Source organism: Ammodytes marinus (assembly GCF_949987685.1).
Source record: "Ammodytes marinus genome assembly, chromosome: 24".
NCBI classification, from domain to species: domain Eukaryota; kingdom Metazoa; phylum Chordata; class Actinopteri; order Uranoscopiformes; family Ammodytidae; genus Ammodytes; species Ammodytes marinus.
The window spans coordinates 14346290-14418378 of NC_137228.1; the positions used below are offsets into that span (position 1 = coordinate 14346290).

The window sequence follows — 72089 nt, forward strand, 5'->3', positions numbered from 1 at the left end:
GTAATGTTTGAAATTAAGGAATTGCCAAGGGTAACCTGAAAACGTACAGAAAGCTGAGTAATGAGTTTGCGTAATACATACCACTTGCAACTTTAGTCCATGACAGGAAGGGCCTTGGCTCGCCCGCAGCTTCACAGAGGAGCTGAGCATCTGTTTCAGCTTTCACAGTCAACGTCTGGAAATTGCTCTTAGTGATCCTTGGCTTCCCTCTTGGAACAGACCCTTGTCCAGGTAGCTCGGGCTTTCTTCCCGACACATCCTGCATGCTTGTTAGTCCCTCTCCGAATTTTTGGATTGCAGCAGTTGTCGGGGTAAGGGTGGCCGTCTGCTTGATTATGTGGGTCAACTTTTGGGCTGGGGAAGTTGGATTTTCACTGATAGAAATATCCAGATTTTGTTCATAGGACTGTGTTGCAGGATGGAATTCTAATGTCCTCTGAGGCGCTGATGTGGTGATGATGGGTTGGAATTTTTGCTCTTGACTTTGGTCGTCTGGAATGTTGTTGATTACGGGGGCCTCCTGAGAAGTGGCCCTCAGTGAAGGGACCTTTTCATCTCCTGTTGAAGATGTTTTAGGTAGAATGACATGTGGCGCCACTGTGGATGGGATCGCAGTACTTTCAATAGGAGCATCAACATTAATCCCTTTGTTTGCAGTTCCTTCAAGATGCTTATCTACCTCTGCCTCTGACTCTGCCATTGTGTTTTCATTTTGACTAGAACTGTGATAAGATCTTTCAGATAATGTAGGTGTCTTTGTTGCAACCTGTTCTGTGTCTAAATCAGTCCCAATAAGTAAGCCATGTGTAGTTGGTACGCCACTTGACATGTCTCCAGAAGTGGAGGTAGATTGGGACGGCAGTAGTGAAAAATGCATTGTGTCAGTCTCTTTTAAAATCATCTTTCCCCCTTTTCCTGTGGGTGTGTATTGATGGTCTGACTGATTCTTCCTCAAGTCCGTTTGTACTTGTGTTACAGTGTTGAAACCCTCAGAAGAATGGTCAGAGTCTGGCACAGGTCCAAGGTCTCCAGTAATGCTTACCGTTTGGGTCTCTTCAAAGGGATTAACAGGTGGAAGACCGCCGCTGCCCATAAACCTTTGATTAGTGGTCGATGTGAGTTTATCTAAGAGCTCTGGGGGAGATGTGCTGAAGTCTGTTTGAGGGCTTGTATTTCCATGACCCTCTTCGGGAGAAGCTGTTGGAAACGTCGGTGCAACTGATGTGCTTTCGAATTGTGGTTTGGCGAGGGGTAAAAGACTGTCAATTTTTTCTTCAGGGAAATAAGTCGGTTGTGAGGAGGGCCTGGCCGCTACCTCATCATCAATATGCCCTGAGATTGTGTTTTCATCATGACTCAGTCTGCCTGATGACGTTGCTTGGCCGCTGCTGAATGGAACAGTGGTATTGAAATTGGCGGTTGTAACTTCTGAAGTTTCTATTTTTAGCTCAGTGGGGGCAGTGGTCCTCACTGTTGCTACGGGAACATTTGTAGGGTTAGTGGCAGTAAACTTGGTGGGTTTATTCAGCTTTTGATTGCGTCTGTTTGGCCTGTTTTTCCTGCGACCCCCATTCTTTCTCCTGGATTCTCTTTCCCGTTGGTTTGTGTTTTTTCTCCCAGACCCCCTCCTTGCAGAGGTGGGTAGTGTAGTTGTAGGGGAACGTGTTGTGAGCATTGCAAGTTGAGTGTGCAACTGTGATGTTGCGGTCTCACTGAGATATTTTCCATTTTCCTCATGGCTTGCTTCTGATTCAATTGGGTTGACAGAAGGGATAATTTCATTTCCCCTCGAAGAGAGTTCTCTGTCATTATTAGAGCTGGCAACAACATTCAGACCATCCGTACTCTCGCTCCTCTCCGATACATTGAACCACTCGGTTGTTTTGACAACGTCCACATCTGTATTTGTTCTCTGGTTCTCTTGTAAAGAAAATGTAGCGCTGCTGCTGCTTGCAATGTTTGTGCTCGACTGCCAAGAAGTGACAGTGTGTAGGGGAACAGATGTGGTCTGTGGGAGGAAAAATACACTATTTGAAGTTGTGTGTAGATCCAAGTACGTATCACGCGTTGTGTGTTGCTCTTTGAATGTAGTGTGTGTTGCGTGTGGCTCTGCTGTAGCATGTAGGATGTGTGTGTGCTGACGGTTGGATGTCATATCTGGTGAATTATGTGCGATGAAGCTATCAGATGTCACACGTGTGCCTTGGCCTTGTGTATAGAGTCTATTAGGTTTTGTTTGTGTGTGTTGTATTGGTGTTTGTGCTGTTGTGAAGTCTTCTTGGCCCTCAGATGATCCCTCGATGGTTTCCTGTGAATGTTTCTCTGTCTGCTGTGATAGTTTACTTTCTGTTGTATGCTGAACTCGGAGCGGGGTCACAGTAGTCTGATGTCTATCTCTGATCTTGGCCAAGATGTCAGCCCATTTCTCTGGATCTATTTTACTCTTTGACATATTAATTTTCCTTCTGCTGTCGACTATATTCTTTCTGTCATCAACACGAGGTATTGTTTGCTTTCCTAGCAACGGCGGCCTCCTCCACATAGTCCTAGCTGGATGGACACCCTTCCTGCCTGGAGGAACACCTCCTGGAAATCTCCTTCTTACAGGATCCGAGCGGTTTATTGGAGCCATCACCGCCTGGGTAAGATCAGTGTCTCCTGACCCCTCCTCTGGGTCCTCTGTGGGGACTTTGATCTGAGTATTGACCCCTGATGCTGACTGGGGTCTGGATGGAAACTTCCTCAAAGGCCTAATCAGCCCTTTGCGCTTGTTGAGAGTGACTTTTGTAGCGAGTGTATCCACACCGTGCTGATTTATGGCGACGCATTTATAATGACCACTGTCCAATAACTGTGTATGTGGGATATGTAGGGTGCCGTTTGAATATACGAAAGCTCTGGAAGTGTTGGCTCGGAAACAAACTATGTTGTTGCTTGGTAGAATCCAGTTAATTTCAGCATCCGGGGATCCCGATGCTTTGCAAGGCAGGGAAATGGGGTTCCCTACAAACCCTTCTATAGGTGTAATTAAGGCATTTTCCCCTGGAGCAGGGTGAGAGGATTCCTGTACGTTCAGATGGAAAGGCAAGATAGCGAGGTCTCCATGCACCTTGGCGATGCAGTAGTAACTTCCTGTATCTCTGTGGGTGACGGCTTTAATGACCAGCTGTCCGTCCCTGGACACAGACAGCCTGTTGTCTGGACTGCTGTGTGGAGCCTCCACCTTGGAGCCATCTGGCAGCATCCACTGGATGACCGGATGGCCAGAGCTGTGCACGTTACAGGACATTAGACTTGGGCTTCCCAGGATAGCACTCAACACCTTACGAGTCGTGTTTGTTGACTCGATCATAACCCATGTCCTTCTCTGTCTACGCACCAGCTCTACATCCACTGTGTGTGAGAAGGCTGAGCTCAGAATCAATTTAACAGTCTTGGCTGATGATTTGAGTCTGTTCAGCTGGAGGTCTGCAGAAGCCTGCATTACCCATGCTGGTTGGGCCATCATATTAACTTTAACACCCGTGTAGTACTGGGCATCCTTCTCAGAGTCCTGTTTATACACATATGTTGGATGAGGCTCTTTTCTGAGCATAATCCCCCTTTGTAAATGGGCTGGCACACTGCTGTAGTATGCGATCAGCCTCCACAGTTGCTCATATTTTTCTCTGTCAACAGGGCATTCGAGATCCAGGGACAAAGTGATGTTGGTGTCCAGCTGCTGCGGGTTGAGCTGCTCCCAGCTGATCTTAGAAAGCTCTCTGGGCTCGACGATGCCACACTCCAGAAACACAGCGTTCCCGTGCTCGTCTGAAAGCTCCAGGGAGATGTTTCCAAACGGTTCCTTGAAGTCCTCCTTGGTCATGACCTCGCTCTCTGTGTCATCAGGTGTGGAAGTACGGTCAGGGAAGCTGATGACGGGGCCGCTGCAGACCAGGTCCTCCACAGCCGGGAGCTCCTTCCTCTGGAGGTGGGAGGGAGAGGAGCACATGGGACACAACTGGCCACCGGGAAGGGCTTTGTCCTTTTTACATTTTAAGATACCTGGAGAGAAAGACAACAATGCAGTAAAACTATATACAGACAGTGCTGTAAGCTTAATGCTCAGGTCAAGATTACAAGTGTAGCATGTGTTCTGCAAATGTCAAATAACAGTGTTGTTGTAGTTACTCAGAATTCCTCATGGGGGGTGACAGAAATTACACACTATAGCTTTATCCTCAAGCATAAAGAATGTTGTAAATAAAACTACACTGCATGACATTTAACTGGGTTACCTGGTGAGGATTTATTCCAGTCATGGAGCCACCTCATGTAGCAATCGCATGTCCACGGGTTCCCATGGAGATACAAGTTCTCAAGTTGAGGCAAGGATTCCACTAAACTCGACGGCAAAGATGTCAGCTGGTTATCAGACAGGTAAAGGTGCCTTAGGGTGGAGAGGTGGAAGTGGCCCATTAGACTAAAGGTGCTGAAGGTGGCTGGGTGCAGCTGCTGAAGCCGGTTCCCTTCCAGCTGCAGCAGTCTCAGGTTGGTGAGCCCCTGGAAGGCGTCAGGGTGGATGGACTCTAGGTGGTTGTGGTCCAAGTGTAATCGGGCCAAGGACCACAGGCCGTGAAGGGTGTATCTGTGGATCTCTTTCAGTTTGTTGTAGCTGATCTTCAACATCTAAAACCAAAAGAGCAATGAGGAGAACAAAGTTAGTTGGTAATCATGACATTATGAAGATGTTAGTTTAACCAATGCCAGAACATCTGAAAAATACCCAAAGGAGTGTACATTTCCCTATGATGACACATGTTATAATGTTGAAAGGTGGAGAGATCTAGTACAATACATTTAGAATAATCAAATGTAATGCAAATGCAACAGTGAATGTCCGATTTACAAAGAGAAAATCAAAGGTTAAAAGTTGAGTCAGTGATTCCGGAAAAAATGTTTGTTGTCAAAATCCCTTTTTTTGTCAAATATCTCCTCATGATCGCTACCTGTACGTACTTGTGTGTGCAATGGGGGGAAAAAACTTGTGTTAACACACCCTAGGCTCTGAAAACTGGTATGTTTCTAGCTAAGGTGGGTCCATTTGTTTAGATACCAGTTTACAGAGCCTAGACTGTGTGTTAACACCAGATTTTGAGCACACACAGTGCGGACAGGTAACAGATCATGATGAGATATTAGTATATTTTTCACAAAAAGTGATTTTGACAACAAGCGTTCTCCAGAATCACTGACTGCACCTTTAATCAGGTGTACCTGTAGTGCAGTGAGGTCCCTGAACACACCGTCAGGTAGACTGTGGATATCATTGCCATGAACCATCAGAAGCTCCAGCTTCCTCAGACCAGCCAGTGACTTGTCTGTTATCTTATTAATGCTGTTAAATCTGAAACAGCAAAACCAGAGTGAGTGGTAGCCCGTAGCTATTACACATTTCACATTGAGACTGGGTTGCCTATTAACAAACACTTTATACAAAATTCATGAGAAACAATAAATAAGCCTGGGTATTAAAATGCCATAACAAACTAAATCCCTTTCTCATACTGCAGTGTAATGATCCAATCACTGTCAGTAAAGAAAAATAACTTATTCTTCATCACATATCCCCCCTTCCATTTTGTGTGGTAATACTATTGGTGTTTTGATTTTGTAACTTTGAAAAACTTTTCTATCCACTTCACAAAAAAATAAAATGTATAGCAAAATGATAGACATGCGAGGACAATGCTGAGTGTGCTATTAACAGGACTGACCCTAAGTTGATGCGCTCCACGTGTGTGTACGCAGTGGGGATGGCGGTGAGGGAGCGGAAGGTGCAGTGGAGCTCTGCAGGCTGCGGGCAGGAGCAGAGCCTTGGGCAGGGCGGAGGGGCGACGACCACCGCCGGCAACACGGTCCCCATGAGCAGCGTGAGAAGGAGACGGTCCATCTTCAACCACGGGAGGAAGGAGCGCTCACTGCAGCTGGCCGTTTAAGAACTTCAATAACAGCAATACATAGGCTAATTTTAACCACATGGGACAATTTTAGAATATTATAAGGCTGTTCTTATTGGTGTTTTTAGTGTTTTTTGATGGGACTTTTTCAAGGATAAAAGTAGGCTAGATTTGAGAGTGGAGTGATATTTTGGTGAAAATAAAACTTCTTGGAAATTGAGTACTAGCTTAATTATTAATAAATGAATGACAGTTACCGTTCAGTGGTAAACTTGTTTTGCCTGAGCGCTGATAAAGAGTTTAGTCCAACTATCATGAGTGACTCTGGCTTTATAGCTGCGTAAAAATATGGAGTCTGGTAAAATAGTAACATTGCCCTGTGCAAGCGACATTGCTTCCTCAATATCTCATAATAACTTCAATCCAAATATTAGCAATGAAATACAGACGCTCTTACCTCAAAACCGTGATAACCTCTCTCCAGGGAACTCCTCATATTCCATTCCAGCGTTATCCATACGTGAGAAAAACGCACAAGTTGAATTAAAAATGGGATAGCCTACAAAAAGTAACCGGAAAATTCTTAGAACAAACTTTTTACAAAGTGTGAAAATCTGCACTGAACAGAAACTGAACGTGCATTTTTAAGGGTAAAATCCAAAGGGGAAAAGTTTGGGTCTAACTCCTGAATGGCAGTGCGCGCTGTGGATCTACAGTAAGGTAATGAGTGGCGGAGGCTCTTCAGTGCGCACGGCTGAGACGCGACAGGAGGAGCTAGAGAGGGCAGGCAGATTCAGAACTTCACTTAAGAGTATGACACTTTAATAAAGAAAAACTGCTAGTCATTATGCTACTGAGTGTAGGACTACGAATGGTTGGTTAGTGTTGCTGCGATCTACAGCAAAGGTCAAGCAACAAAAGGGGCATTAACTTGTATTTTCCACTTTTTTTTCTTTTTTCTCCACACTAGAGAAGTTTCTGTTCCATGTTTGAAAATAATAATAGAAAAAAAAGCAAGTCAGAGAGGGAGGGGCATGTGGAGTATTTCCTAAATTGATAAGGTAGGATGGGGTCTTGGCGCAGGGTCAGCCATAGTGCAGCGCCCCTGGAGCAGTTTGGGGTTAAGCGTCTTGCTCAAGGACACAATAGTAGACATGGTGGGCACTGTATAGATTTAATAGCAGCCACCACTAGTTTCACTACTAACACCCTCCTGTCCGGTGCCGGGGATCCAACCAGAGACCTCATGGTTACTGGTGTGATGTCACTCTTTCCTCTTGGCCATCCTACAACCCCATGGCCTGCAGCTGCATCATACCTTCATCAGCACATGGCATTTCCTTGGTTGTAATGGAGATGGCTCAGCTGTCATCATCTGACCAAAGTATAGAACTTCACTCACATGTTGACAGTACCGTTGGAACAGAACTAATTGTCTAAGGTGGAGGAGATATATATTCACTGGCTCCATGTACCGTGCGGAATAAAACTGGATATGAGAGGTTTGCTATTATTGGGCTTTACCCAATGTGTGGAGCTGTGTTGGTGCATGTAAAGGTATCTCTTTAGTAAACTTTAGCGTGCCGCCAAATACGGTTACATTTCATTTTTAGTTTCCCCTGAATCACTTGGTTGTAAAAAATTATTTTCTCCCAGGGTGCCCAAGTGAGTCTGGGATGTGGGGGATTCTGGATGTTATTAAAAATAAACCAGGAAGTGTTTATTTGTATTATTAATTTTTGGGGCACTAAAAAGTAAACAGATGGCATTTTGCTTACAGACCTACCTTGGGCTTGGGTGAGTATTGCGAATAGTGACACTGAAGTGAAATTACATTTTGCACAAACATAAAAATATTTCATTTTTAAAGAGTGGTGGATCATTCTTGGTGTAAGAAATAGCTAAACCCACACCACTTGATCAAATACTTTTCATCCTTCATGACTCAAATGTCATTAAGCATCTAATTCAGTGTGATATTGCGATAAACATTAGCCTGTCTGTGTAGCTTTTCCTTGAGACAACACATGGAAAGTTACAGTGAAGGAATATGTAATCAATGTAATGTATGTCTTAAAATGAACAGTTAATATACATCTTTTCAGCAAGATATCTATAGAGATAAAAAGTAGCTACGAGGAACTTTTAAATATTTCTGAAACAATCAAAATTTTCTTCTGATGATCATAAATGACATGTAACAGCAAATGAATGTGAAAATCAGTGCAAAGAATGCTATTTTTATATAGTTTTTATTAATGCCTTTGTTATGGGTATACGCTCACCAAGGAACTACAGCTGACGTAGTTTAAACACTACAGCTGTTGTCCAAAGGGGGCGCTAGAATGAACACAAACTGAAAGTTCCTCGTAGCACCTTTTAAAGTATCTTATATACTGTATATTCTGTTCTAGCACTGTGCCAAGTGTGAGCGAATGTTCCAATCACAAGATGCCACATTATTCAAACTTCATCTCCTCATTTGAATAATCAGAAACTAGTCGAAGTATTAGAACATGTACGAATGAACATTTTGATACTTGAGTCTCTTTGAGGTTCAAACAGAATCACTGTTGCCTCGGGTCAGAAGGGATGATAGTCACTGATGCATATTCCCAAATTAATCTTGAATAAAATGACATTAACAAACCAGCTCTGTAGTGCAGGACTGTAATGCTTATAAATGAGACACTGTACAACAGCAAGAAAGTCTTAAATCCAAATGTGTCAAACAAAGTATCAGATTAAGAAGTCTTTCATAAAATGAGCTCATGAGCATTTTAACTGCGTGCCTAAGGAAATGTGAATATTACTGTGGAAGGAATAAGAGTATTTTTTGCACCTAGTTAGTGTAATGAGGAGTGTTTGTATGTGTGTGTGTGTGTGTGTATGTGTGGGTGTGTGTGTGTGTGTGTGGGTGGGTGGGTTGAAGGTAAACCTCAAAGCCCTTTCATTAACTCTGACTCACATATGCACAGCATGCAGTCTACACACACACACACACACACACACACACACACACACACACACACACACACACACACACACACACACACACACACACACACACACACACAAAAGCTGACACAAGCGAAAAATCAGTAGAGGGTAGAACAACAATGGGCCACTCAGAGAAACCTGCCTAAGGGAAAGATCTCTGTTACTGTCTCATTTTGTGGAACTGGAACCGGAATACTCGTACAATATCGGATCAAATCTGGGTTTATTGATCTTAATACCTTGTGATATCATTTTATGTCAATTCAGAATTCAGGCTCCTACATGTTGTAGTTGAATATCTGCTCATCCTTGAATCCCTCTCTGCAATTTTAGCTTTTGTCCTCGAGTCTCCCTTCTCTACGTAATGTGGAAATCTCTATCACCTGTACAGTCAGATCCAAAAATAATTGGATGTGGAAATAATGTTCATAATTTTGTCTTTTCATTCTTTGCAGTGCTAAATACTTTACATTTCTTCTGTATTGTATTTTTTTTCTTACAGCTGAAGTTATGTCTATGATAATTGTATGTCTATTCTAATGTAAAGATAGTAATGCATGTGATTTTATGATATTTTTAAGCATTCTTGTATGAAAGGTGCTATACAAATAGAGTTTATTCTTATTAAGTTGTGAGGAAAGCGTAGGTTAAAAGGTGTTGGTATAGGTCAGTTAGTGGAAGGCCATCATCCATCATTGTGTCAGCCTGGGCCGGTAGCACACCTGCTCCAAAAGAATACGGAAGTGAGGTCACTGAAGGCATGTGGATCACTTTATATGAAGAATAAATATTTTATATAGAGCCCTTGAAACAACGCAAGTTTATTTATGTAGCACGATTCAGACACAAGGCCATTCAAAGTGCTTTACAGGGGGATACAATACACCAAGATTAGACATTAGAAATAGCATTTTTAGAGATCAAGATTCAAGATTAGACATTAAACGTTTATACAACGATCTAGAATGGCTGCAAGGAAAATTAAGTGATTATTTTCTATATAGCGTATTTAACTTCTTAATTTCCCTTTCATGTTTTCAAACTAATTAAAAAATATTGGGGAATCTGTTTTCACTAAACCAAATAGAATGTATTTCGAGGCAATCTTGGCCTATATCACGTAGGGCAGATCACATCCGTGTCTGTTCGGACTGAAGTCTCTTTCCCCATATTCCATCCCATTCTGTTAAGCTTACAGTTCATTCAAAGTGCAGGTTATTTCCTCTCCTCTTGGATATGTAACAGTATCCTCAGGTAATTTATCCTCACACCAATTTGTTGCGGCTTGTCATGAATGAAACCAATGTTATCTTGGTAACTCCATCCTTTCTCAAGCCTATTTTGCTTCTATAACATGTGTTCTTTCATACTACTATAAATCAAAGGTCCAAAATGTGCATTTAGGCGTTTGATTGACTAAAGCTTATCTGTTTGTGTCTATATATTTCTCCTATACAACCATCTTTAACGGACATTATCTCAACATTAGCTTTTTTCAATACTCTGAACCAAATATCTCAACTTCTAAAGCACTGTTCCACTACAGCCCTATGAATGTCTTTGTGGAGAGACAGCCAGCTCTGTACCTTTTAGACTTCAGCTAACACTTCTGTCGTCACAGGTGAGAGGTTTTTAAACAGTCCTCCTTTCTTTCTTTCTTTCTTTCTTTATTCTTTTATAGATTATTCTAGGGGCAAACATAGGTTATCATCTTACTGTTATTGTTCCCATTACAGTACAGCATCCTACACATGTTCTCCCCCTGCAGACAAAGAAAGAAAATAATAATTAAAGAAGATAAATAAAAATTAAAAGAGAAAACAATTAAGAGACCAATCCAAATTTTCAGTCTCTTGTTTTACTATTTATAGGCATATGTTTGAGTAAATTAACATTTTGATTTTATAATATAAACTACTGATAACATTTCTACCAAATTCACAATAAAAATATTGTCATTTAGAGTAATGTAAAGATAAAGATTTAAGAAAAATCCAGACTGGTCTTTAATTTTTTCCGGGGCTATATGTACAGAACTGTATTCTTTCAGGTCATTGTTTTGGTTTTACAGGCCACCGATTGGCTGTTTCTCTTCACTCCCTCAGCCTCATTCCCAGCAGTAGCAACACACAGCTGTGTTCAGTTACATTCTGATAAACCAACTGTTCACTCCCACTTTACAACATTGAAGACACAAGACAGATCTAGTTAGAGACTAGCTGGGGGACATTTTTGGGGGGAGTTTCAAGCCAAAGATAAAACGTGAATATTGCAGGGAATTGGCATTTTTCAGAACAGACTTGGTAGAAATGGATTATAATATTTATTCACATATAAAAGTTGTTTTTTTATGAGCTTAGAAAGAGCCTTTTATATCTACATAGGAGCGGGGCGCTGACGCCGCCATGTTGCACCGCCATGTTTCTACAGTAGCACAGAACGGACAAACAGCCTTACTAATTTTATATATAGAGTCAGCTACAAAACAAATCCAAATCAAACCTAGGCTTTAAGGATAGCTATGTACTGTATAGAGGTTTCTTTTGCTTTGCTTTGTTGAAAAACTGTGTCAGTCCATTCATCGCCACCTGAGCTAGAAGATCATGAGTGAAATGAGGTGGTTTCTCTCTATTTCAGCATTTTACAGAGTTGCAGTATTGATCCTCATCCCGGGGTTATAGTGGTGAAAAAAGGGAAACTAATAGAAGTTGAGGCACATTGCAAAAAGGTGTGACATCCCGAATGGATTCTGAGCATAACTGTGCTGCTGCTCATTGCAAAAAAAATGGCCCCAATCCAAAGAAGGATCCAATAAAAAACTGTGAAACTGTTTGCAGCCTTCACTTCCAATACAAATAATATTTTTTCCCGATTTTTCCACCAGCTCTGTTCCTGGAACTCCGAGTTATTGGCGGAATAGGAGAAGGAATCGCTGTTAATCATAAAATATGAAAGTTAACCAAACAGCATGATGGATAATACTGTTAGGATTTATGGGGCTAGAACGTATTTGATTGACTTTTGACTATGAGTAGCTCCCAATGAGGTGGTGGAAGTTACTTTATATGTATATGGTGCACCTTATCGCTACACTTTTTATCTGCACTGTGTCCTTGCACTACTGTTGTGTTTATTTGTGTCTCAGGTGTTGCTCTCTTCTCTTGTGTGTTTCTATTCTACATTTTCTTCTTCTATATCACATTGTTGAGAGGAGCCTGGGCCCTAAGAATTTCATTGCCAATGACTTGTTGCAGTAATTGTTAATGTGCATATGACAAATAAACCATCTTGAATCGTGAAAATTGCAGCCAACGGAATGAACATGTTTATTTGATTTGACATTGGTATATTAAATATTTTTTCTGACTGTGTTACTTTTTTTCATTTAATAGCAGTTATAGTTATATGATCTGTTGATGAAGTCTGAGTTTCTGTTTTCATTTTTAAAGTGTTTCAAAATGTAGAAATATGAACTAAACCTGCACATAAAAAAGTTGCTTTGAGTTATGAAAAATTAAATCATATTTATTTTTAAATAAATTCCCTGCCAGACTCTAAATATGCGTATATACACAATTTCTTCATCCAAAACACAGACTCACAGTACGAGGCTCATCTGTTAACACTTACACACAGTCCATTGTTTCTGCAATATGAGCTCATAATTGTGTAACAAGATAATTAGTTGAAATAATATGATCAATTAAAAACCCTTAAACTGGAGTAGATGGTTTAAGAGAAGTGGAAATGTGTTCACCACTTGACCATGACTGTTGAGTTGTATTTACTAAAGCGTTTACTATAGCAACCAGAAGTTTAGACAAACAGGAAACAGGAATGGAACACAAAAAGTAGGTCAATACATTTGAGAGACATATCTTATTTATAAATGAAAAGGGTTGATAGATAGATATATATATAGATAGATAGATAGATAGATAGATAGATAGATAGATAGATAGATAGATAGATAGATAGATAGATAGATAGATAGATAGATAGATAGATGGATGGATAGATGGATAGATGGATAGATGGATAGATGGATAGATGGATAGATAGATAGATAGATAGATAGATAGATAGATAGATAGATAGATAGATAGATAGATAGATAGATAGATAGATAGATAGATAGATAGATAGATAGATAGATAGATAGATAGATAGATAGATAGATAGATAGACCAAGGCAGTAATATCTAAGAGTCACTGACAGCAGAAATCTGAAAGTGACCGTATACCATTTAAAAACACTTTTCTCAACTGAGAATTTAATGACGAGTCGACTGTGTTGAAACAATCACTTCGGCAAAAATACAATTTACTATGTAAAAGTGCCCCGATGATTATTATGCAAAAATCCCTCTCGCTGTCATGCAGTCACTCACAGAACTATCCTGCTGAGATGAGTGAAGTATGAAGTGTTTATGTCAAACTGTGTCTGGCGCACAGTGAAAGGACTTGAATATATCAGTGTCTTACAGCTGTGCAGTGATCGTTAATTTTGTCTGTAAATGAAAAGATGTTCCCTATAAAAAAAATTCTGAATAAAATTAATTCTTGACGGTTATTTCCGCACTAAAACAAAATTTGGTGTTCGTGTTTCATCTTTACAATGAACAATTCTTCAACAAAAGGGTTAGTGACCACGGGAATTTTATTCTTTTTTTCTACAAGTACATACAGACTGAAAGCAAATCTATAAAAACCGCTGGGACAAATACTCCAGATGGAACATTTCATTTCATGGTCACTTTGAAAATGAACCAGAAAAGAGGGTTTCTCATATCTTCTCATGTTGTTGATCCTTTATTTTTTATCACTGAACTATCAATCAAGTTCTCTGTATTTACTTTTGCATTGCTAGATCTAAGAGGTTTTGAATATTCAATCCCATTTTCCCCTCATTAGGGTTAGGGTGACATCCGATTTAAACGGAGGAGATTTTGGATTAGGATTTCATAACCTTAATCATATGTTTAATATTGTAATGACTAAAGTTCCGTTACCACATTGATAACCTAGCCACACACCTTAACCATAAAGCTTTAACATCTTTACACTGTGTGTTCATGTGGTGGTGACCTAGGGACGATGGAGGGGACTGCTATAGTCACTGACAGGAAGTTTGCTAAAAGGACCATATCCCTCACTTCTTCTTGAAGTTCAGACTTTCACCTTTAATTTGAGGGAACATACATCCAAATCAGGATAATTTGGGGAATTTCCAAATATTTACAGACCTGACTGTATTTGATCATATGGTCCTGCCTCAGTCTAGTGTTGTGGTCCATGTGACGTATGGGAAGATGAGTAGAGCCTCTGTGTCCAACCAGCTTACCGTGACACACCTGAAAATAAACTGCCTTTAACAGAGGGCTGAGTGTATAAATATGTCTGAGCGTGTGTGTGTGTGTATGTGTGTGTGTGTGGTTTGTGCCTGTGTGTGTGTGTGTGAGATAGGTAGACCAAATGAAAAGAGCCAATAAAAGGAGTGAAAGAAATTGCAGAGAGCAGCACTTCCTTAACACACACACACACACACACACACACACACACACACACACACTGTAAAACCTCTGTCCGTCAGACATGTGGCGTTCATATGTGCTCAGGGTGACTGTTCTCTTGCGATCTAATGACGATTTTACTTGGAGAACAGCCCGCGGAGCCTGGAACGAAGAGCGCTTTTTGGATAGAGGTTTTTGGACATTACGTAAACACCAAGGGAAAGCCTAATGCCTGGAAAGTTAGAGGGTGAAATCCTCAACATGTGCAGATGCGTCCCACAGCCCGCGGTTTAGTTGTGAAGGCTGACGAGGCAGCAGAAGGTAAAGGGATTAGAGACATTCATACAGGCTCCAGTGAGACACGCAGAGAAAAGTCCACAGCAAGATTTATAAATTGGGCCATTTCAATGCTCTGACATAAGGAAAAAAGGTATAGAGGGAGAGAGAGAGGGAGTGATAGAGAGAGAGAGGTAGATAGATGGATGGATGGATGGATGGATGGATGGATGGATGGATGGATGGATGGATGGATGGATGGATGGATGGATGGATGGATGGATGGATGGATGGATGGATGGATGGATGGATGGATGGATGGATGGATGGATGGATGGATGGATGGATGGATGGATGGATGGATGGATGGATGGATGGATGGATGGATGGATGGATGGATGGATGGATGGATGGATGGATGGATGGATGGATGGATAGATAGATAGATAGATAGATAGATAGATAGATAGATAGATAGATAGATAGATAGATAGATAGATAGATAGATAGATAGATAGATAGATAGATAGATAGATAGATAGATAGATAGATAGATAGATAGATAGATAGATAGATAGATAGATAGATAGATAGATAGATAGATAGATAGATAGATAGATAGATAGATAGATAGATAGATAGATAGATAGATAGATAGATAGAAAAGGCATCTTTACAATCAGAGGATATATAGTGAGCATCCTGGGGAAATGCACCTGTTGGAAGACCAAGAAGAAGAAGAAGTACTATAGAATAAATAACTAAATACATATTCACCTCATCACTTCATATTGTGGAGAGACTTGAGGCAGTGGTGGGTGATGCCATCTTTAGTAACTATAGCTTCTTGTCCTTGAAGGCCACCGTAGCTTCTGTACATTTCCCCAAAGGAAGGGGTAAGCATAGAGAAGATAGTAGTTGAAGCATTCTTTCCGTTTACACATGAAAAAGACACTGTTGATTGATTGAATAACGGTCGGAAGGGATCTGCCAACTGTAATCTCATTTCCTGCTCTGCCTCTTGCACTCAATATGCTCTTGATCTCGACCTAGCTAGAAATCAGGGAAGTTTCCATAGTCTGTGATGAAGTTGGCCAGACACACACACACACACACACACACACACACACACACACACACACACACACACACACACACACACACACACACACACACACACACACACACACACAAACACACACACCAAGGGACCAGGAATAACATCTGTTCGTCTGTTTCTTCAGCACAGGCACAGAGCTGCACAAAAAAACAAACAGCCCACTCCCTCACAAGACCAAACACTAGCGCTCACGTCCCAATGTTACCAAGGATACACTGACTGCATTCATATGTCCCCTAACTAATGCAGGTTTACTTTTCAAAAAGAACTAAGCATTCGTCTTGGTCCAATGTGTTGACATTACAGATCTTAGTCTTATTGATGTGTTTAGAAGTTCATGTTCAGGGGAAAAAATTGCATATTGCAATGTATATTTTTTTGAACCCCATCTTCTTCGTTTCCCCACAAAAAATGCTTAAAAATACCCGGACGCCTACTACATCCGGTCGAGATCTTTAGTGTTGAAATCAGCATGCTATTTGGACGATTCTGACCCGCAATCCAGTGCACACCGGAAGTGACCTCACATCGACTGAGCCTCCGTATGAAAACAACCGCGGATGAGACGGATATATAAGCAAGGGGCAAGATCAAGATGCAATGTTAAGATGAAAGAAACAAGTAAATTAATGTCCCAATTGTAGCCTATACTGCATGATAACTAGATTATTTTTATGATCAGCTGTAGTATGTTAAATAGAAAAAAGACACGGTATGCGATTTGGAACGCAGGGACAATCTACAAATGTCCATCAGTGGTCTTGAGGAAGCCACTGGCAGCTGTGTGAGTTGTGTGTGTGCTCGCTCACAGGTTTCTAGGTCAGCTCCTCCATTCATTCAACACAAGCCTTCTCCAGCGTTTAGTATTCTGCTGGCCTGCAGCCTGCTGGGCTACAGCTGTGCTCACACCCTCAATATGCCTCACGTCCACTGGGCTGCTGGTGGGCTAAACAAAGGTACAGCTCGGCCTGCCATCGTAAAAGCAAGGACATTTATCTGTATAACACAATTCATACGCGGATGCAAAGTTTTACAGAGAAAAAAACAAAAAGAGGCCATTGCAAAAACCAACAGAAACCTATGACAATGTTCCTGCAATTAAAAGTATGCAAGAGTTTAGATTAATTTACTCAAGTCTTTTCTCATCTCCCCTCTCAAGTTCCCACACTCCAGAGGGGATCAGAGCTCAGGGTCAGCCATAGTACAGCGCCCCTGGAGCAGTTTGGGGTTAAGTGTCTTACTCAAGGACACAATGGTAGAGATGGCGGGCAACGTAGATGTAATAGCAGCACTAATAATAATAATAATTTGAATTTATATAGCGCCTTTCAAGGTACCCAAGGTCGCTTCACAAAAAAGGGGGGGAAGTACAGTGTTTGTGTACACAGGGGGGTGGGGGCGGGTTAGAGGTCATAGGCCTCTGAGAAGAGGTGTGCCTTCAGGAGCTTCTTGAAGGACTCCACTGAAGTGGCACAGCGGATATGGAGGGGGAGCAGGAGTAGTTTCACTACTAACACCCTCCTGTCCGGTGCATGGATCCAACCAGAGACCTCCTGGTTACTAGCAGGACCCCTTTCTTCTAGGCCATCCTACCACCCAAAAGATATTAAAGTAAGATGCTTTAAAATGAAAACAAATACAGATATAAAATAGACATGTGAAAGCAGGTTACATCAGGCAATACATAGAGCTGTATTGGTATGTTAAAAAGCCACATTGAACAGGAATGTTTTCAGACCAGATTTAAAAGACTGATCGTAAAGCCCTCACTCACACGTACGGATGGAGGCGTCAGACTGCAGTGCCAGGTGTTGGGGGGTGACTGGCCTCGCTCTTATTAAAAATTCCCACTAATTACAGGTTCATACACATTAAAACACATACGTACGCTTACAGGCATGTACAAGGACGCTGGCTAATAGATTAGCACACACAGGTGGACCGGGGATTAAAATTCAGAGGGGCTATGTGACTTTTTATGATAATTCCTTTAATGTGAACAAAAAAAAAATATATAAAACTATTTATATAGACTTAAACTTAAGGTTTGTTCCTGCTTCAGGCTATGTGCTTTGTATTTTTAATCGAAGGCGCCATATACTTGGGGCGCCCTTAGCTCAGTTGGTAGGGCGCTCCCACCCCCTCCCCACCCCCTCCGGGCCGGGCCCAGCAGCAGACCTGGGTTCGATTCCCGCCCGCGGTCGTTCTCTGCATGTCACTCCCCTCTCTGCCCCATTTCAGCTCTGTCTTTCTGCACTGCACTGTCAAATAAAGCATAAAAATGCCCAAAAAATATCTTTAAAAAAATAAAAAAGCGCCATATACTTGAAGTAAACCTGATAAATCCATTTAGGATCCCAGACTTAAAACATAAGGGAACTTGGTAATGTACAAATTTGACATATATATGAACTGCAAAAAGATAAAATATGAACAAATGTACACATTTTTAAATAGCTTTCAGTGTGAGCCTCCTTGATTCTTCTTTTAACCCTGTACACGGATAGATTTAAAAGACATATTTTCAATGTTTAGTTTCCCATGGCCACATTTAAGGCTCATTTACGCTCCTTTTACATGCGAAAATAGGGACGTACGTAAGTTTTCAACGTTATATTCATCACTGCCCTCATATTTCCATGCTTAATGGACGTTAAGCAAAACAACTGCTAGTGGGCAGTAACGCCGCTCAGAGCCAGAAGTTACTCCAAAAAGACAGGGGGGGGGGGGGGGGTGGTGGTCTCATCTCTGTCTTTCTTAATGTCTCTTAATCTGTCTAATAAAAGAAAAATGCCCAAAAATAATCTTCCAAAAAAATAAAAAGAGGTCAGGCTGATTCTAGCTTAACAGCTCTCTCACTCCAAACAGCATCTCTTAACATTTCTTTCCCCGTCACTCTGGGATCTTATTGGCTGTCCCGCTGTTTTCTTTATAAAGTTGATCTTTGCTATTTTGCCCCTGAAGGCCTCAAATCTTTCCCTAATGAGGTTCAGCCGCACACGCTCCCATAGTCGGATGGGGAACTTGGGAATTAGAGCTAATTCGTCAAAATGCTTTTCTGGACAGATGTTCCTCGTCAGACCCTGTAGTAGATTCTGCTCAGGTGTCACCCCATTCGACTGGGGAGCGAGGCACAGGAATGAAGTGATGCACACAGGTATTACAAGTCTGATAGGAATGCAATTTATTTTCTTTTTTAAAGATAATTTTTTGGGGCATTTTTGCTTCATGAGACAGTGTGGAGAGACGGGTAGAGAGGCGAATTACATGCAGAGCCAGAGAGCGACCCGGGCTGGATTCAAACCCAGATTCGAAATCCTAGGCGGGAAAGGATTCTTTCTAAAGTCTATTATAAAACGGGTGGCTTAAATTCAGGGATCTGATTGGTTCCTAACTGTTGTATAATGAGCGTATACATAACTGCGTTCCAATCAGTTTGCAGAATTCCATATCACTTCGCGACTGAGGAAGAACCGTATCATAACAATCACACTGGAGATGCAGCTGTTGGTGTACAGGGTGAAATAATTACCCAGAACCAAAGCTGATGGTCCCAAAGTCTAAAATATGTTTTGCCTGAAGTACATTGCATAGTTAAGTGCACGGTTACAGCTCGACTAGATCATTTTAATTGGACCACTGTCCTTGTGCCAGTATACAAGCAAAGGGGATTGGAATCATTTTATTATCCAAAGTATTTCAGAAAAGGCCGATCAGCAAAGTGCTTCAGGGTTTTGGTCCGAGGGGGTTCTGCCTCTTGGAGCGCTTTGATGACCTCATCACTCTGTCAGGATGGGTAACATGTGTGGGACAGGAGGAATGCTATTGTTCTCTAAGCATCACAGTAAATCCAAGCAGATATCTGACTGTACTGATTTGTGTCCTAAACTAAAAAACACTGGCTTCCAGACAGCAGCTCTGGGCTATTCTGCAGACTCCGAGCTGTACAGTGTATGAGCTGTATATCGCTGGATGGCTGAGTAATATTCTTTGGAGACGGATCTATGTGCTGATGGAGACAAATGGGGTCCCGTCCCCCGGCTTGGGGAACACAGAGTCTGGTCCGTGCCCAGGGGAGAGACACTCAGTGGAGGGGACATTTAGCCGAATGAGCAGACGGGCCTTAGATTGTAAAATATGCTCCTGATACCGGTAGCTCCACGGGGTTGTATCAGGAGCAGGGATATGATTATCTAGCTGGTGTATTACTCTGATCTGAGTCTATTAGTGTGAGGTGCCTGGATCCTCAGTCAATTCAAGTTGCTGCAAGAGTTTCATTTTCAATTCTAAATTGATGGTAAGGGTCTATAGAACCATTGTGTGTTAATAAACCAGGACAAATATATATATATATATTTTTTTTTCAATATTCCAAAATGGCCACAAATTTTTGAAGCTCTTAATGTTCACACAAACAATACATTTGGTCTGATTTAATGACAATCGAACCAAAATCGCATCAACTTGAAATTAAAACAACAAACCACCCATAGACCCTCCCCCCTCCCCCCCACTACTCAAGCCTCAACTGGGAACTCAAGTCAAGCCTCAACCGGGAACTCTTGTTGTCAAGTTGTCAAGAGCAACTGGTTAGAGATCTTTCAGCAGTGAGACAACCCAAACATTAAACAGTCTATGCAGTGTCCCATTTTAAAAACAGCTGGTCCCCAAAACAGCCCTGAAACTTTAGCTTTGCACATCATTATTCCCGCTGCATAGCTTTCTCATGATCCAGCTGCCTAACGCATCTCACTGCAGTGGGAAAGCCAGACGAAGGAGTCATTAACAGCTGATCTGTTGCTCCCTCGAGACTGGAAAGACCCAAACCCCATATGGAACCAATCAAATCTCATGTTAGATTTCAACTGATATACTTTCTATACCTATTCCCTCACTCTCTGTCCAATTACCGTGGATGTGACCTGTTGATGCCTAATATTTTACATTATCTCAGATAGTTAAGTTGGATGGAAAAGGCTGACGGCAGCTAAAGAGAAGTGGAGGTCCGTGTGAGACTATATAGTTTGTTTGACATGTGTTGTGATATTAATGCCCTTCACAGAACCACAGCTTTCTACAACACAGCCTCATGTTGTGCCTCTTTCATCGCTATGGTTATGTTGCTATTGCTAAAGCTATTTGTTCACAGTTTGATTATGCCTACTATTGGAGAAACAGTTTTTTTTGATTTTTATAATTCTTCAGGCATTTTTCTTTTATTAGACAGTGTGTAGAGACAGAGATGAAATGGGGCAGAGAGGGGAATGACAAGCAGAGAACGACCCGGGCTGGATTCTAACTCGGGGTCTGCTGTGAAGAGGACTGAGCCTCTATGGGGGGGGCTCTAACCACTACATCACAAGCGCCCCCAGCCTGACCTCTCTGAAGAGACTTGTAGAGGGATGAAGTCATGCGTCTGTGGTTACAGCTGCTGGAAAGGTAAATGCTAAATCTATTTATTATGAGAGAAATAAACCTGGTGTTAACAGACATCATTGTATAGACGCGTGTAATGGCTTATAGGCTCAGGAATCGGATTCTACTGTAATGTCCCATGGCCTTGCATGACCTGAGAATGACCACACTGCTTCTGCTATAGGTTATTAAAGGTTATAATAATGAATAATGTTTGATAGTATTTATAAAGAGCTTTTTTGTAGGGCACTCAGAGACAATGGTAGACCGGATAGGAATCCAATCTAGTCAAGATAGTGTTATTTAAATATTATTTTAGATTGATATTCACATCCTTTATTGACACTATTTGAGAAGTACTCTGTTTAGCATTTGTCTCGTTACGGAGTGCTAAGTACAAGTTGAGCTGGTCACCACACATGTTTGCACATACACACAGTACGTTAAAGCAGTGGATCATGAGGAAATATTCACTGATTTTCAAAAAAGTGATTTGCGTTCTCCAAAATCTCTGACTCCACCTTTAAGGTTAGGTATAGATTTATCATTGCATCTTAATTTATAAATAAATCAAAGTGGTTGTTTGCATTCAATAGAGCTTTCAGAAGAGCTTTAATAGGAATTCTAAAACAAATCTTACTGTGAAAATCTTTATATTTTGGCTGATAGATAGTGAGCTTTAACTTTAAACTACAGCCAAGACGAAATAAACCCTCAAACACATCTTATATTGGGCAGATAGTTAGATAAAGTTCAGTCCTTATCCAGGTGAAACATAAAAGATTACAGGGAGACACGCGCTTACATAACTGTAAAGCATAAACTGATACACATGGTGCATCTTTAAAAAATATCTGGAGTGCTCAGGGGGGGTGGCAGATGGGACAGCAGGCCTCCAAGTGTTTAGAGTTAAGTGTGTGTGTGTGTTTGTGTGTTTGTGTGTGTGTGTGTGTGTGTGTGTGTGTGTGTGTGAGTGTGTGTAAAACGGATGCATCTCCGAACACTGAAACACATGGACGCGTTGTGAGTAGTGCAGCAGAGAAGGCTGGCTGAGCATATGGAGAAGGGATCACAGGGACCAACACACACACACACACACACACACACACACACACACACACACACACACACACTCCAACAACTCTGCAACACCTGCTCCAGGTAGGAAACTCCATATTTGGCAATCTGGATCTCGTTTGCTAGTTTATTAACTGTAACAACAATCTGTCCCGTACCTTTTAAACAAATCCCTTAGCTCCATAGCTCTTAGCATTCTGTAAGCCTAGTGCATGTTCCATTAGCATGACCTTTCTCTAACCTTAACCATACTTCAGTTGCCATGCACAGACACTATAAAAAGTGACTATTTCAAGGACAAGGAGCTAGTTACTAAAGATGGCGTCATCCATCACTTATAAGATTAATTTAAAAAACTTCAATACATGTACAATTTTTGGCACACCACAACAACCACTCTGTCTTCTTCTTGTTCTTTCAAACAGGTGCATTTCCCCAGGACTCCACTATATATAAAAATGCTGTGCCTGGCCAACAAATAGTCCAGCAAATAACCATAACCTTAAAACACTAATAACTTCTATACAGCAATAATAATAATCTTTATTAAGGACTCAGATGGTCCACTCACATCCAACATACACACACACATAGAACACATTAAAATAATAATAATCAGGCTCAGTCCTCTTCACAGCAGACCCGGGTCAGAATCCAGCCCGGGTCGTTCTCTGCATGTCATTCCCTTCTCTGCTCCATTTAATCTCTGTCTCTCCACACAGTTAATAAACTTGGAAAATGCCAAAAAAGTATCTTTAAAAAATGCGAAAGAAAAGAAAGAATGAGTGGCCTGGACTCTGTGAATCCTGTCATATTGAATCAGAACTGACACAGCGTCTGCACACGCATTTCAAAGATGACACAGAGAGACAGTCTGAGCCACGTAAGGCATTATGTATGGACAAACACACACACACACACACACACACAAGAACACGACCTCATCAGCCATGTCTGCAAATCATCAGGGCGTATCAATATGCACACGCACACACACACACACACACACACACACACACACACACACACACACACACACACACACACACACACACACACACACACACACACACACACACACACACACACACACGCACACACACACAGCAGCAATAACTGGTTAATGACAAGCAGAGAGATTTCAAAACTGCAGAGTCTGAGGTAGCTAGATTTCCATGATAACACTCTAGCAATGTGTCTCAGTGACATATCAATGATTCATAAAGGCTTAGATAGATGGGGGGGTGGTGGGGGGGGATTGGCAGAGGCATGCATTTCTTTCCTGGACGTTTCTCACAATATAAATATCAAAACACACTCCCAGAAACAGTGGTAGCCATTCAATCGAGGCCCTGCTTGTTTACTGAGGCCAACTCATGCTCTTGCACAGTATCTTACATTGCCGTAGATCTGCCGTATTTCTTAAAGAAGACACATTAACTGTCAGGAATTAGTTTGATTCATAGCACTGAGCTAGGCAGCAGCAGTGTTTTGGATGTGTTCCTGGCTAGCAGAATGATAAATCTCAAACTCTCTCTCCCTCTCTTCCCCCCTCTCTCGCTCTCTCTCTCTCCCTCTCTCTCTCTTGTCTTACAGCCATCAGCGTGTGTTTAAATGTTTCCTAACTCCGATGCCAAGAAAATGTCTCTGAATAGCGCTGAATCCCACATTCTGCTTGACAGCGAATGCATCCTAGCGAGGGCCAGGGCAGCAAGCTAACACTTACACAAAGGTCAAGAGGCTAGGTGGTTTTAATGTGCAAACAAGCTTGGCCAAACAGATAAGTAGCATTGGTCAGGGGTGGGCGCTAAAAATTAGAAAAATCCATCAATGAAATGAATTGTTTCTAGATCTGGGAATTAAATATCAGGCGTCTATTCAAAACACATGGGAGGTATTTTGAGTGAAAAGCCTGGATGATTGAGTTCCTACTGGTGTCTTCAAAACGTGGGGATTTCTCCAAAGGCTTATAGTTTAATGTGTGAGAGAGAGAGTTGGGAAGACAGAGACAGCAAGACTAGATAGACTTTGTGTGGAATTAAGTGTGTGTTTGTGTGTCTGTGTGAGTGTGTGTGTGTGTATGTGAGTGAGTGAGTGAGTGAGTGAGTGAGTGTGTGTGTGTGTGAGTGTCTGTGTGAGTGTGTGTGTGTGTATGTGAGTGAGTGAGTGAGTGTGTGTGTGTGTGTGAGTGTCTCCAGAGGACTTAAGGACGGAGCCCGATAAATTCTCAATCACATCCAGCTGTGGAACTGTTGTGCTGACGGACAGAAAGTACCCAGGCATGTGTGTCCGTTTACGGGGAGAGGCGTTCCAGTGACACGCCACACACAAAGGGACAAGCAGCACTAAAACGCAAGCTTGCTATTTTTGAGTTTACTAGTTGAATTTGGCCAAGTCTAACCAGTCATTTAAAGTAGCTTTGAAGAACTTTTTAATATTTCTGAAACAGTCTAATTTTTCCTCTGATGATCATAAATTACATGTAACAGCAAATGAGACCATCAGTGCAAAGAATGCTATTTTTATATGGTGGTGGTCGGAGGAGCCGTAGGCGCTGAATGGCAGCCACGCTTCCGTCAGTCTGCCCCAGGGCAGCTGTGGCTACTATGGTAGTTTACCACCACCAGTATGACTGTGTGTGAATGAATGGAACCTGGATCCCTGTAAAGTGTCTTTGAGTGCCTTGAAAAGCGCTATATAAATCCAATCCATTATTATTATTATTATTATTATTATTATTATTATTATTATTATTATTATTATTATTATTATATAGTTTTCATTAATTCTTATGCCATGGGTACGCTCACCCAGGAACAACATCTGGCGTAGTAAAAACACTACTGCTTTTGTCCAAAGGGGGGCCAAGAATTAACACAAACTGAAAGTTCCTCAAAGCCACTTTAAGAAATGGAAAAACACAAAATTACAGTTGAATAAGGTAGATGGACATTAAGAACTCCCTCAATATCTGTCCCACACTGACAACGTCAACACAACTATAAAGATCTGAGTAATCTACTCTGCCCATATGGAAACTAAAGAACTCTTTTTGCAGGGCTGGAGAAACACCACAAAATGATTTGTATTTGGGTAGATACATACAGAAACATTTGAAACAGATTTTTTTCCAAGCCTGTTCCAATAAAGCTGAGCTGTTTGCATGTTGACAATCTGTTGGAAATAAACTACATATTTCACCAGCTAGCAGACTGCATTGGGATTTAATACCAATTTGAAACAATGGGAGACCTGTGTAGTGATGCCATAATGTGATGGGGGGAAAATATATAAAAAAACAACTATGCAATGTAGTGAAACCTCCTCTCAGCAGACAAATAAGCATCTCTACAATCCACTGCAACGATAATGAGTGGTTTTTGTATTTTATGTTATTTGATTAATATATTATTTTCTCTTTCCAGACAGCTGACTTTCAGTGATTCATTATTGAAGTGGGAAACTGTTGCATGTAGAAGGCATTTGAAAGTCAAAAGTTAATATATTGATATAGTTTTTTTTATAACATATCAGAGTCCAAAGTTTTTACAGAACAGATATTGGATACAGCCTCTTTTCATTTTACAAATCAAAAAATGCAATGTACAGGTCTTAAGAATTTAGTTTCTGTATGTTTTTAAAAAGAGAATGTATGTTACAGTCAAACGTGTCAGACACAAAGGTGAGCAGTGAGCCCTTGAGGGTGTGTGTGTGTGGGGGGGGGGGTGGGGTGGGGGGCATCGTTTGATGAGGTGTGTGGGGCGTGGTGCGTTCACAGCCTGGACTGATGATAGGAATCCCAAGTGACCGTCACTGACTTGTTATTAGAGCGCTATCACAAGGCATGTAAACAAGCGCACCCTGTGGTTTAGACCGGGTGGGGCTTCACACAAACACCTGACTAGACAGCTGGGTCAGATAACATACCATGTTCCTTAAAATGGTAAAATTTTTAAAATGGGCTTGACTTATATAGCGCTTTTTAGGCGATTTTCTCAGCCCCAAAGCGCTTTACAATTCTTACCACATTCACCTATTCTTACACACACTCACACACCGATGGCAGTAGCTGCCATGCAAGGCGCCCTCTGAACCATCAGGAGCTATTTGGGGTTCAGTGTCTTGCCCAGGGACACTTCGACATGTGGTGGGTAGGCGGGGGATCGAACCTCCGACCCTGCACTCCAGAGGACGTTCTCCCTACCCACTGTGCCACTGCCGCCAGTGCGTAACTTCTGTCGCCCCCATGAGGAATTCTGAGTAATTACAACAACACTGTCGCCGCATCTACAGTACATGAGGTCATCCTTCAATGAGTGTCTTTTGATACTTTCCAGACAGCCACTGGTTTTAGTTAAGCTACACAAAAAATATCTAATGGTAAATTGTGAAAACTAGAGTTGCTTGCACGAGATAACCTTAGTGAATATCTAAGCTTTTATTGTCGTCGTGGTTACGTCGTCATCATATTTAAATGGTTGGATTGATTTAAAGAAGCACGGCATAACCACATAGCTATACTGTGATGGATTACCTCCCGCCCGTCTTCCTGTTTTGACACTGAACCAGTGTAAATTGAGTTTAGAAAAAAATAAAAGTTAAGATTTATGTTGCTATAAATTCATCACATAGTACTGTAAACAGAGGAGTAAAATGGTAATTTAGTGTGAATATCTATTCATATATATTTAATCTACATTTGATTTAACTTTATTTTGCATTCTACTTTATATTTCTATGGTGCACCTTATCTTTGTACGTTTTACCTGCACTGTGTCCTTGCTCTACTGTTGTGTTTATTTGTGTCTCAGGTGTTGCTCTCTTCACTTGTGTGTTTCTATTCTACATGTTCTTCTTCTATATCACATTGTTGAGAGGAGCCTGGGACTTAAGAATTCCATTGCCAATGACTTGCTGCTGTAATTGTTAATGTGCATATGACAAAGAAACCATCTTGAATCTTGAATCGCGTCACCAAGGCCTTCTGGTTAGTATCACCCTTAACCACTCCACCAAATTCACATAGAAAGCATTTCATAAGGAACACATTAGCTTAGACGATTAGCGCTGTGCGGCTCCCACAAGCTAACTATCCCGAGTTAGTGGGAGGCTATAGCTAGCAGGGACCCCAGACAAAACCATGACTCACTTTTCCACTGTAAACATAATAACCCATAATCACACACGGCGTTAACACCAGGCCTACCTTTGGGTTTCACAGATAGAAAGAGAGAGAGAGAGAGGAAATTAGATCATAAAATCACCACCATGATCCATGTAAAAAAGACTGAAATAAATTGCGATTAGACTTAAAGAGACACAGATGAGAGCGGCTGCCGGGAAAACAGTCACACACACACACACATACACACACACACTGGAAACACACATGGTAACGAGCGGGAAATGCCAAGTCATGAGGTGGTTAATCAACGGATAACCACCAACACTTTGCTGCGGTCGAAAAGTTAATTATCACCAAGCATTCTAAATATCATCTGAGGATCTACATTCGTTTTGAAAGAAGACTAACCCTGTGTTCCAAAACCCATACTTCCATACTACGGGTATTTAATATGCCAGGAAAAGATTTAGGATGTCCCAGTACATGCATGTCAAACTCAGTATTTCCAAAAATAGCCAGATGCCCTATTACATCAAACAGTTTTTTTGCAGTAACCAGCCAGCATGCTTTAGTATCTAAATTAGTATAGGAAAACAAAAATGTATTTGATTTGGAAATCAGGGTAAAAGTTGCAAAGGGCAACATCCCACATGGCAGTGAGAGGACCAGCAGCATTTTTTTTTTTTTAAAGATTTTTTGGGGCATTTTTTGCTTTTATAGACCTTTGGTGAGAGACAGAGATGAAATGGGGTACAGAGGGGAATTACATGCAGAGAATGACTCGGGCTGGATTCTAACCCGGGCCTGCTGTGAAGAGGACTGAGACTCTATTGGGGGGAGGGGAGGGGCTCTAACCACTACACCACGAGCGCCCCGACAAAGGCATTCTGCAGGGCGGCTGTCATGTCTGTGCTGTTCAGACGTTTGGTCTCAGAGGGAGATATGAAACAAATCAGGATTACTCATCATGTTCTCATCCACCACATGAAGGTGGATGCTGTGGTCAAGGCCGCACAGTCATAAAGAAGCCATTCAGCAAAAAGAAAATGTCTAGGCCTACTTAGTTAGTCAGAGAGAAAAATAGTCTAGAAAGTTAACTCCCTTACAAGGTTTGGGAAATGTATTGCAAAATGTATTAACATTCTATCCTCTCTTTTCTTTACTTTTGTTTAAACATTGTAATTAAAATTCCTTTAAAGTGACATGATTACAATGACAGATGTTAACAGAATATTTCTGACAGCGTTGACAGCAGCTCAAGTTGCCTTGTAACTTTTGCAGAAGCAGAAACACTGCATGAACTGTTAACTAACTCTACGGAGTCTATTAACAACCCAATAATCTGAAATTTAAAGCTATAGTGCGTACCCTTTTCATATAAACAAATGCCGGTTACGTTCAAGCCATTGCCAAAAGAGTTGAAAGAAAGGTGATAAAGCGTATCAGCTCCTCAAAACTCTCTCACTGTTTCTCAGTATGGCAGCGTTTACAAACTGGTGTCGCCAACCCGACACTGGTACAGGAGCTCAGAAAAATCCCAAGAAGAGCCCAAAACATTTTTCAGTTGTTGATTCTACTGCAGTTGGTCTGTGGGTTTTCCCCTCACCTCCAAACACACACACACACACAATCTCTCTCTCGCGCGCACACACACACACAGTTACAGTAAGTGTTTTGGCCCTGTGATCATACCCTACTGTGTAAAACAAGACATTTACCCTTTGAATGCCGGGAAACGATCCAGGTAAATCGCAACTCTGAACAGGAAAGATTGGACTACAGACTGGGCAAAAGCAGGCACTTTCCCCCTGGGCCTGGCCTGGTATGTATGGCCTTATGTTATGGGTCCAAATAGGTTTAAAAGAGTTTCCAAGAAAAAGGTCTAATTCCGAATTTCCTTCGGGATCAATAAAGTATCTATCCATCTATCTATCTATCTATCTATCTATCTATCTATCTATCTATCTATCTACAGTATCTATCTCCATCCATCCACATCCTATCTTTCTTCAATTATGGATAAAATAATTGATTGTTTTCAGTTGGTTTTCTTCCAATTCATTAATTCCTACTAGATTGTGTTTTAGAGTCAAAATAGGATTTTCTTCATCAACAAGTTCATCTGTATATATATATATTTTTATATCTATAATAGTACAACATTTTCCAAGAAACCGTAAATAAGTGACAGACATTAGTGGTTCACCGCATGGCGGTTCTTTTGCTTGTATATTATTTGCACAGTTGAAAGGATATATCCACGAGAGAGCATCTTAAATAAGACATTTTCGTTGCATTTTGTCGTGAAAACCTGAAGTTTTAAAGGTGCACTATGTAACTTTGTGTGTGTAAGAGGAGTAAACATTTTCTAAAGGTATATTCTCATAACTGAATAAACAAACTTTCCTCACAGGAAAATGTGATCCCTGGAACACCGTTTGAAGTTAGAAAGCTTCCTGAAAAGTTACTGTTTCACAGCAGGGCCAAAGTTTACAAACATATTCTAGTCTTACGTTTGGTTCCAGGTTCCTCAAAATAATTTTGATTTATGATGATGGAATTATTCAATACTAAGGACTATATGTACAGAAAATATGATTTGTAAACTAACTGCAGGCTCTGCAAATCTAAACAAGTCCCCCTCCTCTGAAGCTGCATAGTGCACCTTTAAAAATAGCATTTTTCTTAATGTCAAATTTTCCATTATGTAAATATTAAAGCGTTGCTTGTCAGACGCAGCGACGTGATTGGCCGATCGGGAAGAACCAGACAGGACAACAGAAGAAGAGAGAACAGGTTTTTGCTTTCTTTACACTTTCAGAGTTTTAAACATTTCCAAAGAGTCTTTCATACAAACATGTGCCATTGCTTTATGTTACATAATTTAAGATATAAAGGGAGTCTGTGGATTTTTTAAAAGGCATTGTTATGAACTGGGTAAAAAAAACATGGTGCATGATAATATGTATGATTGCGCCATCAAAGCATTCAAAATAAATGCAAAGAAGCAAACATTTAAAAGGCAAAAGTTTGAGAATTGTAAAACATATCGTTGAGGAAGACATGATAGGCGGCAGGTGGAGTTTGACACAAAACATGCATTGTATAAAAGCTGCTCTCAATGTATGAGCATTACTCTAAGAGCAGAACAAAGCTTAACTTGATATTACAGGCATTGTGAATGTGGAGAGGATTTTCTTTCTTTTTACATTATTCAAAAGGTGCTCTGAGGAAATTTTAAATATTTCTAAAATGGTATTATTTTTTCTCTGATGATCATAAATTACATGTAACCGCAAATGAGACCATCAGTGCAAAAAAATGCTATTTTTTTTTCAATAGTTTTTCTTAATGCCTTTGTCATGGGTACGCTCACCAAGGAACAACAGCTGGCGTGGTAAAAACACTACCGCTTTTGTCCAAAGGGGGTGTAAGAATGAACACAAACTGAAAGTTCCTCGGAACACCTTTTAAGCTATACAGTTCATAAACAGGGGCACTAGTGTGGAAATACATGCCAATGTCTTGTGTATGCTCATATCATATACTGCACAGGTTCACTGTATAAGTGACATGATTAATACCATTGAAATTAAGTGACTAGAAGTTTGTCTTGATGTTAAATCAACACTATAGGATCGGTTTAGATACATTTATGAAAACTTTAACAATAGATTTTTAAACTGAAGTTGACATCATTTTAGCTGATGTCCAAATACATAAATTCTACGGTTTTCAAGGGGTGAAAAGTGAAATTTGATATACCGATTCCGCTAGGCTGATATTGTTAATAATACATTTGTACAACAGCGCATGAATTTAAAGGTTGAAACCAATGCAAGGCCAACAGATGACAACATGTTCCCTAAACTGTACATTGATAATAAACGAGGGCTTTGTTCAGATCAAATGAGCATAGTGTGAAAAACCGCAACAAAATAAAACATCCTATAACACTTCAAGTATGGTCTTCCATTGAATGCATGGATCTACAGTGTATATGTATTTTAACACAAGAGAAATACCTACAACACCATGGTCCCTTACACAGCGCTGTTTTGGCCTGAACTGAATGAGAACCTTGTAATTAGGTTAGAACCAATAGTGAAGATGGACGTACTAAAATCCAATCGCTTGGAATTAAACGGCAGCAAATAAAAATCATATGAAGTTTGTCGTAAGGCCAATGTTGTACCTATAACTACACAATGAAGACAAATGCTAAATACTGAGTAGGTCAAGTAGTGTAACCCCTAGTCTCCACCAAAAGCGGTTTTACGTGCACAAAAAAACTAAATTAAGGAGGTACTGAATATATATATTTATCTACATTTTGCAACCTAGTTTGAACTTTGATCATATTTTTTTATTTATCTGACCTACTGATGGCCTGTTTTAATGCGGTTCATTGCAGCAGTGTTGATAATGAATACTCTTACAAGGGACACTGCTCCCAGCACAGAAAGTTCGGCTGTTGCTTTGTTGTTCTACGCTTTATAACGCGCTGAAAAAACAGGAACGGTAGAGACAGTCTCTTCAGTGGTGTGTTCAAGTGCGCGTGTAAATTTCTACGGACTCACAAGACGCTTTTGGTGGAGGCTAGGGGTAATGTAGCTCTATAGAGGGAGAGGCTAAATATTACCTCACGTGACTTGGCTTTGAAAGCATGACAACAGGGATAATGTCTGTTGTTGTAGTTTTGAAGAACAGATGTGACCGTACGCTAATAACAAAGTCCTTTGGCCGTGGATAAAGCTGAGAAAATAACAGAGAACATTTTACAGTGTGGTGCCTGGACCCTCAGTCATTTTCAAGTTGATGCGAAAGTTAAGCATCAACTTAAAATGAATGACAAATGACCCATAGACGACCCCCCACTATTATAGTAGGATCCTTGCTAGCACATTCAGCACACTGCTCTCTACATCAGCACCTCACATGCACAGACAGTGTCACAGTTCAACTGTCATTAGTGAGCCAAATTGCTGAGACAAGCCATATTTTCAAGTGAACTTTATGTAATCTTGAGACGCCATGCCCATCAAAGAGTGATGTAAGGCACCTTCTTACAAGTGCTACTGGTTCACCTATTGTCAAATAAAAGTGGCTGACTCATGACTACATACAGTATATATAATAGGAAGGTTTTTACATTAATGATAACTGGCCCGCTGTCATAGTTACAGCACCATTTTGGATTTTTTTTTTTAAAAAGAGATAAAATATTAAAACATAACAATATAAAAAAAAGACCTGATTATTCTCTTTTGAAACCTAGGAAGCAAGTAACAGTCTGTTGGTTTTTTAAAGGAACCAGTTGTTTTTGCATATGAGCAGGCTCAGAGAAGAAACTGTGATAAAAAAACTATTTAACAGCGAAAATCTGACTAAATAAAGTCAGACAGATAAATAAAAAAATCATAAAAAAAGCAAATCATCTCTGTGGTATGATACATGTCACAGTATCAATCATTTGGAGTTTGTCTTTTCAGAGGGGGGGTCATTATTACAGATAAAGTGCGACCCCCCCTCCCCCACTTTGATAAATAAGGATTTTCTCCATGATAGTGCCTGTAAACGGGCCCTATACAATACGTTGTTCTCAGGATATTCCCACAATAAATAACTCAGGCAGAGTGTTCAGAAGTCCTTGAAGATCTCTAGCTCTTTGGGAGGTACAGGTGGGTCTTTCTTCCACTCATCTTCTGGGTAAACGTCAAAGTTAGAAGTGTCCCCCTCGTGAGAAACCTTCGGGACTATGGTCGGCTGTAAGACAGGGGAACATTCATTACTGATTTGATTTGAACTTTTTTTTTAATTAAAGATGATTTTTTTTTTGGCATTTTTGCTTTTTTATTAGACAGTTTGGAGAGACAGAGATGAAATGGGGCAGAGAGGAGAATGACATACAGAGAACGACCCGGGCTGGATTCTAACCCGCGTCTACTGTAAAGAGGACTGAGCCTCTATGAAGGGGCGCTATGGGAGCGCCACCACTAAAATGAAGACTTATAAAAACAGCTCTCACCTTCAGTTTCCTGAGAGGAACTAATTCCCAGTCAATTGACTTGAACCACCGATGCTTCTTCACATCATCTGCGCCGTTCTGAAAAACAAAACATCAAATTAAAGCTGGGGTATATGATTTGGGAGAAAATAGCAGTTTGGATAGAGATTCGAATCCAAATACCTCAACTGCTCCACTTGTTCTCTTTGGTCCCTCCCTGACAAGCTCTACCTGCTGTAGCTCCTCCCTCCGAACGACAGTTATGTGCGTTCATGTCTTTTCAACTAGTGTCTTTCCCGGTCTTTCCTCGTATCCTTGCTGTCTTAGCGGTGTAAACACTTGTTGTTAAACGGGAAATAGGTCATTTAGGGGCCGTTGATTGTAGACATTGCTGTTTGTTGGCTGCCGTAGTGCCAAACTGTCAGACTGCTAGGGTCGTGAACGCTTCCCCAACTGACGCAACAACGCCGGTGCCAAAGTGAATGGACAGTCCTAACAGCCAATAAGAACGGAGGATTGGAGCCTCGCTCTGATTGGTCAAAGTGTACATGAGCGGTGGCAATTTTTGGGGGCGGCACACAGAGGCAGGGGAAAGCAAAGTGAGATATTCTCAGACCACTTCACCTACATATAGCTGAATAATATGACATTTTTGCCAAATATTACAGTGAAAAGGTTACCCACCCCAGCTTTAAGCTTTATATATAAAGCAAAAATTCATACACAAAAAAGGCAACACAAAGTGCTACCGACCTCCTGCCTAAATCCACAAACAGTATTCCATAAAATAAATGAGTAAATAAAACCCGAAAAGACTAAGAGTGGGTAGTTAAATAACTCAATAAATACCATGGCTGTATACAAATATACTGTGTGACCCAGTTTGCGTTGGGTAGTAGTGTGTCTACAATGTTGAGACAGGTTGTATTAAAATGCTATCAGCAGCCTGTCAGGGTCCAGTTCGCATATGGGGATTAGTTTTGACGGCCACTGAGTATTTTAATCATTATGTCAGATGATGTGTGGGCAGTTTGTGTGGAGGGACTTTATTCAATAAGTCTGTCAGTAGTTTGCCTTTCAGAAGACACTCACTAATACTATCCTGGGATGTATTAAAAAAGGGTTTATTCTCTCAACCTAACATCAATAAGCCTCGGAGCATTTTTAAACATCAAAAAGTGATGAAAGAAAAAATTATGAAAACCGGTGTCGAAACAAACAACAGATATCACATAGAATGTTGGAAGAGCTGGAGAAATCTACTAGGAACAACAAAGTCTCAGTCTATGTGATATTCTCTGTCCTACTTTGGTTTATCACCAGTTTCAAAAGGGGAGCCACTTTGTTTACATTCCCTTTGTCTAAATACCAGTTTACAGAGCCTAGGCTGTGTATTAACACCACAGCGCGCACACTGTACGGACAGGTAGCATTGTGAGGAGATATTCACTGACTTTGACATAGAGGTGATTCGTCAAATAAACATACTCCAGAATTACCTAGTATGCCTTTAATACGTTTATTAAATCAATGTATTTAAAAAGGCTATTAGAATTGTGATAAACTAAATTACATATAAATTATGCATTAATATAAAAAAATAATAATAATACAATTCCAACAAACATTCTTTTTTTGTTTTTTTGTGGGTCTTTAACTGGTAACACAATCATTTTATTTCAAAACACAAAATGAAGTCCAATAAAAATGTGTGTGCTATGCCAAACCCAACAGTCAACTCCCGCTAACACATAACAGTTGGCCAATCAGAGCTCCTGCTGCTGCTCTGTTGGTTAGAGTTGATTCTAATTCAGTTCCATGTAAGTGGTCTGAGCTCCAGGGTTTGTGTGTGTGTGTGTGCGTTTTGATGAGATATTATGTCCGATTATGAGGCTACTTTGTTCAGCTTCATCCCTACAGCTTAAGCTAACCGGCTGTGTAGACGCATTAGTCTAATGTCTTGTCAATACTCACAACAGGAGGGGAGACATTAGTGGAGAATGTAGCTTTCTGCTCTGTATTAGCAAAAACTGAGTGAGGGTTGAAAAGTGGATTTTTTGTGCAAAGTTGAAGCCTCTGGTAATGAATAACTTTTGGATGAATTACCATGAAATATCCATCTTATGAGGGTGTTATTTGTGAAAACTAGTGGTGGCTGCTATTACATCTATGGTGCCCACCATCTCTACCATTGTGTCCTTGAGCAAGACACTTAACCCCAAACTGCTCCAGGGGCGCTGTACTATGGCTGACCCTGTGCTCTGACCCCCTCTGGAGTGGTAAACTTGAGAGGGGATATGAGAAAAGACACATTTCAATGTGCCCTGTGAAAAATTGACTACATTTACTTTCTTACTTAATGAAAACTGTATGCGTTTTATTGCATGATCACAAAAACAATGCATGTTTTTTTGTTTAAATTGCACACAAATCAATAGTAAGCGATTTAACCTCTGCTTCAACAAATAAAATAATATCTATAAAATTTTAATATGACTTGATTCTTAAATATAATTGTCTTTTCCACTTCCATTATAGTGGCACAGTCCACCCTCCAAACATCAGGGAAAACATTAGCGTAATGTTAACGAGCAGTGTGTGATTGATATACACAGGTATATTGGCAGCAACAAATCGATATCATCTTGATTTGGGATTATGTGGAGTTAAGCTGTGGGTTTAGAGAAGTGTTTGTTTGATTGAGAGCCGCCCACGGTCTCCGGCTCCACTACTAGTGTTAATTGAAATGCTCCAATCCTCCAGTTTTGAAATGGGAATCAACACAAAGCCTCCACTGATATTTACTTTATATGGACATGGTGTACCTTATCTCTACACTTTTCTATCTGCACTGTCTGTGTTCTTGCACTACTGTTGTGTTTATTTGTGTCTCAGGTGTTGCTCTCTTCACTTGTGTGTTTCTATTCTACATTTTCTTCTTCTATATCACATTGTTGAGAGGAGCCCATGACTTAAGAATTTCATTGCCAATGACTGCTGCTGGAATTGTTAATGTGCATATGATGAATAAACCATCTTGAATCTTGATGACTGATGAAGTGGCTCTCAGGAACATTTTGAAACCTTCTGCCATTATAGAAAGCATGAGAGCCAACTGCACATTAAAGGAATAATTGAACATTTAAAGCGCTTTGCCTCACTCAATATAAGTCGACAGAAATCGTCCCTGTAACTGTGCGTGCATTTTTTTTTAGAAGTTAAGTCACTTACAGCAAGAATATAAAATAAATAAACAAATCACTAAACGCTCCTGTGTGCTTGTTGTGACTCTTTATTTTACCACGTGAAAATGTCAAACTATTCCTTTATTGTGTTGCTTTTTAGAGTGACTGAAACAAATATTTGCCTTTTCTTTTTTTTTTACACCCTCAGTAGCTAAGACTAATGGAGTCTAACCCAACCAGTCCTGCAATACATCCTACTTTCATTTTGATCTAGAGAGGTGTTGATTCAAGATAACGTTGTGTTGCTTTTATTAGGGGCTAACGCGATTTAGATGAAAAGATATAGAGGCAGCCACAAACAGGCATCCATCCTACTCTATCCAACCAAACAAGCCCGGTGCACATTCTTCTTCATTTGGGACTTAATTGGAAGCGTATAGGGGTACCGTAACACTGTGTTGTGGGCCCTCTGCTTGTCTGCAGACTGCTGTGCCGACTAACTATTGTTTTCTGTTTTGTGAAATCAGGTTTTGCAACTGTTTTTGTTTTGATATTTAAAAGGCATACTAGGTGATACTGGAAACTGTTGTTGACAAATCACTTTTACTCAAAATCAGTGAATATCTCCACATAATATGCTAGCTGTCTGTACTATGTGTGTGTGTGTGTGTGTGTGTGTGTGTGTGCGCTGAAAAAAGAATTATGCAAATACAGGCGGGAAAGGTAGCAGATTGTGAGGAGATATTCACTGATTTTGACAGAGGTGATTTGTCAACAACAGTCTCCAGAATGACCTAGTATGCCTTTAAAATACATTTTAAAGTAGAATAATTACTGCTACTGCCTACTGAAGCTATGAAATATGTCGCATTGCCATGTGCAGGTCTAACCCACTCACCTTCATGTTGCCTAGCCGTCGGGCTCGGTCAATCACCAGAAACTTCTTGATGAGGTCTCTGGAGAGGAAAAGTAAATGTCAGTGAATTCAATGCAGCACAGTCTCTCTCTCTCTCTCTCTCTCTCTCTCTCTCCATATATCTCTCTCTATGTCTGTCTCCCCATCTATCTATCTCTCTGTCTGTCTGTCTCTTTCTTTCTCTCTCTCTCTCTGTGTGTCTCTGTCTTTCGTCTTTCAGCCATCAGCCTGTGTTTAACTCTGTGTTGTAATGAATTTTGTTTATTAATTTAAATTGCTGTATTGTGTGTTATGTGTAAAATGGTCATTAATTGTTTCATAGAGAATAAAGTTTATATATAAAAAAATATATTCTCTCTCTCTCTCTCTCTCTCTCTCTTTTCCCTCCATCTCTCTCTCTCTCTTTTCCCTCCATCTCTCTCTCTCTCTCATACAAGGAGAAACTGTCAAAAGGTCGTCCCAGTTCCAGCACTTGTCAAAATGACAAATTGTTCTCTCCCAAAGGTACGGCTACAGCCCCTACAAGGTGACGAGGGCTCGCTCACTGAGTTGTGTCCCTTTGACAATCTTTTAATTGAAGAAGTGAAACAGAAACTTCCTGACACTATAAACGTGTCTATAGGTGATGGAAACCTCCAAGACATGATTCACAGGAGGCTTTAAAAATGCCAAAGAGAAGCTTTGTGATGAAATGTGATAGCTACTGACGAACACAGCACGCTGGTTAAAGGAGCCAGTATATCTCTTATCTGAGGAGCGTGCTGACAGACTCATAAATACAGTCGCTGGATGATGACACGTCAGCTTCTTCTTCTACGCTTTTTTCAAAGTCTAAATCCTCCCTGTGCACAGAGACAGGCCTTTGGAGAGATATGTCACAGGGGGAATATTTTAATCAGCTCAGAGGTAAAATACGGGTATTCATGGATTTTCGTTGAGTTAATCTGGAAAGGATGCTGTCAAAATGGGGAGAAGAGAGTGAGGATATCAACAATAAAAATGTCTACCATATACTTTCCAATTACAATTTGGTGAAATTGAGACAACAGAATTGATAAATAACGATTTTAATCACATTGAGCCCTTCCATTCTGATATCCATTGGTTGTTTATGTCGAGAATTTTTTTCTATTCACTGTAACATTTACATCCTTAGAAACATGTCAAAAAATATGGCAGCTCTTTCAATTATTAATTTTGTGTTTTGGTGACATCATATTGTCTAGACAGGTGAGTTGTGGTTTTGTATTATTCATGCTTCACGCTCAGATGCTTTCAAAGTTTTACAAAAACATATTGACAACTGTTGACAAACTCCACTGTTTGGGGGTGTATTACTAAAAAGCATTTTGACAGTGGCACTCGTTAAAATCTCTGTAACACACACTTTTCAGCTTGCTTGCTTGTCACACACACACACACACACACACACACACACACACACACACACACACACACACACACACACACACACACACACACACACACACACACACACAGAGACATAGACATGCACAAACACACACACACACACAGACATGCACACACAGACACAGACACAGCGGAGGAAGACATGGAGTTGGTGCAGAGGGCATAAGGTCAGGTCAAAACGATGTCAACATGCCAATAACAAGTCCTTTAACAACCAACTCATTTTATGACCAATGCCTAACAACCCTTTTACTGCTAGGGTCACCGCGGGACACTTCTCTAGTCTGTGTGATGTCTATGCTGGACAGACACTGCAGCCTTGGACTCATTCATTCATGGATTAAAGGGCTTATTGCTTCAATGTAGAGTGTAGTATAAAACACAACCTTATTATACGTGTGGCTGTATACGGTACATTACATTACATGTCATTTAGCAGACGCTTTTGTCCAAAGCGACTTACAACTGGAGCACACATTCATACACCGATAGCAGTAGCAGCTACCACGCAGGGTGCTGGCTAACTATCAGGGGACATTTAGGGTTCAGTGTCTTGCTCAGGGACACTTGGAAATGTGGCGGGGATTAAACCACAAACCTATAGTTGTGGGTCCACCACCCTATCCTCTTCGCCACACGGCCACAGCCCCTCATATACATATATGGCGGCTTGTTGTGTATGATACTACATTCTACAATAAAGCATTTTACTGCTTTAATTATTGATTGACTCTATAATGTAATAAAATTCTAGTTACAATATTGGGAGAGTAAAATATTCAGCTGGCTCCATAATGAATAAGTTGTTACATTATGGGCAGAAAGTAACTACGATTTGGTGCTCAGCATTTTGTAACATTGTCGACCAAGTTATTACAGTTTGGGTCGTTGCTACATTTCGGCCTCTTACAAGCCTGTCATCCTCTGAAAGGCCCTTGACTTCTTGATGGATGAGTGTGTGTGCCTTGGCCCGTGGAACTGTGTAAGAGTGATAGAAATGGTGGAAATATTAAAAATCCTTCTGTCTGTCTGTCGGCTGTAAGATAAATAGTCTTAACAGTGTGAAGCTGTGAGCTCGCTGAATTATCAGCAGGAACCAGTGTGTGTCCGGAGCCACTGTGTCACCACTGATTGAGTGAGTGGACACACAGACACACACACACACACACACACACACACACGCGCACACACACAAAGAGCGTGTAGAGCCTGTAATCTTGCACATTCCAGCACCCTAAAGCTGGTCTAATAGACAGAGTCAAATCAGTTGGGTGTGTGTGTGTAATTACAGAATGCGTGTCCACCTGAATCCCCTTTAGCTAAGGGCAGGTCATTGTCCTAGTGTCAAAGGGACATCCCAGCACTTAGACACCCCCCAATCCACGGTCAATACGGCCCCCATGTTCCTTTGAAGTATTGGGCTTATATAGTCATTTAAATGGGTGGTTAGTAGGGTGGAGTGTGCATCAGGTAGGGAGACTGGCCAAAGTTTGGTTTGACATTAAAACTAGTGTGTTTAAAGGGTCCTGCCCGTGGCTCATTTATTGTGCTTCCCGTAGAATGGGGTGTAATTAACAGCAGTTAAGGTGTGGTCACTAATCAATGCTGCGGGAGGGACCAATATGTCTGTTACTGCGTTTAAAGCCAATTTGAACAAAGTATGTGTTTTGGCTCAAATAGCTCAAATTTGTTCAGACTTCAGTTAGTTTTGAAAACTGACGGACTCAGTACATGTAAAGACATGCACACGCACACACTGGCACACACTAGCGCAAACACACACACACACACACACACACACACACACACACACACACACACACACACACACAGATTGTGTAGTTGTAAATTGACCCCTGGCCTCTTGCTTACTTGACATAGAAATCCAGATGTCTTGGGAATTCCAGTTTTCCGGCCAGGATCTTCTGGTAGATTCCAAATGGATTGTCATCAAAGAATGGCGGGTAGCTGTGGAGAGTAAGGCAAGTTTATTTATACAGCACAATTCAGACACGAGGCCATTCAAAGTGCTTTCCAGGGGCATAAAATACATCAAGATATTAGACATTAGAAATTGCATTTAAGAGATACAGGCATCTCCTCCCTGCCACTGAAGAACTCTTTGCATACGGTCTGCGCTGTCACAACTGAGGTTCATTTGTGCTTTGCAAAGACTAAAATGATGCAAGGAACAAGTAAATGTAGGCAAGAGTTTACACACACACACAGAGGCATATACACACAGACACACACACACACACCTGGATACGTTTGGACAAAAATGTTGAGAGTGGAGAGGTCACCATTTAAGGAAAGGGCAGAGCAGACAGAGCAGCCTTTGTGTGCACAGCCATTTGGACAATTGTGTGCGTGTGCGTGCGTGTGTGTGTGTGTGTATATACGTCTGTGTGTGTGTGTGTGTGTCTGTCTGTGTGTATATGTGTATATGTGTGTGTGTGTGTCTTAGTATTTCTACCACCCACAATCTGCTACTGAATGCTTTCACAGCTCTCATGTTCTCCCCTGTCTTGCTCTGGCCCTGGACAAGTCATTACCCGTAGATTACATAATGCTGCGTGGCCTCTAAACACATTAGTACCGGAGCAGACAGGCGCATAATCACAGCAGTTTGTCACACACCGCTACCCTTACCCAGAGGCAGGAGACTAGCTGCGAACCACAGACTCCAAGACAACTGGGCTACTAGTGCTGCCGTCATATGTGGAAAATCTGGGTCATTGTGGCAAAATGGAACGTGGAGGGACAGCAGTGTTATATGAGCATTCTCATGACTTAAATTGATGGTTTAACAGCAAACGATGTCATCTATGACTTTATGACTATATGTATGTATATCAAAGGGTGGTCTACATTAATTCAAGCAGTATTGGATATAAATCATATTGTATCTGTTTCCTCTGGTATTCCTCTATATTAGCCTGTCTACATATTTCTACTATATGGAGTTCTTCTGATTTAATTATGTACAAAACATTTATTTAAAGCTCATGAACATATACTATCATGGATCACAAACATACAAATAATAACAAAACAAAACAAAGGCGTATTTCATTGAGAAAATACAAAAAATATTACTGAACCAATGGAAGGATATGTTTCACACACTGCAGAGTGATGTTGCTGCCAAATGGTCACAGCTATGGGGCCTCAGCAGTCCACATTCTAAAGGCCTGGACTTGAACCAGCCACTCTAATGCCAAGCCAAATCCCTACACACTGAGCTACTGCCTCCACAAGTGGAAAGGGAAGAATGCAGCATAGTTGAAAAGCTGATGACTTCACTGACATACAGGATGTGTAGGGGCTTCCATAAACATCTATCTATCTATCTATCTATCTATCTATCTATCTATCTATCTATCTATCTATCTATCTATCTATCTATCTATCTATCTATCGTTCTCTGCATGTCATTTCCCTCTCTGTCCCTCCAAACTGTCCAATAAAGCAAAAATGCCAAAAAATAATCTTAAAAAAAAAGCTCAGTTCCCTGACACTGGGACTTGGCGGGTGACAGTTTGGTGTTGACCCAATTAAGGTTGACTTGATGAGAGTGACCGAGGAGAGGTAGCAGACGGGAAAGGGCTCGATTGAATCTTTAATGCAGTCAATCCAGAAACCAGGGAATAGACACGCTTTGATTAAAATTCCAAAGTGGGATTAGCCTTCACATTAAAATACTTTTCGATGCAATTTATTTCAATAATTAGCATGAAAGTGACCCTGAAAGGCCACTGGGACTGAGTGAACCACTAAAAGATTCTATGGCTTTCCTAGAAACTGAAGAAGGTCTTTCATTTATCTGGGGGCTGAAAATAAAATAAACACACACACACACACACACACACACACACACACACACACACACACACACACACACACACACACACACACACACACACACACACACACACACACACACACACACACACACACACACACACACACACACACACACACACACACACAGTTTCCATTAAGACTAGAAATCCCTCCCTGCAGGCAAGGATTAAGGAGAGGAAGACCTACTCTCAATTCTACTCCCTGAAGTTGACCTGAACTTTGAATGAATGTTTTTCCAACTCAAAAGACGTTGATGTACCGCCTGCGTTAACTTTTCAGAAGCGCCCGCTACATTCTTGCATTGAGACGGACCTCAGAAACATCTGCACAATACTGTAAGATGAAGAGTGGAGTCACTGCTAGGAGTGCAACACCTCAAAGCAGACCCTATGAACACGGGGACAGGGTCACATTCCTTCCATACATTCAAAGCTAAACATCTTCTTTACCTAGCAGGATATATAAGGGAAGCAAGTTCACACACAGGTGAAGTTCTAGTTGAAGTGGAAAAAGATGGTCTACATGAGTTAAAGCAGTATTGTATTATACTGTATATAAACCAATCATATTGTAACTCTTTCCTCTGGTTGTACTGTATGTGCCTATGTAGGTTTATTTATACATTTGTTTACATACCAGTTTACAGAGCCTAGGCTGTGTATTCGGACAGAATATGTTTTCAGCACACACACACACACACACACACACACACACACACACACACACACACACACACACACACACACACACACACACACACACACACACACACACACACACACACACACACACACACACACACACACACACACACACACACACACACAGTATAGACAGGTAGTAGATTGTGAGGAGATATTCACTGATTTTTACAAAAAGTGATTTGTCAACAGATATTCTCCAGAACTACCTAGTATGCCTTTCATTTTATTCTCCTCCACTGTACCATATTGGAGTGTTGCAGAAATCTCAGACAGACAGACAGACAGTCTCAAAACCTAGTCAACAAAACCAAAGCTATATACATGCACAGGTACCTGTTAAGGTTATGCTCCTAATTGTATAAAAAATGTAATATTCTTAACACTAATTATTGTCAGCCAAATGTTGAATGAAAGCCAAATACCTCTATTTTTCGTTCTTATTTCATGTATAAAAAAGAATTAAATTCAATATAAAAAATAAAAGCCATTAAAAATGACCAAAAAGCAACCAGCAAATATTCAGGTAGGGCCATCCATGCTATTGAATGAATTGTATTAATTAACTGTTGGATCCATACCAGACTAAGTTATCTCGACCCAACGAAGCAGAAGGCCAATAACACACACACACACACACACACACACACACACACACACACACACACACACACACACACACACACACACACACACACACACACACACACACACACACACACACACACACACACACACACACACACACACACACACACACACACACACACACACTTATTATTATTATTCATTCAGTATGACAGTGAACATTAGAATAAACCAGGGAGCTTTTCAAAGGAGGATCAACTCCATTGTCTCTCTATAACAATGGCTTGTATTCTATTCACACATTCATTTGTTTGGGGCCTTGCACTATCCAATAAGCACACAATGAAAAGCTTTCCCAGACTGAGACAATAACAGCAAAAGATTAATTGAATAATTCCTTTGTTGCATGTACACAGGCTCCGTTCTGTCACTCACTTTGACTAGCAGTTGGCTGGCTGGCTGTTGTGGTTGATTTCATAGCGGACATGTGTTCATGTTGTCGTGTATTGTGTTGAGAGATGATCATCACATTTATTCCACACACGTGAAGAGTTGCTCAAAGCATGACTGTGAGTGTGTGAGTGTGTGTGTGAGAGAAAGAAAGAAAGAGAGTGAGTGAGTGAGTGAGTGAGTGAGTGTGTGAGTGTGTGTGTAAGAGAAAGAAAGAGTGAGTGAGTGAGTGAGTGAGTGAGTGAGTGAGTGAGTGAGTGAGTGAGTGAGTGAGTGAGTGAGTGAGTGAGTGAGTGAGTGTGCAGACATGTATCTGATCTCTGACAGTGCAGTTATTGTGGACAGCACTATCCTATATAAACTTTGTCTTTATCTGTCCAACAGGTTCAAATCCAAATGCTCTTTAACACAAGCGTTGTTCAGTTCTGTATTCACCTCAGTTGCTCTGAAAGAGGAGGGTGCCCCCTAGTGGGTGAGTTAATAGTGCACATTGCACTATTAACAAGAGGATAGGGGCAGACCAGTAACCATGAGGTCTCTGGTTGGATCCCCGGCACCAGACAGGAGGGTGTTAGTAGTAAAACTAGTGGTGGCTGCTATTACATCTACGGTGCCCAACATCTCTACCATTGTGTCCTTGAGCAAGACACCAAACAGCTCCAGGGGCGCTGTACTATGGCTGACCCTGCGCTCTGACCCCCTCCAAAGTGTTCTAACTTGAGGGGGGATACGTGGAAAGACTAACTTCAATGTGCCTTGTGCAAATTGACTAAATAGACTAACGTAAGTGAACTCACCCAGCCAGCATTTCAAAGATGAGAATCCCCAGCGCCCACCAGTCGACCGCCCGGCCGTGGCCTTTGCTCTGGATGACTTCTGGAGCCAGGTACTCAGGAGTCCCACACAGAGTCCAGGTCCTGACACACACACACACACACAGAAAAACACTTTTAATTTATGAATATTATATTCCATTTCAATTATGTCTGTTCTACAAAAAATAATACGCCAATTCCTTGTACACACCTTAAAGGAATACTTCACCCATATAGAGGCATTCTATCATTATAAAATCGAACATTTTCCCATGTGTTATGTCACACACGGGAAAATGTAGGGTTAGACAGTGAGACCATAAAACACTCTTTCTGCCTTTTCTCAGGCTAGGATGAACCAATTTCTAAAATGTTTGCACATTTATACTACATAGGATCTCAGAGTTCAATACACCTTCATATTCCCACCGGTGAAGAAGGTCTTTAAGGATATTGTTTACGTAAAACACAGGTTGTTGAGTGAGTGGCTACTACGGTTTGAAAATGATAACCTTAAGTGTCAATACATGAAAGACTGTGTCTAGTTGCACAGATCTGCCCTGAGTCACCTGACCTAGCTGTGTCATATTTCATAACATTGAGAGGAAGTCACAGTGCTCACAGTAGGAGACTGTTACAACATACACAACAGCTTTATCCACATGTGTAAGATATAATAACATTATTCAAATTACATTTTACACAGGGCTTATATAACACCAAGCAGGTGAAAGAAAATAGACAATTCTCACTCCCATTTGTGTTTGTAATCAAAAGTGTGTTCTATTCTGAATGTGAAAAAAAACGTTGAGGATGTGGGCCGTCTGTGTGTGTGTGTGTGTGTGTGTGTGTACAGGGGTAATGAATCTAGAAGTGTCAGTCTGAATTGGCTGGAGCGACCGTGGGGGAGGAAAGTGTAGTGACAACCAAATGCAAGTATTGGACATTAAGTGACGGCCGCCTGGCAAAGTGTATAGACAATAACACGAAGTGTGAGTGAAGCAGATGATTGACTGAAACACACACACACACACACACACACACACACACACACACACACACACACACACACACACACACACACACACACACACACACACACACACACACACACACACACACACACACACACACACACACACACACACACACACACACACACACACACACACACACACACACACACACACAGTGTTGCCTGTGAAAAACCACTTGTCCTCTGTTGAAAAGCACTCGGCCCTGTTCCAGCCTTTTCATGGGCCCGTCACTGATATCACCTACGTAATAATAATGACCTCTTTGGGCCAGTTGCCATGGCCACGGTAATTTGTATGGAAACGATGTTGGACAGAGAGAGACAGAGAGAGAGAGAGAGAGAGAGAGAGACAGACAGACAGACAGACAGACAGACAGACAGACACAGACAGACAGACAGACAGACAGACAGACACCATCTGTCAACATTAAGGCTCTGGTTGAACAGCAGGGGACGCTGTGGCAGCACGAGGGAGAGGAGCAACGGCTGTGAAATGGGGCAGAGAGGGGAATGACATGCAGAGAACGACCCGGGCTGGATTCTAACCCGGGACTGCTGTGAAGAGGCCTCTGGGGTCATTTTTTTTTTTTAATTTTTTTTTCTTTGCTACAACTATTAAAAATTATCATAATTTGTAAAGAATTCCTGTGTATTTTTTAAATAAATGTTTTATGAAAGTGTAAAATGGTACAGGACAATGCCCTCCATTTCTATAAGTAAGTCACTGGCAACATCACAGAGTTATATCTACTGCATCCATCCGTTTCTTTCCCACAGTCTGGGGGGAAAATGTAATCTTACTGCGTTGTGTTTACATGTCTGCGCGGGTCAAGGCAGAGCCGGCATTATAGATATATAAAGCTGTGTCTCTTCTCGCGTATCTTTTCAATTCTCCTGAGGTCATTCGGGGACCTCGCTCTCTGTATATCTTATTCAGAATAAATACAATCACATTGTCCCTCACTGGCACTGCTAGGGCTTTCTAGGAGTTGGGAGGAGGGAGTTGGACACCCTAAAATTCCCACAAGAAAACATTAATTTTTTTGGGTGGGGGCGCTCTCTGTTGTAGTGGTTAGAACCCCCCCCCCCCCCCCCACAGAGGCTCAGTCCTCTTCACAGCAGACCCGGGTTAGAAGAATCCAGCCCGGGTCGTTCTCTGCATGTCATTCCCCTCTCTGTGCCATTTCATCTCTGTCTCTCCAAACTGTCTAATAAAGCGTGAAAAATGCTAACAAATAATTAAACAAAAACACTTTTAGATATTCATTTTACAAAGACAAAAGCACTAACTCTTCCTTCATTAAAACAATTAATCCATTCTCAAAATTCTCACCAATTTAATATTCTGCCCAACAATGAACCACAAATAATTAACCTATTACTTCGGTTCAAGTAAATCAAACAGACTGCTTAAACGTGTATAAATAACACATTGCTCCTATTGGATGACACCAAGTTTAAACTATATATAACTTGTTATTGGATCCCAAAAAGTAAAAACAAATTGCTTACATTGATTAAGAACACAAACAAAGTAGAGATTAAGTCTAACAGCTGAGCGATTTTTTTCAATCAGGCCTCTTAGGAAAAGACTGAAAATCAATATCCTCTTTGAAGTCCCTTTCTAAACGAAATGGTGTAAGATGATTTATTAACCGATTTTTATTACTCCTTTTATATCTCTTTCCTCGCTTATCCTCCATTCATTCTCAATTGGATTTCTTTCAGGTCACTTTAAAGTAGCTACGAGGAACTTTTAAATATTTCTGAAACAGTCCCATTTTTCCTCTGATGATCATAAATGACATGTTACAGCAAACAAGACCATCAGTGCAAAGAATTCTATTTTTATAAAGTTTTTCTTAATGCCTTTGTCATGGGTACGCTCACCCAGGAACAACAGCTGGCGTAGTAAAAACACTTCCGCTTTTATCCAAAGGGGGACGGAAGAATTAACACAAACTGAAAGTTCCCTAGCACATTTGACTACTTGATAAATACCTCTTCAATTGCAGCTGTCAAAATGCTTTTACATTGTGTGTATTACCTGTATTAAGCACTTTGAGCGAGAGAAAAGCGCTATATATAAATCAAATGTATTAGTATTACCTGTCTGATAGCTTCTTAGCAAAGCCAAAGTCTGTGAGTCTGATGTGTCCCTCACTGTCCAGCAGAATGTTCTCTGGTTTGAGGTCTCGGTATACGATCTCTTTGGAGTGCAGATACTCGATGGCACAGACGATCTCTGAGGTGTAGAAGAGTCCGGTGGAGTTACTGAAGCGCCCGCGGCTACGCAGATAGCTAAACAGCTCTCCGCCAGGCACGTAGTCCATCAACATGTACAGGAAACGCTCGTCATGGTGCGTCCAGAACCTGGTGAAAAACACTGTGTTACTATTTACACTTTATCTTAAGGTTTTTGTTTTTTTTATTTCTTCAAAAAGACACATACACACAATACCCTAGCCTGGTCCTACCAGACCATCCTACTTCATTTCATTTGTACAGAAGGTCTGGAATCGCTAAATTGACAAACTACAGGAGAAAATCCACAAATATACAGCGGACCAGACTGACTACTGAAGAAAATTGAGCGGAAGTAGGTAGGCGGGCGGTGCCAGGCTAGCAATACCTTACCTAACACTAAGAAGATTAAAAACAAACGGACACTAATATGTTAAAATGGTATAAAGATTTTAACTCTGGCTTTATTCAAAAATGTTTAAAGATGCAATTTTCCGCTCATCCAGGAGTGTACTTCAAAGGGCAAGGTTTGCATTTGATTGACTATGGATTCAAGTTGTCTTTTCTAAACAGTAGTAATAATGCTAGTTCTTCTTTCAAATGTTCCAGTCTGACTTTTAGGGATAGATTAATAACGCATACGCACACTGCACACACCCTACGATAACTTAAAAAAACAGAATGCTGATCGTCGCTTAAATTTTTTTCAACCGGTGTTTTGATTATTACTGACAGCACCTCCTTCTCATTTTGGACAGAGCCAGACCCTCTTTCTCCCTATGCTTCCCATATTTATTCTAAGTTAGGCTGACCACATCCTGAAAATGTTCCTATGCGCTATCCGTTCAAAATACAGAACAAAATGATGCTCTCAACTGTAGTATAAACCTGTATTTCTGAAAGGAATCAATGTTTTGAAATGCACAGGCAACCACTATATCCAGCTCTGGAAAAAATTAAGAGACCACTCCAAATGTTCAGTGTCTCTCGTTTTACTATTTATAGGCATATGTTTGAGTAAAATTAACATTTTGGTTTTATTCTATAAACTACTGACAACATTTACACAAAATACCCCCCAAATATATTGTCATTAAGAGGATTTCCATAAAGTAGTGTAGAGATGAAGATTGAAGAAGAATCCAGACTGGTCTCTTAATTTTTTCCAGAGCTGTATATATTACTTTTTTTTTTTTTTTTTTTTTTAGTTTATTTTTATCATCAGGCCAGCAGTGTGTTAAATGCCCAGTAGACTCACAATCTTATGAGGAAGGGGTGGTTGACCTCTGACAGCTATTTCTTAACATCGGCTTGAAAAGAAACGATTGCTGATCGTCCTTTCAACAATTGTATTGATTATTTTTTTTATTTTCAAAATGAGTATTTCTGTATTTCTAAAAGGAACCAATCAAATGCCCAGTCCACCCTCTGTTTGTACTTAGTATGCGTCAGACTCACAGTCTTATGAGGAAGGGGTGGTTGACCTCTGACAGCACTTCCTTCTCGTTGTGGACGTGTGTCTCCTGCTTGAGGCGGATGACGTCAGTGATCTTCATCTGCTTCAGAGCGAAGAACGACCGGCTCTTCTGGTCCCTCACTAGGAACACACGGCCAAAAGTACCCGTGCCTTAAGACAGGGAGACGGGCAAGGTTATTTATATAGTCAGAATGCATACACAAGGCCATTCAAACTGCTTTACAAGGGCATACAAATACATCAAGATTAGACGTTAGAAATTGCATTCAATAGATAGATAGATGGATGGATGGATGGATGGATGGATGGATAGATAGATGGATAGATTTGCAATAAGATAAATAAAAACTGATAATGCAAATTGTTAAAAATGTAAAACATTGCATTATTATACGATAAATAATAAGCAAATAAAATAAAGAGGATATTACAGGTTAAAAGGGAAACAGAGGGGAGGGTTAACAACCGTAACAACACGGGACACAGGAGAAATAGACCGAGACAAACAACTGCTTATGTTGCTTATGTGTTGTTCATTACTTATTTATGGACAATAAATATTGAGCGATATCCATATATCAATATCAGAGAAGATTCCCATGCAAATGACTCAATCAGAGGTTGCTGATAGATGGATAGAGATTGAAATAGAGATAGATAGATAGATAGATAGATAGATAGATAGATAGATAGATAGATAGATAGATAGATAGATAGATAGATAGATAGATAGATAGATAGATAGATAGATAGATAGATAGATAGATAGATAGATAGATAGATAGCATACATAAAGTTATAGGTAGTATCTAAATACATAAATCCGAATTCTATAAGCATATATTTCATCTACCAAAAAAAATATTATTTGGACCGCTGTCTGGTCTGGTTTGAGTTTCTGCTTATTAGAAGGTAGAAGCAGAGGTGCGAATGTCTAGAAAAAATGCAGAAAATATACAGTAATGTTCGGCATTACAACAATGTCTCAACACTGTTATTGCAGAGTTCATAGCCTTTACACGGGCTGATAGACGGGTATTTTTGATGTTTTCACCCACCCTCCTTGTGTAGTATAGCCTCCTTTATAAATACCTCTGACTGAGTGACGTAAGTGCAATGTCAGGCAAAAGGTAATCTACGCTATTAAACAAACATGATTTTGACATCTTGGCTTGCCAGCTGTCATTAAGAGTGGCACACCTTGGCACACCTGTCCTGCATACAAGACTTTCACTTTAATAATTGTCATTTTACAAACAGTAGTGGGGAGCCGTCTATGGGTAATTTGTCGTTTTAATTTCAAGTTTATGCAAAAGTTTCGTTGTCACTTCCTAATTGAAGATAAGGTTCTATAGAACAATTTTGATTAGTGTCACTGTCAAGAAACCAGACCAAGTCTTTTTTTTTTTTTTTTTTTTTTTAAATTTAAGCCAAAAAATCAAGCCAAACTGTTCTATAGACCTTTACCTTTAAATTTAAATTGAGAATGAAAGTAACTGGAAGCGCTGAAAAGTAAAAGTCCTACTAACTAAATATAGGGGATCCCTATGTCAATATTATGTAAAAACTAAAATGAGTTGATATATTGGTGATTTTTGTTCGCTTGCGCTTGGATATTGGCCTCTGCTTCAGTATCAGGTTGTGATGAGTTGATGGCAGGTTGTTATTGTTGGTGCATGTTAGAGAGCAGTCTTCCAGTAGGCTGAGTGCCTGCAGGGCCCCACAGCCAATGTTTAGTTTCAGTTTTGTCTGGTTCTTTCTTATAAGACTCCTAGCTTTGCCTTTGACATGTAACTTGTGTGAACATGTCAGTGATACTCAATTAAGAATCTTTTTATCACATATGATCAGTAAACAACTTCTTTATTTTCGTTTCAGTTTTACTTTTAAAAAGGTATTTACTGTAAGGCTTCAATTCATTTACAGTAAATTGTGTTGTCAAGGTGTTGTACTGAGATTCTTAAATGATCAAGTTTGTCTCTCAACAGCAGAAAAACTGTTGTGGACAGGAGAGTGTTATGGTGAGGCATTGGAGTGGGCAGTTAACAGTTGGAAATCCTTATATGGTTAGTATACAGTCCTCTAGAGTAGGTCTAGGCGATTTGACCCTAAAATCAGTATCACGATTAATTGGACATTTTAACACCGATTAAGATTAATGAACGGTTATCTAGTTTAAATATTGCCATAACTAGAATCTATAGTAAAAACATGTTTTAAATGTCAATTTCATATTAAAAAATGTCAATAAATCACTGCTGATTAAGAGTAAAATAAAGGGGCTTGGACAGGGCCCACATCAAAATGATTGACATGCAAGTTTAAGTCGATAACAAGGTCTGAATGTTGGTTTTGATTAATTTTCGATTAATCTTCCAGCCCTACTCCATAGAATACAAGTGGCCTGATATCCCCCTGAGCTCTGTGTTGTTGTTGATACATTTGGCATTTCGTCTGACAGTGATGAGCAGTGAGGGAGATAATAAATGGCTGATGACAGTATGTGATAGAGTCAGTCACTCACTCACTGCTGCAACGTCCTAATGAAATGCTGGCTGTCTCGTTCTGATGACATAATATCAACAATGAACCCTTGTCTCAGAGCTTTTGGTGTCGCCGTAGCAACAGAGAAACAGTCCCTGTCAGGTAGACCTCTCGTTTCTACACTAAATGTCAAATTTTTCAAGCAATGAAAGAAAAACAGCGCATTGGCAATGGCAAATATATACATTGTGTGAACTGAAACTGAGAAATATTTCCGGAGTTCCAATCCCCATGCTTCCACACAGATTAGTATGCCAGAAAAAGGTTTAGGAATTGTTTTAAAACATGCAAGTGCAGTATCAAAAAATACCCTAATACATCCAATTGCATTTTGCAGTTGGCTAAAACACTTTTAAAGCAGATGGTGGTACAGCCTCCACACACACACACACACACACACACACACACACACACACACACACACACACACACACACACACACACACACACACACACACACACACACACACACACACACACACACACACACACACACACACACACACACACACACACACACACACACACAGTCAGTGGGCAGAACACTGGCAGGGTAAGGCTCTGTGGTGGGATGGTTTCATAACTGAACTACGAGCAGGACACTTGACTGTGTGGAAATGTGATGACTTCACATTAAACCAGCTCAGTCTGGCGCAGAACTAAAAATAGGAAATCAAAAGAGTACATGTTCTTTTGTTAGTATATTTTGTAACAGGCAGTTTGAAAAGCTAGCTCAACATTTACACCCCCAACACCTCAAAACATACTGATGATTAAAATAAGACAAGGTCCTCTTTAGGCATTTAATACAATAACATGAGACAGACACCATGCAATACAAGTTAGAATAACCAACAGGGATACATTTATAACTCATAGTGTCGCACATGGCTGTTCTACAAGAAGAAAACCCAAGTTAAAGGAACAGCCGTTGCTTTATGAAGATAATATATAGTTTGAGCTGTCAGGTATCTAGCCCCTAACACTGCTGCTCTGCATAGCAACGTGCCCATCGGTGTAACATTTCACCTGCTAAACAAACCCCTCGCTGCACAAGGCTGCATTGTTACAGGGCCTCAACACTAAGGGGGTTGGAGAAAAACATGATAGGCTATTCTCACTAAGAGATGGTGAATCATAGGGCTGCTTCTGTGTCACATTCTCAAGTAGGGTTAGTGATCTATCTATCTATCTATCTATCTATCTATCTATCTATCTATCTATCCTGCTTTTCTGGGCTTTGGAAAACAAATGGGCTAAATGCAGCTTTTGAAATTCCTATTGTACAGAATGGGTATAACTTTCATAAGACAGAAAAACACATTCACACAATAAAACGCTACATTTCATATTGGGAAATTGGGATGTGTTATGAATTAAAATTTGCTGTGACAGGACAGCAGTTGGTGTTGGTGCTTTCAAGTGATATTCTGCGGGTCACACAGGGCTAGTAGGACCACAGCATGTGAAATAAATAGAATGCCGGCCAGAGAGAGTTAACTCATGATTTTAAATTGCATTGACAATAAACGAACAGCAGGCAGATAACGAGCTTTAGCTGATTTGTTTTAAGGCAGCAAATCCTTCTCATCAGACAAAATGGCTTGGAAAATTAGATTTTTATGCACTAGGAGCTTCATCCCAATAGCACACCATGAATTCCTAAGAGTATTTGGGTCTGGGCCTTGTAGCCTAATGCATATTACTGAGCTGCATATTTTACATTTGTGTGCATGAAGAGCTAGTCATATGTGTTTGTCCAAACCTACATGTAATCTCTAAATAAACAGGCTTTTCCCCGACTAAACTAGTTAGAAACTTGTAAAAAAGGAAACAAACAAAATGTGTGACTCTGAGGACATCACTGAAATACAGCAAAAGTTTGTTACATACTCCGCAAGAAGAAAGACTAAAGTTCTCGGTGACAGAGCTGAAAGAAGAAAGAAAATTACGTCATTTTCTTCTCGCAGCTCTTGTTCAGCTGTTCTCTCAGCTTGTTCTCGACACATCGTCCGGGTCGAACTTTCTTCTCGCAGCTTGTCCGAGAACTATTGTGATTGGTCAGTCTGAAGACAATGAGGAAAATCAGCTGGCGCTACTATGGTAACAGCGCATGACGTGTGCCGCGGTGAGGAGTTCGGCACTTGAGTTCTTGTGAAGTATGAAATGACAAACCAGGAAGAAGTTCTCGCAGCTCTGTCAGCGAGACCGTTGTTCTTTCTTCTCGCGGAGTATGTAACAGGCTTAAATGAAAAGGCTGGTAATTCAGCTTCAAGTCTATATTTAGTTCTCTTCAGTAAGAACAAAGAGTCAAACTTACAATGACGTCCATAAAAGACCAATCATGTAATTATGACCAAATTATACTGAAAGTCAGTTTTTCTCTGAAACAATTATAAAATAAGAGTAGAGCTGTGCCGCCGAGAGGCTTATTTCGACTTCTCTATTCACTAATAAGCTGGTGCCATGACGACCAGTAATACACAGGCTTTTACTGGCTGCCACCTGTCCCTTCAAGGTGCACTATGTAACTTTGTCAGAGAAGTGAACATTTTATAAGGTATATTCTCATAACTGAATAAGCAAATTTTTCTCGCAGGAAAATTGGATCCCTGGAACACTGTTTGAAGTTAGAAAGCTTCCTGAAAAGTTACTGTTTCACTGTTGTTGTTGTTTATAGCAGCAGGGCCCACAGTTTGGTTTACGAGCATATCCATGTCAGATACTCCCATGAAACTGCATAGATCATCTTTAAATAAAGCCACGTGTCTGTGGTCTTGTCTTCCTTTTTTTTTGGTGTTTATATAATTGTTAATTTCACTATTGAAGAGTCACAATCAATCAATCAATCAATATCCTTTATTTAACCAAGTAAAAAATTCATTGAGATTAAAATCTCTTTTTCAAGAATGACCTGGTCAAGAAGGCAGCACCATGAAAATATAAGCACAGTCAACCACAATTCTCATATACAGCTCCGGAAAAAATTTAATTAAATCTTAATCCCTACATAATTTAATGAAAAAAAAATTATTGGAGTTTGGTGGAAATGGTGTCAGTATAGAATTAAACCAAAATGTTCATTCTACTCAAACATATGCCTATAAATATTAAAACAAGAGACAATGAACATTTGGAGTGGTCTCATAATTTTTTCCAGAGCTGTATATAAAAATGTAAATGAGTACAGTTAAAAATTAAATAAATAAATCGGAACAGAACAAATGAATAATCGAAAAAGAGCTTTACAAACAATTGCATTGACCTTGCATTGCATAAGAGGCGTTACCTGGCCTGTAACCTTGCGTGCTCCCATGTGGGTGTGTCTGTGTCTGTGGGCCTGTCCTACAGTGATGAATCACTTCCTAAAGGGCAGGTTTGAGCCTGAACATAAAGCTTTCTCTGAACACTGTGTGACTAACTGTCCAGTATACACTCACTGTCTCTGACTCATGGAATGTGTTTATGTTGCGTCATTGTCTTCAAGGGAATCTGGCAAACAGCTGATCCATCAAGAATCAGGGTTTGGATTTATATATACTGCTGCAGGCTCTGGGTGTTGCTATTTGGAGTCTAAATTACTTTGCTGACTTGCACAAAGAACTATCCCTGCGTTCCAATACCCATACTTCCCTACTATTTAGTATGCCAGAAAAAGATTAAGGATGTCCCAATACATGCACGTCAATTGTAGTATGCTGAAAATACATAAATGCCCCACTAACTCCAATAGCAATTTGGAGTATTCGTCTTTATTCTTGGGATTTCTAGACATAATGAATAACAAAACTTCCTTATCTCTTTTTTTTCTCTCTCCTGTGGCCCTAAAACTCTTCTGTACTTTAGTATGTAGTGTAGTAAAAAGAAAAAGTATGAGATTTGGAACGCAGGGTGTGTTTTTAAAGGTGCACTATGCAGTTTCAGGGGAGGGGGGTTTATTTACATTTCCACAGCCTGCAGTTGTTTAAAGAACATGGCATTCTTAGTGATGAATAATTATATAATTATAAATCAAAACTAAATTATTTTGAGACAACTTGAACCAAACGTAAGACTAGGATATGATTGTGAACCAAACTGTGGGCCCTGCTGCTGTAAACAACAATGGTGAAACAGTACACTTTCCGGCAAACACACAATACATACTCTGAGTCACTGTACAGTAATAGTATGTCTCCCTTTTTGCCCTGCAGTATTTTGATACTAGAACAGGACGGGCCGTTTTCAACACATAACAACATATTTGGTACGATTATAATAAACAGATTGTGTGTGTGACCAACCTCAGCCAGAAGCAGTGTTAACTTTTTACAAACAAAATGAACATAAAGCACAATCAGAGATTAGTTATAAAGTGGGTTAGCTCTGATATTGATAAAGTGCTAAGATGCTGATACGAGACAATCAGTTGAGATTCAAGCTAATGTGCATCAATGATGACTGGTATAGGCACACACACACACACACACACACACACACACACACACACACACACACACACACACACACACACACACACACACACACACACACACACACACACACACACACACACACACACACACACACACACACACACACAATGAGCTGTCACATTATGTCTGTACATGACAATGTGTCCGGGTGATTGGTTATCATACCCCTTAACATTTTGAGTTAGGGGCGCCAGTGCAACTAGTAAAACAAGTTTGTCTGGTGCCCTGGTATTGATCTTTGAAAGGGTGGACTTGCATTATTATGCCAGTATCATTATATTAGTTGAAAATGGTCTTAAAACGGCAATATTATCGCTTATTGCAATAATTTTTGAGGCAATTAATCGCCCAGCAAAATTTGTTATCGTGACAGGCCTAATCATACTGTCAACAAACTCTTTGTTATGGATATGGAATTTCAAGAAAGTCAGGAAAACCAAAGTAAAACAGTTTTTAAATAATGACAGTAAATCAATGGATGAATTGGTTGGACTTTAGGGCAGTTCTCAGTCACTATCATGATGTTTTATAGATCGGATGATGGATGGAGCGATATGTCATCCATCCCTAAAAGGAAATTGTATCATATTCTACTTATTCTAATTCAGAAATGATTGAAAGATTACTTGAAAGTGAGCGAACACAATCACACCATGTTAGGCTACATTTGATCATTTTTAAACACTCAAAGACAATGTAAATGCAACAAGGAAGGAGCCAATCTACTGATGAATCTATAATGCACATTATCACTACAATGCATAATATTGTACTGTTATTTTACACAATGCACTATCACTACTCAATTCATGTGTGTGACAGTGACGTGTTCTTAAGTTCAACTCACCAACTGTAGCAATGGTGTCCAGGTCATCTAGGGAATATATCCGGTTGTTTGGTGATGGTTCCCCACCGGAACAGCTGCCGTTGCTTTTACTTTCTTTCAAGGAGTTGGACTCACTGTGGACCTTTGCTTTGGAGGACGCCATGTTTTGTATATATATATATATATTTGGGACGAGTATTGACTATTTGGGTTTATGAATACTATTAATATCCAGTGGGTCACGTGCAGCAGAGTTCATACCATACATTTCTGGACGGAGGATTACTATCGTCAGTCCATCTTCTTTGTCTAGCTTTGACAGTGCGGGTCGTTCTCGAGTAGCTTTGTGGGAAGAAAACGAATGATAAAAGTACAAAAAAAAGGCTATATTTACAAGTTCCCTTCACTAACAGAAATTAGGGAATTATACCGACTTGAGTAAGACAGGTGCACTCACAGGACTAGCAGTATTAGCGTCTCCGGTTAGCGTCTCCGGTTAGCAGCAACAGCCCACAGTGAGCTAATAATAATAATAGGAGATGCACCGGAACAGTTGAGGTAGCCGTTGGGACAAGAAAAACCCCCGAGAAAAATGTCTGTTTGTCCACGACGTAGAACGGGAATTTAAAAACCGTATTAACCCGATGAAACCGACGGCTATTCTGACTCAAATGTTGCTAGTTGGCCCCATTATGTACTCAGTCACACAACAACAGAACCTCACCCAGCAGTGTCCACATCAACCAGGAAGAGCTACCCTATCCACTGTCCAAACGATCTCCGGTCACCACTTTCAAAATAAAACATATTACAGCCAGCATTGCGCCATTTAACTGAGTAAAAAGCTAATGTTTCTAATGTGATGCCGTTATTTTCTGAAAAATTAATATGTTAAACACGTAAAACAATGAATACTGAAGTAAGAGAATGGGCCATTAGTTTCAAAAAATTAAATGTTTTGGGGTAAATTTGTTCCACTTCTGGTATTTTCTACGTGACTGTTTTTAACTTGACACGGCCGGCAGACAGGAGCTGCGTGTTGACAAAATGCAACCAATGAAAACGAAGCCATCCCGGTACATGAACCAATCATAATTGAGGAAGGGTGTGGCGATAGAGACCGGTATGATGAACGACCATGATCCAATACAAACCAATAAAAGGCTATAGTCAGTGAAATTAACAAGGTTAATAATATAAAATATATCAATAATACATTTTATATTCAATACTATTTTTATCCAGAAGATAGGCTAGGCTACTTTATTGAACTGAAAGTTACTCTTAAAGAAAATTCCATATGATTAATTTAGTATTTTTAGATAAAATTAGTGATTTTGATACAGACAATTTCTTGCCCTTTCCATCCACTAAAGTTGTTAAAGCCAAATATGCCAAACGTGTTGGCCTATAGACATTTTTCTTCTTTTATGCATTTGTTGACTCTTTGAAGTTGAACCTCGACACAGTTCAAATCCATCATCTTAGCCCACATGGTCCATGTCAAATTATCTAAAACATTCCCATGAAGATTGGAAACACGTTCACGCTCTACCATGTGATCCAGTAACCTCATATAACTTATCTCTAGGTCAGAATATTCATTATAACATGTATAACACATTATAACACTTTTTTTTTTTTGCTTTTCAATACTCATGTGAGTGTAAGTCTATTTTAAATAGCCTATAGGTTTAGGTTATGTAGGCTAATTATATACTTGGATACAGGGTTAAAATAGTCAGTAGGCAAAAGAGGAAACTCAAGACAGACCTATAAATACACCATACTGAGTCAGCAGCCGTCAGCACTCACTACATGTCTACAGTCAGACTTGGCCGAAGTGTGTGTGACATACATTTAAATATGGCTTGACATGTACAGCTCTGCTTGTTTGAAAGTCTTGTCAGTCTGTCTGTCTGTCTGTCTATGTCTGTCTGTCTGTGTGTCTGTCTGTCTGTCTGTCTGTCTGTCTGTCTGTCTGTCCTTTAGTGTGACATTAGCCTCTTCTGGACTAAATAAACCAACACTATTCCTCATCTTAAAAGCTATTTAAAAAGCTTAGAATGTTTGTCAGAAGAAGCACATTCATTTGAATCTACCACACAATTCAGATTTATCCTAAATTTGCATATTCAGTTATTTCGTTCGTTTTTAAGTTGTGTGAGTGAGTGTGACCTCCATTAGCAATGCAAAGCAGAGCAGAGCTGCTATTAGCATTCATGACGCTAGCTGTTTTTTTGACTGTCTGTCTGGCTGCATGAATAGAATAAAGATAGGTTTGATTTAGTCAGAGGTGGCTTAACATTTGCACTGTGCGCTCTCGAAGCAGCGAAACTATTTGGCACTCTGCTATGATCACTGCAGCCCCCCTCTGAAGCAGTCTGTGTGTGCCAAAGGAAAGGAGAAATGCTTTTATAGTGTGGTGCCTGCCTGGACACTCAGTCATTTCAAGTTTCATTTTAACATTTAACTTGAAGGTAAGGGTCTTTAGAACAATTTTGGTGTCAAGAAACACAACCAAGAAACACAACCAAATATTTTATTTTATTTGATTGCCTATCTTCCAAAATGGCCACAATCGAAAACATATATTTGTGAAGGTTTAAATTCAGGTTAAAAAAAAATGTTGGTCTGGTTTCTAGACAGTCGAACTTAAATTGTTCTATAGACCATTACCTTCAATTTAGAAGTGAATTCAAATCATCAACTTGAAATTAAAACGACAATTACCCATAGTTGGCCCCCACTTTTAGGAGGGTTTCAGTGTTAGAGATAAGGTTTGGTGGAGTGTATCTATTTCACCTGATGTGCTAGGAAGACTTATCTTGACGAGAAAGACTTAAATTAATTATGTTAACAAAGTGTTTCAGTGATATCAGATAACCATGATCTTGGTTTATTAAAATGACTCTGTTAGAAAAATAACTCTAATTTGTATGATATTATGCCCCCCCCCCCCTCCCCCATTAATATGCATTTACTCTGGGAGGGTGAGGAAAGGAGAGATTTTTTTTTTTTTTCAAACTTTGGCAGTCCGTAGGCACACCGTGGACCCATAGTTATGTTCCAACACATTTAAAAAGTGCGTTTTGCATAATATGTGACCTTTAAACAATTTGTATATTCTTCACATTTGACTTTAATAAATGTTTCACTTCAGTCTCGGTTTGGAAGGGAGCAATACAACTAACCTGATTCTCCCATAGATAGCAACATTTCTGAGGCCTGATAACGCAAAGGCCTTTTCGGGCCAAGCAAGACTGGGGAGTTTAACCCAGTCACTAAAGGTCAGCAGAGGACGTCGGGAGAGAGAGGGGGATGTTTCCAAACACACATGGCAACAATAAATTGCCACTTTGTTTAGAGATAATAAAACCCCTTGCTGTCGAGAAGGGGTTTCACTTTTTGACTTGTTCCTGTCCCTGAAGGCTGCATAACCTGTTCTGTGATATCACTTCATTAAACATCCTCTAAGAACTTGGAAACTTCTCTCCAGTCATCCTTTATTTTTGACTTCCATATTTCCGAATAAACGAACACGTAATTTAACATCCTGTTAAATTCAGGGATCGCAACACTTGTTTGTTATGACACTTTATTAATTTGAACTTTTTGGAATAAAAATTTATTCTTTAAAGGAGTTGAAATCATGGGCTATTGACTACAATGTTTTCTGTTCAAGCCCCCCCCCCCCCCCTCCTTTAAAGCTGGAGTCAGCGGTTCTGTAGAACGCTTGTTGTCAAAATCCCTTTTTGTCAAAATCCGTGAATATCTCCTCACGATCGGCTACCTGTCCATATTGTGTGTGCAGTGTGCACTGAAAAAAAATACAGTCTTAATACACAGCCCAGGCTCTGTAAACAGGCATATTGCTAGCTACGGCGAGCCCCCTTTGTTTACATAACCTTTGTTTACATACCAGTGTACAGAGCCAAGTCCACATACCTGATGATAATTTAAATCATAGATTCTGAAGCTACTGATGTGCTAAAAGTGTTGAAGTACTGAGAGACAGTCAGATAAAAACCAATATATCCTGGACTACTTTTATATAATACATGTTTGTCTGTGTGTCCTTCCTCTTGAATAACTTGTTGTGAAAGGTCTCAGTGATCTGTATGATTATGTTAGAGTGAATTAGATTAATACCTGCTCTTTGCAAATGACCGTTTCACAAGTTATTATTAGTACATTTAGTTCATCATAACAAACTAAAGATGAATTCGTTTTTATGAATGCTTACTCACTGTTACACTTCCAACAGATAATTATATTAATTAAATGTTTTTTCATCCTTGCATGACTTTACTGAGGGCGCACAGTGCTAGTTATTCAGCGTCAAGTGGTGGCGGAGTGCTTAATTAATGTTCATAGCCTTCTCCTATATGCATGAGTGTGAAACAGAATTACATTTAAATGTGTAATGCCAGCGGTGGGGTATAAAGTCGAGTAAAGCAAATCTAAGCAAAACTAAAATAGCTTTCCAAATCGCATACTACTTTTTTGTAGGCATATGGATGTTTTTAAGCATACTTAATCTGATCACAAGAATTGGGACATCCTAAATTTTTTTCTACCATACTAAATAGCATGGTAAAATAGCCTACTGCCTAGGGGGTGAGTATGAATGAACAATACATTATATTTCTAAATGATATCAATGGTATTCTGCAGTCTGTGCATGAAAGTGATTATATCAATTATAGATATGCACGCACCTTCCTCAGTCTAGCCTTAATACAATGCAATATTTAACCAGTCCACTCTCTCCACCTCTCTGCCAAGGCTACTCAGCTCCGACCATTCAAATTCAAAATGTTAATTTGGCTTTGTGATCACAGCAGGGTGTAGTCTGAAAACTGCAGAAAGGCCTTACACATCTCACGCAAGAGTACAAGTTTCTGAGTGAATGCTGATTCCAACATGAGCATTATAACATTTAGCTTTGCCCATAGCATGCATCTCCTGGGTCACGCAACAAAATCGTGCTGGAAACACAAAAAAAAACATTTCTCAAGAGGCAGACATCTTGTTGGCAGATCGATTGGGTCGTTTAACTGAACACGGGGCGCTGTGTTCTAGCTCAAAGCTTTCTTCTTTACACTAAATTAATTAACTGGATTTAAAATGCACCTTAAGCCCTACGTAGAATGTATACGTAGCACTGTGTATGATACTAAATATTACGCAGAGTAAAAGGTAGGTGTAAAGTCCTGGGTAGTTTCCAAGGTGACAATAGAAAGGTGGATAAACTGCACCAGATTTGGGGATTAGCGCATCTAATAAAGCCTACAGGATCAGCAGGCTTTAAGGCATGTAATAATAATGAAAGACCGCAATAGTCCCTGTGTGTTTATATATGGAGGAACCTATTCACCTGCATAGCTTCTTAAAGGAACAAAATGTGACAGCTGTCCAACTTGCTGTGTGTGTGTGTGTGTGTGTGTGTGTGTGTGTGTGTGTGTGTGTGTGTGTGTGTGTGTGTGTGTGTGTGTGTGTGTGTGTGTGTGTGTGTGTGTGTGTGTGTGTGTGGCAAACTGCTCTGTGCTCGTCTATATACACAATTAACCGAAATCACATCTACAACAGCGTCACTTTATAACTTCCTATGAATAGCAATAACAATTTTCAACTGCGAATGAGACGGATCGTGCTGCATGATATCAGTGTTATTTCAAAAGCACACAGGTGTAATATTCACTGTTATTACTTGAATTGGACAAACTGCGCTTCATGTCAATACACAGTACGGCAGAGATCTCAGTGCAATAGTAGAGCTGACAGACTGACAGAGCCTGGGGCGAGCAATTCTCATTATCCATCTGCCTCAATGTGCCCCGAAAAAAACAACATTTTCTATCACGCGTTCCCATTACCACAACAATAAGAGAGATACTGTAGTAGATATGCAATCTATTGGCTGCATCAAATCAGTCCCTATTTTCCAAAATCTGGTTCCAGTTATAATACAGAAGCAATTTAGGATTATGATAATAATGATGACAATGTTTTTGTGCATTAACAGTCTGTTGGACATTTTTGTGATGCTGAATTCTGATACAATACATTCAAAGGGACCTTGAGAGTTTTTTTCATACTGTATAAATATGTTTGTTTTATAGGCATGGGAAAATAACTGGCTCCAAGGTATCCCGCGGTTTGAAAATCACTATTATTTATCGTCATACGGTTCTAAGGTGTTGGTGTTTAAGGTTATATACTCTACTTATAATGGATATTTTGGCTCATTGGCCAATTGGGGAAAGAATGCTCTAAAACGGAAAAAGGTATTCATGTCTGTTTATACACAGTTGCATTCATATTAAACTTTGATTCTTCCCTGAAACAAAATTATTGTATCAGTCTATTAGAGTGAACATGGTACAACAAATCAGCCTGCAGTGTGCCAATCATCTTCATATTGTATGTTTTGCAAATTTATTCTGTATATACCATGACACATTTCTACGTCTGCCTTCTTCTCTAACTCTAGATGAAACTGCTTTTGTTTGTGAACATCTAGCCAGCGTTTGTTGTGTTGCCGACAATTGGAAAACTTAAATTTCCTGCAATTTGGCAACCGGGAAGAGTTGTTCGGCAATCAGACAAAACCATTTGGCCTCTAACACTTTTTGCTAAGCCTTTCTGACTGTGGTACACACACATACACACACATACACACACACGCGCACGCACGCACGCACGCACGCACGCACGCACGCACGCACGCACGCACGCACGCACGCACGCACGCACGCACGCACGCACGCACGCACGCACACACACACACACACACACACACACACACACACACACACACACACACACACACACACACACACACACACACACACACACACACACACAAACATTTGAGAGAGCAGCAACAACAGTTATTGTGGAATTTGTTTTGTCATGGTAGCAGACACCAAAAGGACACCGTTAGTACATTGTGTGCTGTGATTCATTCTTGGCATTTATTCTTCATTCTGCAATGAAGTCACTGAGTTATTTTCCCTTTTAATTTTGAAACAAAATAAATTATTAACTTTACCTGCCCGCTCAACACTCCATAGAGCACAATGGGATTTTAATTAAATAATTGTAGCTTGCAGTGAGTGCACCTGTGTGGCAGCATCTGTATTCTGTCATTTATTCAGGTTGTTCCCTTCTATATGCCACCTGTGTGTAATTTGGGGTTTAATTTGATTAACAAATATCTGTTTTCTTGTCTGGGTTGAAAAATTGTGAAATTGTGTAAACTGTAAAAATCCAGAAAATCGCTTCTATTTGTACTAAGCCAAAATTACCTGTGTTCACTACACCTATTATCGTTAGATGCCATCTTAAGTAACTAGCTTTTTGTCCTTGAAGGCCACCATAGCTTATACAATATGTGTTCTCAGGAGGGTTGTGTAGTATCCATTGTTTGATACATTTTCCCAAGAAACACAACATTTTTACAAGATGACATTGAACGCATCGTGATGAAGTTACCTTTGTCAAAAAATACTTTTTACTAAACAGCGCTTGAACACATCACAATGTTACTCAATACAACCTACGTTCCAAACAAAGGAAAACGCTGCATGTCATTCACTTGTGAAGTATTTGAAGCTACATTCTTCTTAGCTGGTTTTCCCTTGAAAGCCAAAATGTCGACAAACTGCAGCAGTTGCATTTTTTGGGGGGGACCAACTGGTTTGCGTTGGGCATATTTTCTTTCTAATGATCCTTTCTGAGAAGATGTCATGTGACGCATAGCTAGTATGAGCGCTTCGTCTAAATAGCTTTGTAAATCTGGTGTTAATACACAGCCTAGGCTCTGTGAATGGGAATGTTGCGAGTTACAGTGATACCTTTTGTTGTTTACATACCAGTTTACAGAGCCTAGGCTGGGCATTAACACTGGATTTTTTTTCAGCACGCATACAGTACTGACAGGTAGCGGATTGTAAGGAGATATTCACTGATTGACAGAAAGTGGTTTTGACAACAACATTCTCCAGAATCACTGACTGCAAAGATATAAAAATGCTTTTTTTTAAAACTGTATAACCATCCAACCTCATCGTCCTCAGCATGGCTATACTCTGCTGTATTTTACGGCACTCTAGCTCCACACAATACGACCTCTCTATGTCCTTTCTGAGGGGCAATTTGAGTTGGCCTATATCTTGACAAGAAGCACTTGGTGGCTGTGGCGCAGAGTGGCCATTGTTTCAGTAGCACAGTAATCTTCTGGCCATCTGTCGGCTTCTGAAGGAGAGATAGGGTCTGACGCCAAACCCCTGATGTTTAATAAGCAGCGCCGCTCAGAGCCTATAGAGTCAACTGTCCTGTCTGCTCTCAAACTGCTTCACATTTTTCATTTTCATTTAACCTTTATTTATACTCCAGAGATCAATTGAGGAGTGAGGGACCCTCATTTTGAATGATGTCGAGTCAAATAAATGCAAAGCAAAAACAACAACACAAACCCAATGCGAATACAATACCCAACAAGCTGATAGAGAGACAAAAACCATTGAAACATTTAGACAGCGATGTAGAATGGCTGCAATTAAAATGAAATGGGTGAAAGTACAATATAGCCTATAATTAAAACAGTTACAGGTAGAGTTTGGCGGATTTAAGAATGGCTCTTGGGCCAGATGTGATCTTCAAACCCAGAAGGAAAAGGTAGAAAGACATGTAAAAATATACAGTTCAAAAACTGCCTTAGAAATATAGATATAAAAGAGTCCCCTTTCATAGAAAATACACATAACAATTTGGCATAATCAAATGACATATAAAAACACATAGGGTGCAATGTCTGCTCTGAAACGGCCCCGAATGGCTGAGGGGCCATGCGTGGTTTTCAGAGCGTGTTTGCTATCCGACCACCTCTCCAGACCAATGCTCAGATAAGAGCAGAAGTGTTTGATGGGAAAGACGCTCTCAATTCCTTTATCAACATCCAACAGAAGGGCTTTTCTTTATATTTATATATTATTCCGTTACGGCCCTTAACTGATAAGGTGTGGAGTGAAGTGGAATAGACATATTGTGCAGCCACCGCAGTTTGCAAAGATAACATGAAGCCGAACCACAAAAGGTCATATGGGCAAGATTCAAGATTCAAGATGGTTTATTTGTCATATGCACATTAACAATTCCAGCAGCAAGTCATTGGCAATGAAATTCTGAAGTCCCAGGCTCCTCTCAACAATGCGATAAAGAAGAAGAAAATGTATAATGGCATGGTGGAGCGTGCTGAATGAGTCTTCTGTTTAGGTTGCTCAATGAAAACGTCCAATGTTTAATTCTAAAGCTTTATCAGAAAAATGTCCTGTGAAAAACATGTACCCAAGACAAATAGCCAAGTTACAGCAATGTGGTTAGTACCTGGATACTATGTCAGCTCAGAATTAAAGGTACATTCAGGGAACAGAAAAAAATACTTAAAAAAAAAAAAAAAATCCAGAATCTTAATTTTTTTTCACTCAAATTATTAAAATTAAATAAACATCCTTGATTTAAACTTTTCTAACTGCATAACCAAGAACTGTGGACATGGGACAACTGCTGCAAATCACAATTCAATTTAGTAAATTAAAACTAGACTGAAACTAGTAAAACGTTTTGTCTAAAAGCCCAAATTAAATTTATAAATGCTGCCAAAATTACTACAGAAGCCGAGAGTGGCCATGCTTTTTCTAAATTCTGTTATCTGGTGATCAAGAGATAAAACTCTTTAGCACTCATTACTAAGACTATTGCAGGCTGTTATCTGTAGATAATCACCCCATCACAGCTAAAGACGGCTTCCTCTTCTGTTCATTATCTAGCGATCTCCACCAAACAAAGCTCCATTTCTCCTGGAAACGATTCATTAACTTCTGATTTTGAGATACCAGCAAAAAAAAATATATATCGATTATACCCTATATACATTTATTTTTTAGTAAATGTTTTAATTTATATTTTATTATTTTTATTATTTTTTCAAACACACACAGACACACAGACACACACACACACACACCCCCCCCCCCCCCACACACACACACACACACACACACACACACACACTTGCTCCTCTAAAGTGTGTGAGGTTTTGAAACTTTTGACTGATGTGTGTGTTGACATCACACAGAGAAGGAGCACAGTGAGAGCTAAACAACCTTTAATCATTTACAGAGTCTACGAGCAAAGCCCTGATCTGCTGTCATGGCCTCTGGCAACATTGTGGGAGAAACACAAAATGTCAAAAACAAATTCAAATATTTTTTTCGACATTAAAACAAGAGTTTGTAAAATCAGCTCACACTAACAGTGGAGATTCTGTCAGAGGAGACTAGACTTCAGTTGTAATGTTGATCTACTTCACTCACTGTCATCACTACAGATATGATGGACACAACTGATTACTTACTGTTTGGAAGGTTTATTTTGAACTGCTGTGCTTGTAAGAAAGTATAACCTAAAGGCATTTTAATATGACATTTTGATGTGAATGTCTGTGAAGTAAGTGTTGTGCTATTGTTAATATTAGACATTAGGCTTAGCAGTATAAGCATCAAGAGTATTTTATTTTCAGGATTTTAAAAAGGTGTAGAGTGTAGAATATATTAAAAAATTTCAGAACACTGCCATGTTTCTACAGTAGCACAAAACGGACAAACTTAACGGCCTTACATGTTTTTCGCTATAGTGGGCGACCTGGGGAAATGCACCTGTTGGAAAGCCAAGAAAAGTACTATAGAATAAATAACTAAATGTATATTCACCTCATTACTTGATATTTTGGAAAGACATGAGGCAGTGGTGGATGATGCCATCATTAGGTACTAGCTTCTTGTCCTTGAAGGCCACCGTAGCTTCTGTAAATAGTCCAAAAAGGTAAGGGGTTAGCAAGGGAGCTTTGACATCTACAATCTCACCACTAGATGATGCTATATACGCCGATATTACACACAGGGTCGCAGTCAAAAGGGCGAAAGAGAGATCTCTCATTTAAGAAAAACAGTGCAAGAACACGTGTAGAGCTGCTCCCACAAACATTTATTTCAGGCTAAGAAGAAGAAGCACCTCACAGCAGCACAGATGAAAGCAAAAACCTCCTGAAATAATTTGTACTCTGGGCTTTTAGGCGCTTCGACGGCCAGATATCTCAAAACCACCTGCGGACAAGCCAAGCTAATGATGAGAATATTTTGTACATTTTCTTGCTGCCTGTGTGAAAAAGCTTCTCAGACAAACACAACACGACGGTCCAGGTTCCCGCTGAGAGCCAAGAGATAAACCCTGCATTCTGAATTGCATACTTTCTACTATATAGTATGTAGAAAAAAGATTTAGGATGTCCCGATTCTTGTGGCCGGATTTAGGGTGGTTAGAAGTACCCGGATGTCCTACTTCATCCGGCCAAGATTGTTAGTGTTGAAAACTGCATCTTATTTGGGCGATTCTGACCCACAATCCAGTGCGCACGTGAAGTGACGTCACATCGACGAAGCCTCCATATGAAAACAAACAGGGATATAAAGCAAGAGGCAAGATCAAGGGGCAATGTTATGATGAAATAAAATAGTAAAAGTAGGTCCCAATAGTATGCCTAATGCATCCTAACTAGATTCTTTTTATGGTCGGATGTAGAATGTAGAATAGAAAAAAGTAGTATGCGATTCGGAACGCAGGGAAAGATATTTCTGAGAAAACTATTTAATCGGCTCCATACAGGAAGCTGTCAGAGTTCTGCTAAGATAGGGAGCTGTTGCCCTGATGTCTTTTTATCCACTGTTCTGCTCCTACACAGAAATCAATGTGATTCATGTTCAGCTGCTTAGGAAATAAGAGATTCTGCTCCCAGTAGTTGCAGATTAAGAATATTGACTCTCCTTTCTTGTTTCTACAAGTCAAATGTGTTAATTCTTCATAGTAAAAAAGATCACAAACTCAATACAAATACTTCACTTCCGTTGCTCACTGGATTTCAACACTAAAAATCTCCACCTGATGAAGAAGGCATACAGGTTTTCTTTTAAACATACTAAATCTGACCACAACAATTGGGACATCCTAGATCTTTTTTTGCACCATACTTAATAGGGCAGGGTGTCATACTGTATGGTATGTAAAGCCCACTGAGGCAAATGTCTATTTGTGATATTGGGCAATACAAATACAACTGATTTTTGATTGGATTTGACTAAATAGCAGAAAGTATGGGAAGTGTAAGTTAACACAGCCACAGGGTACGTTCCAATACCCGTTCAACAGGCCCTCGTTCACTTTCCCTAGGCACTTGCCCTCGGGGGAATCCCCGCTGCCATCTTAAGTGTCGTTCCAATAGTCTGGAAACTGAAGTGAACTTCGTGAGATAGACCCTTCGAGGGCTGAGAGATCAAGTCAACATGGATGGTCACTCCGAGGTGGATATCACCCACAGTGCATTGCAGTTCGTCTTCTTCTTCTTCTTCTCCTTTTATTTTCCGGTAGACTGTATGCTTTTAGGTACATCGCGGCCACCCGCAGGACAAATATATATATATAAATATATTCCAAAACGCCTCAATTAGGCTATCCTATTTCCATACGAACAATCCAGTGAATGTATTGCAGTTTACACATTGCTGCTATAACACCGATGGCTGCCAATTAGAGGATTATTTAAAACAAATGTTTTTGGTTGAAAGTATAAATAAGAAAATATGTCGGAGCAAACTATTTACATGTGTAAGTAACAATATCTTGATAATCTGAGTTACCGTGTCGAAATTCAATGTTTGTTATGCTATGGAAATGGCTTTCTGCAACATAGGCTACCTTAGCAGAATGTTATAATTCTGTATTATTTGCATTCAGATTTACCTATGTAACTGACGGTCCATTGCGACTACAAGGGCAAAGGGCAAGTGGGTTCCATTTAAATCCTCCGCTCCTCCCCCGCCCAGTCTCCCTCCGCTCTCCAAGTTCCCTCCGTGCAACGTATGCTGTTACGTCATGCCAAGGGCTGAGGGTAAATGAACAAGGGGAAGTGCAACTACTATTGGAATGCAGAGACAGTCTGCATTTTGAGCAGAGAGGTCCTCCTGCTTGTATCCTGTTCACTGATTGAGAACACCTGAGGGTGATTGAGTGACTCACACACCTGCTCAACCAATCAGTGACAGACCAGGAAGTGGGAAAAGAACACAAAAAAGCTTTACAAGGCTAGATAGTGAAGTGGGTTGCACCATTGACTCATATGCATATTTTATGAGACACCAAGGGTTCGAGTCCCAGTCTAAACTATTTGTGATTTTATGACTTTGATGTCGACTTCTTTTTTTCCTCACAGTGGCCCTAATACGCTGTTGTATTAAAAACCAAACTACTTATATTAATGAATTCAGTCAAATAAAGATGATAACATTTACCAAGTGTCAAGAAACCCAATAACTATCTGCATAACAATCTTGACATATCCCCATCCCTGACCACCTTTACACAGGGCTTTGAAGTCACCATCTTGACTGTTTAGAGAATGAACTGAATAAAGATTTAATTAACAAGCCAAACGCTCAGTACTGAAGATGGTCCAGGAGTAAAGACATCGCCTGGAGACTGGTCGCCGTGGGTTCAAATCCCACTTCTGGAAAACTCAGGTATGCAATAACTCAAACATCCGCGTTCAATCGTTCCTTCAAAACCAAAACCGTTCAAAACTTGCGTTGCGCTCTGTCATTTCCGCGTCGTAGAATTTCAAACTTCAAACCTGCTTCACTGGCTTGGTGGAAGCCTGAAAGTGAGGCCTTTTTTTATTTTTTTTGTCAAGCTACATTATCTTTTCTGTGAACAATTGTTTTTATTGCAAATTCACAGAATACATTTGAAAAACATATTACTTCAAACATCTATCTATCTATCTATCTATCTATCTATCTATCTATCTATCTATCTATCTATCTATCTATCTATCTATCTATCTATCTATCTATCTATCTATCTATCTATCTAAAGAAGGAGCAGTGGATCTCTTCAACCTAATCTTGCTGTCTGTGCAGAACAATGGCCCCCTGGCTGGATGCTC

At 40.2% G+C, this 72089-nt stretch overlaps 2 protein-coding genes across 3 annotated transcripts in view; both read right to left on the reverse strand.

Moving 5' to 3' along the window:
* mxra5a (matrix-remodelling associated 5a) overlaps window positions 1-6638 on the reverse strand; it is a 14959-nt gene extending 8321 nt beyond the window's left edge. The window contains exons 1-5 of one of the 2 annotated variants that reach the window (XM_080053024.1): window positions 6397-6638; window positions 5757-5981; window positions 5257-5386; window positions 4278-4668; window positions 82-4044 (exon numbers count right to left, since the gene is read on the reverse strand). In XM_080053024.1, coding sequence (XP_079909150.1) covers window positions 82-4044; window positions 4278-4668; window positions 5257-5386; window positions 5757-5932 — 4660 coding nt within the window. In that variant the 5' untranslated portion in view covers window positions 5933-5981; window positions 6397-6638. The remainder of the gene's footprint in view (window positions 1-81; window positions 4045-4277; window positions 4669-5256; window positions 5387-5756; window positions 5982-6396) is intronic. The other variant, XM_080053025.1, reaches the window with a different exon arrangement.
* A 23620-nt stretch (window positions 6639-30258) lies between these two features.
* On the reverse strand, window positions 30259-58737 carry prkx (protein kinase X-linked). Its single transcript, XM_080052864.1, has 8 exons — window positions 58049-58737; window positions 50164-50332; window positions 48571-48834; window positions 45408-45527; window positions 40877-40972; window positions 37556-37613; window positions 33494-33571; window positions 30259-33231 (listed from the first exon to the last, which is right to left on the reverse strand). The coding sequence occupies exons 1-8, from the start codon at window positions 58188-58190 to the stop codon at window positions 33106-33108; spliced, it is 1053 nt and encodes a 350-aa protein (XP_079908990.1). The 5' UTR covers window positions 58191-58737; the 3' UTR covers window positions 30259-33105.
* Between the last annotated feature and the right edge of the window lie 13352 nt (window positions 58738-72089).

Coding starts and splice junctions, on each gene's coding strand:
- prkx (XM_080052864.1), bottom strand. CDS start 58,190: ATGGCGTCCTCCAAAGCAAAGGTCCACAGTGAGTCCAACTCCTTGAAA. Junction 45,528..48,570: donor GCTAAGAAGCTATCAGACAG/GTAATACTAATA, acceptor TGTGTGTGTCAG/GACCTGGACTCTGTGTGGGA. Junction 40,973..45,407: donor ATCTTTGAAATGCTGGCTGG/GTGAGTTCACTT, acceptor TACTCTCCACAG/CTACCCGCCATTCTTTGATG.